This window comes from Mus caroli, unplaced genomic scaffold, assembly GCF_978045245.1.
Source record: "Mus caroli unplaced genomic scaffold, Mus_caroli_1 scaffold_13, whole genome shotgun sequence".
In the NCBI taxonomy this organism is placed as follows: Eukaryota; Metazoa; Chordata; class Mammalia; order Rodentia; family Muridae; genus Mus; species Mus caroli.
Genome location: NW_028227268.1, coordinates 82,167,891 through 82,239,979, shown reverse-complemented (window position 1 = coordinate 82,239,979; position 72,089 = coordinate 82,167,891).

Sequence of the window (72,089 nt, the reverse complement as noted above, 5' to 3'; positions counted from 1 at the left end):
CTCCCTTTCTTTCTTCCTTTCTTCCTTCCTTTCTTCTTTCCTTCCTTTCACTCATTCATTCTTTCTTTCCCTTTTCTCTCATAGTGGGCAGGAAGTAAAATTTGAAGGTCGGTTTGTAACTGTGTGAAGCCACAGTTGATGATGTGAAACCATTAGGGAGAAACACCTCTCTTTTTTTTTTTTCTTTTTCTTTCTTTTTTTTTCCTTTCTATTTCTTTTTAAAAAAAATATTAGGTATTTTCTTTATTCATGGCTCTTTTAAATCTCACTTTTATTTTATTTTATTTTATTTTATTTTTTGTGCTAAGACCTTGTCTTCTCTTAGAGGGATGTGTAGATTCCTGCCCAGTAGCTGCCTGCGTCTCTGACCTCTCTGTGCAGCTGCCTCTGCATGTGCTGCAGCTTGTCCTCTTGCTGCTTCCTGCTGCCACCATGTCCATCTTGTTTGGCTGTTCCTTTAATCTATTTCAACCTTACTGAATCTTTCACATATCCATATATCTAGGTAAATGTATTGAGAATTTAGTAGGGCTATTTGCAGCATTTCCTCAAACCTGGTAAAATATTGAAGCAACCAGGAATCCATGTTCTTTGGCTAAAGGATTTCTTTTAAAAAGATTACCAGTGACCACCTGTATACAATCAGCTTTAGAGTGCTGATGTAGATAATGTAAGTTTTGAGGCAATTCATTGCCATTCTCACTGTAGGATCGTACATATTTATCTATGCCATGCTGAGACTCTCTGTGCATGTACCAGAATGTTTGTGATATTTGAAAATGGCTAAAATGTTGAATAATAGGAATGACCCAGGCTTCCTGAAATGGTTTAGACGTGCAGTACTGCTCTCTGCAGATGATATACATGGCTCTTAGAGAACTGTACAGTGGCATCCCATAGTGAGTTTTCTATCCCCAGAGTGTACATCTAACTTTAGGTTCTCCAGATGAGATTAGCAGCAGCCATTCAGAAAGATTAAAAAGTGCTAGGTAAGCTTTTTTCTTTAAAACCTTACTTTTTTTCATTCATGGGCTCTTCATGATGTTCAGCCTGGCTTTACATTTATCCTCTTGTCTCAGCCTCCTACGTACTGGGTGACAAGTTTGTATCACTCGATCTAGATCTGCATGAAAAACTCCTCATCGGCGAGGATGTGGAGAAAGAGGAACACTCCTCCATTGTTGGTGGCATTGCAAGCTTGTACAACCACTCTGGAAATCAGTCTGGTGGTTCCTCAGAAAATTGGACATAGTACTACCGGAGGATCCCGCAATACCTCTCTTGGGCATATATCCAGAAGATGTTCCAACCGGTAAGAAGGACACATGCTCCACTATGTTCATAGCAGCCTTATTTATAATAGCCAGAAGCTGGAAAGAACCCAGATGCCCCTCAACAGAGGAATGGATACAAAAAATGTGGTACATTTACACAATGGAGTACTACTCAGCTATTAAAAGGAATGAATTTATGAAATTCCTAGGCAAATGGATGGACCTGGAGGGCATCATCCTGAGTGAGGTAACACAATCACAAAATAACTCAAATGATATGTACTCACTGATAAGTGGATATTAGCCCAGAAACTTAGTATACCCGAGATATAAGATACAATTTGCAAAACACATGAAACTGAAGAAGAAAGAAGACCAAAGTGTGGACACTTTGCTCCTTCTTAGAATTGGAAACAATCACCCATGGAAGGAGTTACAGAGACAAAGTTTGGAGCTGAGACAAAAGGATGGACCATCTAGAGACTGCCATATCCAGGGATCCATCCCATAATTAGCCTCCAAAGGATGACACCATTGCATAGACTAGCAAGCGTTTGCTGAAAGGATCCAGATATAGCTGTCTCTTGTGAGACTAGGCCGGGGCCTAACAAACACATAAGTGGATACTCACAGTCAGCTATTGGATGGATCACAGGGCCCCCAATGGAGGATCTAGAGAAAGTATCCAAGGAGCTAAAGAGATCTGCAACCCTGTAGGTGCAACAACATTATGAACTAACCAGTACCCCAGAGCTCTTGACTCTAGCTGCATATGTATCAAAAGACAGCCTAGTAGGCCATCACTGGAAAGAGGCCCATTGGACTTGCAAACTTTTTATGCCCCAGTACAGGGGAATGCCAGGGCCAAAAAGTGGGAATGGGTGGGTAGGGGAGTGGGGGGGAGGGTATGGGGGACTTTGGGATAGCATTGGAAATGTAATTGAGGAAAATACATAATAAAAAATTATTTAAAAAAAAAAACAAAAAACTCTTCATCGGCTATCTCTCTCTCTTTCCCACAAAGCCTACCTTTAAAAGAGGAGAAGTCTTGTTTCAAATTCGGGTAGCAGTTATAGTGTGATTTTTCATAGTTGTAGATCTCTATTAAATTAAGGGCCAACATTTTATATGTTTATTAAAAGGATTTATAAATGTTTATAACAAATGGAAGGCTCTGAATACCATCTGAAATGTAGAAGGTGATCAGTTAACAGAAATTTCCTTTCTCCTTGTGAATCATTTTCAGGTCCTTTGGTGTAATTCATCATGCTTGTGTGAATTCTAACTGTTCATAATTCCCAATTACCGATGTTTTGCTTTAAAGGATTTTACAACTTCAACTTCATCAACAACATCATATCATTTTGCATTCTAGATATGCATACTGGGGAATCTCAAAAGCAGTGTTGACCAGCAAACTTAATAAAGAACAGTTAAATTAAAACAATCCAACTTCATGGCCCTTTAATAAATCTCTTGCAATGATTGCTTCCGGATTAAAGTAAGAGTTACTTGAGGATAAAGTATTAATTTGGTTTTAATTTAGTGGATTGTAATGATGCATGTCATGTTATTAAACTCAGTTTTTGTCAGACTTGAGGACAAAGTTAATTTCCATGAGGCAAAGATGTGAACCATAGCAAAACACAAGTGGGAGTGAATGAAAATAGCACACATTTAGGAAAAAATTTTTATTTAACCCATTAGAGCAAAGGTAGGTGTTCAATGCACATTATAGGCAAGTTGTTTTTAGTTTATTGATTTATTTGAATTACTTAGCAGTGTTCATCTGAGTCAAACTTATAGTTAACAGCTTTCTGAAAGTGGGCTACATGACATTAAAATTCTCTTCTCAAAAGATAATAAAAAGAATTGGATAATGGGACACCTAAGTTTCAGGGGTTCATTTTATTTGTTATTAAACATTTCTTGGCTGGGCTAAGCAAACTGGCCAAGCAGTTAAATGTCCCTGTTACTAAGATGAGTCCCTGAGCTTTATCTACAGAGCTAGGGTGGTATAAAGAGAGAACTGACTTCCATGCATTGTCTTCTGACCTCTACATACAAGTCTGCACATGTCTTACATGTAGGCATGCAAACATACATATAGTTAAAAATTAAAATTGCCTGGACTGCATGGACTTTAAACTATTCAAACTCTGCTAGTTTGGGCAGAATATGTGTGTGGTGTCCCTCGCTTGTAAACTTCCTTGGACCTTTAACTAATTTGATCTTCATCAGTCTCCTATTAAAATATGTGCTTCTTTCTGTCATTAAGCTCAGTGTAAAACAACAACAACAATAACAACAATAACAACAACAACATGAAAATTTGCGTTCCAAGTCCTACTGAAAACCAAGCGTGAATGAAGGGCACTGGGCAGGGCCTGCACTCAGATGGAGCATGTGTTCATCTCAGAAAGCCACTGGACTGAACTTCCACGATTTTTCTGCATCTAAGTATTTTAAGAAGAAGTCAAAGCATGGACTTTTTTGATATATTATCTCTTCAATTCACCATCCATAGTGAGTTAAAATATATTCTTTCATGAAACAAATTGAGCTTCATGGTCTTATTTTTTATTTATTTATTTTTTTGCCACCCTACTTTGGAGTCAAGGTCTCACTCTCTGGATTTGTGATATGCATGCTTTATCCTGGGATTGTGAACATGCACCACTGTACTTGATGTCCCTTCTTTATCTAGTAGCTTTTTATATCAGGTACAAGAGGGCTCTGTAGCTGATTTAAATTTAAGTTTCTTTTCAACTTTTCTATCTTTTCTCACTCCTGGCCACACCAAGTTTGCTTGATCTTTTTATGTGATTGGAAGACTTACACTAACTCACTGGTCATCTCTGTATTCCTCCTCATTGTTTGCTCCCTATTGTTGCAGATAGTTTTTTTCCTCCTTGGTTCCTCCCTATGGAGATACATCTTTGAGCTATATTTTAGTTCAAGGGTCACGATGTGGGATGACTTCTGGAAAGAGTTTTGTGTCGACATCTGCTTTTTTGTACCATGGTAAATTTATTTTTCAACAAATGGCACTGCCCCACAATGTAGCATCACACTTCTTTATTTGAATGCTTAGATTAGGCACCCATCTCTGGTCACTCAGTATTTGCAAAGAGAAGAAACCAAGTAGTTATACATAAGATGTCCATTGTTGTGCACGGAGCTTTTGCTTTACCAGGGCTTAGTTGCACTTCCTATTCTTGATGAGCCTACTATCCTCGCAGGACCATGAGACAAATTCCAGGCTGCCTGTCAGGATCCTTTACTGGACAAGAGGTATAGCAATTCAGAACCAGGCATCAAGGAACTAAAAGGTCCATAGCTCCATGTTTTCTCTGCCCGTGTTCATCATCTTAGTTCAGTAAAGTCTGGATAATCTTGTTGGCTGCTTCCATTCTTCCTGCACTGTGTTTGCTTAGAGACATCTTCATCTGGAAGGCAGGGGAGGGGCAAACTTTTGATGTTAATAAGAATCTTGAGCTGTAGGATATTTCTTTTCCACAGCCTCTATAATGGATGCGTTGACCATCATGTTTGTTCAGAATCCAACTTTAGGGCTTTTTGAATGCTCATGATCAGGGCAAGTTCTTTATCTTATTAACCTTTGCATCTTTCATGCCTACCACTAAGGAAGACCTCCGGCACTTATTGAACAAGTAGCTGAGAGGGAGTGAATATGAAGGATGATACATAAGCTCACTTTTCACTGGTAGCCAACATTTGGAGGCAAAGGCTGTCAAATGGACCACAGCCTCCTTGGTTAATCTCACATTTACAACTAATGGGGAAGGCTAACAGCAGCACATTAACACTTTGTTAAGACTTTATGCAGGTGTAACAAGCATCATGCTGGGCATCTCTGCTGTTTCCTCAGTCCCTGTTGAATGGAGTTTACTCTCAATTGGCTCAGCCTGGTCAGATATCTCATCAACATCAATGGCTGCCCTCACAATATTCTTGCCTAATTCTTAGAGATCATAGATTGTTAAAAATGATTTTGTTTGTGACCAGAGTCATTTGGAGTTAAGTTTGAGCCAGGCTGAACAGAATTTGGTATTTTTTAATCCTGGTTTTATGAAGGGATGCTTAAAGTTCTATGAGGCACTACACAAAAAAGACCAATTACTAAAAGTTTAATGAACATCTAATACACTTCATTGTCTCTACCAAACACTGTACTGCACCTTCCCTGTGATATATGAAGGGAAACTTCAAAGACAGCATGAAAAATCACCCTAGGTGCTTAGACTCCGAATTCTTTATCTACCTTCAAAGCAGGTTTTCTTTTTTTCTTTTCTATGATACAAAAAATCTGTGAAAGCAATTTTACTTCAGTTGCTTCAAAATGCAATTTCACAGTGAATCATTGTAGTTGGTCTAACATTCTCTAAATTAGGAGCAACTTGAGGACAGTGGAGCTTTAGAAATAAAAGGATGGATAGGAGCCCTGCTTCTGGGAAAGTTATTCTTCTGAAAGTTTTAGGCTTTGTAAGTAGGTACTAGACTTGCTTTCTGTTGTTGCCTATTTACCTGGTAGACAAGTGACAAGCAATCATTTGAAATACATGTCTAAATTCTGATTTTCTTAACACTTAAATAGCAGTTCATAGCAGACAATTTCTACACATGGGACTAATCTACAATCAACAATTGACCTTAGAAGAATCTATTTACATGAACTTGAAGTCCAAGATAAGATTTATATCTGGAAATTGTGCCATTAGTTAGACAATGTCTAATATCAGCTACAGGGAAAGAGACAGTATGGGCTTGATTAGAAGCATGAGGTTGGGATTTTTATCAGCAATGGTTAGAAACTGAAGTACTGAGTGGTTGGAGAGATGGTGTAGCAGTTAAGAGTGATTGCTACAATTCTGGAGAATTCAAGTTTGGTTCTTAATACCCATTTTGGATGGTTAATAACTGCTTGTAAGTCCATCTCCAGAGGATATGACACCTTTCTCTAGCCTTCACAGGAACCATTGTACATGTGGTGAGCACGCATATTAAAAAAATAAAAAAAAAATCTTTTAAAAGGAAAGAAAATTGAAGTACTGAAATACTTGACTAAGAGTAACAATAACATCTGGAATCTTATTTTCTCTCCCATGACAGCATACATGGAGGTAGATGGCTACTGGAATCGATTAAATAATATATAATATCATTGTTAGTGTTGCTGCAATGCAATTTTTCCTTTTCTATTTGATGAAAACAGAGATATATTCCCCATGTTTCGTTGGATAGTCCTATACTATGGACACAATGACAACACCAGTGGACTCAGTGGTTCACAAAAAGAGTACATGATGTTAGAAATGAGAGAGTGGAAAAGATGTGGGACACACACACACACATACACACACATTTATATATGTGACATTCTACAAAAACATGAGTGCACAGTGGAGAAAGTTATGCATTTGTACATTAAAGATTTTTGGTCATTTAGTGCTCTTTCATTAGAAAGACAAAAATAATATTTCCTGGAAATCCCCTGAACCTACTTCCACTCCTCTGTCATTGCAAGAACTGTGTCTTCTGGCTATTTCTTGCTACAAAGGAGGCTGACAAATAGAGGCTATCCTTTTTCAAGGCAGTGTTAAGGATTCCAGAATAGAAGAAGGAAGAAAGAAATGGCATTTGGACACCAATCAATTGTTTCTGTGCAGTTGATGTCTTATACATATCTTTGATTCTCAGAACCTTAATGGCATAAGGAGAGACTTGACTTCTGAAAGTTGTCTCTGGTCTCTACAAGCACCATGGTGTGTCTGTGTGTGAGTGAGTGTGTGTGTGTGTGTGTGTGTGTGTGCATTCCCCATAAATAAGTGTTTTCTAAAAAGGTTTGTAAAAGCATGTAGTAGAGTCTTAGGTTTACAGTACACAAACTTGAAATGACTATTGCCAGTAGCAAGAAAACAAGGAAGCCTTTTTGGCTTGGCAAATCTCAGTCTGTGTTGAATTCTACATCCTTCTATGGTTCCAAATACTATGAACCCACAAGAAAAAAAATGCATTTTTACCTTTTAGCTAATAGCCAAAAATGTAGAACATACATGTGTACTGTCTAGTTTTGTGTCAACTTGACACAGCTGGAGTTATCACAGAGAAAGGAGCTTCAGTTGAGGAAATGCCTCCATGAGATGTAAGGCATTTTCTCAATTAGTGATCAAGGGGCAAAGGCCCCTTGTGGGTGGGACCATCTCTGGGCTGGTAGTCTTGGTTCTATAAGAGAGCAGGCTGAGCAAGCCAGAGGAAGCAAGCCAGTAAAGAACATCCCTCCATGGCTTCTGCATCAGCTCCTGCTTTCTGACCTGCTTGAGTCCCAGTCCTGACTTCCTTTGATGATGAACAGCAACTTGGAAGTGTAAGCAGAATAAACCCTTTCCTCCCCAACTTGCTTCTTGGTCATGATGTTTGTGCAGGAATAGAAACCCTAAGACAACATGTTTTCAATGTAAAATTCTCTTATTGAGAATTTGATATGTGAATACTGTAGCTGCATAATTTCTACCCTTTCTGCTTCTCCTTTTAATTCCTCCTGTATCTCCTGCCTCCTTTTAAATTTATGACTTACTTAAGAGAGACTGGATGCTCATCCAGGGCAGGATACTAGGTTGCCCTTAGTTGCCACTATACGTATTTGTAATGTAGTTGATTAACCACAAAAAGGAGAAACAAGGATTTGATACATTTTGAAAGGAAGCCAATGATGTCATCTTCCCATTGTCTCAGATCACATCTTGCCCCTTCTCAAAATGGTGATTCCCAACCATTCCACATTAAGAGATCATTAAAATACTGAAAAATTAATCATTATTTTTTTATTTCATGTGACGAGAAGACTAATGCTAATATGCTGTCTTTGAGAAAATCTGGCAAAGTCAATTTGAGGCGAACAATTCCTTTAGAGTAATCTTTGGCGTCCAATATAAGAAATAATAATATTGATGGCTTTTCTTTGTTATCAAGTCATGACTACTGGAAACTCAAACAGTAAAATGCACAAATAAGAAATTGCTTAAGAAAGTCTTCCTTTGGTAAACTGAAATAAAAGTTTGCTTCTTGTTTTTGAGTTTACTCTAAAATTTAAAGGATATTTTATTTGTAAAATTGAATATCTTGAGGTTTGGATCTTCCTCTTCACTACTTAATTGCCAACTATAATAACTAACTACAAAATGAAAAAGTATTTAAAAGATAGACAACTTTTTAAAGTAAGTCTATGGACTGATATAGTGGTCATGTCAATGCAGGCTGTAGTATGTCAATGCAGGCTGTAGTTAGCTGGAATTGTTAGAACATGTGTATGCAATTTTGCAAATAACAGTTTAGATTAGGATGGATTTAGCTTGAAGACTTTAACTTTATCCAGAACTGTTCAAAATTTGTTTCCAGAGTGGCTTAGTCATCCTTATTTGGGACAAGGGTCTGGGAGTAACCCAGCTCAGTTGTGCAAGGCATTAAGCAAAACTTACCATGTATCTCAAGTTTGTGTTCTCCTCGAACACATTGACTGATTCTTCACTGACTGAATAGGTCAGATGACTAAGCTAGGAGTCAGAGCAGAATAGGTCAACACAGGCTAGAAAAAAGCCACATCGTTAAAATCAGTATTGGGTCAGTTGATGTAAATAGTTGATCCCAACAGTGTAATTTTTCTCTTGCTTGGAACCTAATAAGCACAGGATCTATGATTCCCTTGAGAACTTTATTGGGGAGTTTCGGTTACAGTATTACTGAGTATCTGTTAGATTATGAAGCTAGCTTATATGTTATCTAGTTTGGTTATTTCTTCAAATGGTAAGGACTAGTCTTAGATTTGACACTTGATTGGTTTTTTTTTGGAAAAAAATGAAAATCATAAGAAATCAACTACGTGGCTATAATAAAGTTTTTTTAATGTTTCTTATTAACTATGAAGACACCATCTTTCATACAGCAGTTATTATTCTTAAAGGAAGCACTGTTGAGAGAACAAGTATTTCAAGTATTTTTGGAAGTAGATTATGCTAGACAAAAGAAGAGGGAAATATCTAGTCATTGGAGTCAGTTCTATGTGGGTGAAGTGTAGCACATTAGACTACAACTCTCAGCAAAGCTTCCCAGATTTAGAGTGGCATTTGTCTTATGCCAAGACATTAACAAACTTGGTCGTATAATGTACCTAACTCAGGAGTATGCCTTTGTTATAATTGTTTTCTACTTGCAGCTATACAAAGGCTCTGCTGATATTAAAACTGTTACATCTTTGCCACAGATTTTTTTTTTAAATGTCTTATACAAGCAGATGCTTACTCTGGCAAACAAAAAAAATCTCATATTTTACAGTTAAGAAGTTGAGAGTCTTCCTAAGGTAACTTGTTTCTCCAAGGTCTGTGTTAGAAACTGCATATGCCTCTCGTGCACATTTAATTATTACTGTTTCTGATCTTGCTTCCAGAAAGTAGAAAACATCTAGGCTGAAATTTCAACCTAGAGAGTTATCCCAAAGGGAATGAAAGAGAAGACCCAAACCTTGGCAATTATTTACTATGAAGACAAGAAAATGCAAATGAGCACTGTCTGTGAGCTTATGAATCTATAACAGCCATCTGTTAAAATAGTTCAAAAGCAAAAGTGTGGTTAGTTATTGTTGACTGGTTTTAATAAGCTTGAATGCTGCTAGTTCGCCAGCAAGGAATTTCAATCTGAAGTCGACTCATTATTCTTCTATCAGTGTTCCACGATCAGTGTCAGATTACCAAGGCTCATGCAGAGCAGCAGGTAGACCAGATGCTGAACATTAAATTAGCAAAATAACAAGCCAAGATTTGCCTCACAAGCTCTGATCTGTACTTGTCTTCCTCCCACACTTAAAAATCAGAATGAAGAACTGTTGGGGCATAGTGCAGTTATATGGCAGGGAGGGCTCTCTTAATGCATTTCACCTTGAGTTATTCATGTGTTCTTTTATATGACAGCATTGTATGAGCAAATAGTGAGTGTAGGCGATGTCTCTGTTACTGTTCTAAAGAATATGTATACTTCTTCAAGATCAGATTACTTGGAAATTCATAACTCAGATGTTGCTGCTTCTATTTAAAAGATAATTTTCTCTCTCTCTTTTTTTTTTTGGTATTTTTATACCACCTATTTCTATAGTTGCCTCTCACCCCTTCATGTATGTGTGTGTGTTTGTGTGTGTGTGACAGAGAGAGAGACAGAGAGAAAGAGAGACACACAGAGAGACAGACAGAAAGACAGAGGGGGAGAGAGAGAGAGAGAGAGAGAGAGAGAGAGAGAGAGAGAGAGAGAGAGAGAGAGAGAGAGAGAGAGAGAGAGAGAGAGAGAGAAAGAGAGAAAGAAAGAGCTTCTCACTCTTTCTCTCTCTTCATATCAAACTCAGGGTCTTACCTATCTTGATAAAAATTCACTCACTGAGCCATATATCACCATCACAACTTCTATCTCATTTCAAGTGGCTATTGGCATAGTTACAGAAAGGGAGAGGATAAATATTTCTAGTCTTTGATAGAAAGAAATTAGCTGATATATACAGATGTTGAGAAATTAAGTTTTTCATTTCCACTTGGGCATCCTACCCTTAAATGATAAACAATTTGATCCTTAAACTAACTGGTTGACTTTCTATTATTTATCATTTTGAATGATGGTATTCTCCATTGAAAGTGACGTAAAAAGAAGAGAAATAAGCTTGCAACAATTCTTAGAACATGGTTCTAAAGAAATAAAGGCTTTTGTACATCTGACATTACTTAGCAGCAGAATAATGCTGAGCTAGCTAACTTTCTTACTCTTCACTGGTAGCATATTATCACTTCAATTTTAGAGTAAAAAGTCAACTTTAAAAAAAAGACAGCTATACTTTTATAGACATCATGTCATCTATTATTCATTACATTTATGACTTCAGTTCAATTTCTTTGCTAAAATTTTGAAAAATAGGAAAACCAATTTAACACTGAGAACAGTGATGACACTATTGAATATATGATTTTCTATTATGGTATTGTTACCAAGAAAATAAAATAGGCGATGGTAGTGTTACTAAGTACATAAAATAGACAATTTTATTTTTACCTAGAAAATAAAATAGGTTATGGTATTGTTACCAAGTTTATGAAATAAATTATGCTATTTTTACAAAAATTTAAAATAGGTTATAGAATTATTACCAAGAATATATATATTATATTGAATAAAAACTTCATATATGAAAATGTAATAAACATTCCTGCTGTCAGGTACTATCAAAACTGAGAAGTTTGAGCTGGAGAGGTGGCTCAGCAGTTAAAAAGAGTGGTTGGTCTTCCAGAAGGCCTGGAATAAATTCCTAGTTACCACATGGCTTACAACTGTCTAACTATAGTTCCATTGAATCTGATACCCTCTTCCGTCCTCCATGGGCAGGCATGCAATGGTGAACATGAGTATATATAGACAAAATACTCAGACCCACATAAAATAAAAATCTACACATCTCTTTAAGAAGTTTGTGAAGTTTATTTTTATCATACTTTCTAAGAAATATTAGACTTATCTTCTGTGATAATGATGGTTACATAACAGTTGAGAACCAAAATCAAAATTACAATGAGACTATTTAAAAAGCCATAACAGTATTATCACATGGGGGATTATTCCCAAAAGGCTGGGTAAATATCTACACATTTTGCTTTACTTGTGATAAAGTGTTCTAACTCTTCAGGTTAGGGACTCTACTGGGCTATAAAGACACCCCCCAAGTGATACAGTTTTATTATTGAAATGTATGGAATGAGCATGGTATAGTGGGTAAGTCTGATATAAATGCTGATTGTCAAGAGTGTTTTTATGAGGCTACTTTTCCAAACAAAAACATTTTTAAGGCACACTGAGTGGATTTTCTTAAAGGAGTAAGATTCATAAACATGACTATATACCGCACAAACCCCACATGCTCTTATATCTTTCCATTCTTTAGACCAGAATCATTGTTTAGACTACAGCCCACAGGATAAAGTAGTGTGTTGTTTGTTCTGTGCTTGCCCCCTCCCCATTATGGAGAGCTTTAGACTTATCTATAAATTGAACAGACAATGCACAAAGTTCCTTATACAGCCCTCTTCTTGTCCTCATTTTGCCCATAGTTAACATTTTTATCAATAGCGTTCATTTATTGAAACTGATGGATTTGTATTGTTCTTTGTATTATTGTTTTGAACTATATAGTTTACACTGAGGTTCATTTTGGGGGCTGCATGTAATGTCATATATTGATCATGACAGGATCCTGTCAACAATTTTCACTGTCTCCACCCATCATCTCTCTTCTGTCTACTTCACTCTCATGGCAATAGCACTGATCTAGAGTGCTCTGTACTCTACCTTTTACAGAAAGTCACATAGGAGAATTTAGGGAGTATTCAGTTGTTGAAAGATGATTGCTTCCACTTAGCAAGATGTGTTTAAGGCTCCTCTACATTGAATCATGATTCAACTGTGCATCTCTGTTAGCTGCAGAACCACATTGTTTTGTATGGAAACACCAAAGGCGATTTATCTTGGTTGTTCCCAATTATTGACAATTATGAATAGAGATTTTTTTTAAAAAAATTGTGTGTAGAGTTTTGCATAGAAACAAATTTGCCATTCACTTGGGCAAATGTCTGGGAGTTCCTTGTTAGATCACTCAACAATAACATATTTTGTTCTGAAATGCACTGATGAGGTATCTTTCAAAGCCATTGTACTAGTTCTTATTCCCAACAGCAAGACATGGCAATGTCTACTAATGTACACCACTGGTAGTATTTCGCTCTGCCAGTCTTTAGAATCTCATCCTTTATAACCTCTGTGTAGCAGTGCCTCATTGTTATCAGTTGTTTGTCTTCATAGATGCAGTTGTTTTATTAAGCATACTCATGTTTGTTTGGCTAAACACTGCCCTTTTGGTTCATTTTTTTGGTACATGGATGAGAAAGAGTGTGGAAAGCCACATGTGACATTGCAGGGTGGTGCTGGCTTCTGCTGGCCACCATGCATATATAGGCAGTAAAGTTTTTTTTGCCAAGATGAGGTTTTGAGAATTAACCAAAATTAACCAATCAGATGAGAGACAAATTAACCAATCAGATGAGAGACAAGTTAACTAATCAGATGAGAGAGAAGTTAACTAGTCAGATGAGAGAGAAGTTAACCAATCAGATGAGAGAGAAGTTAACCAATCAGATGTAGGCATGCAAATGAAGTGGTAAGCATAACCCAAGCACAACCAATTCGGGTGTGAGACACGCCTCTCCTAGGCCTATATAAGCAGCACCAGTTCTGGGCTTGGGGTCTCTTCGCCTCTGCAATCAAGCTCTCCCAATAAACGTGTGCAGAAGGATCCTGTTGCAGCATCGTTCTTGCTGGCGAGCCAGGGCGCGTGCAAGAAAAGAGCAATTCTGTTAGGTATGTTTCTACAGAACCTGAACTACTAATTGTTTCCAGAAAAAAAAAATCATTGTGGAGAATTGTTTACAATAGGTTTGCTTTCTAGTACATTCCTTAATGAATTAAATGCATAATTCTCTATTAAGTATCTCAGTTTGGTTCACCTGAATAAAGATCATGAAGGATGTTTTGTTCTGTTTTGTTTTGACTCTATGATTGCTAAGGAAATGCTGTGCAAAGTTCGTCGAGCATAGAATGCTATGAACCTCATGACATAAAGATAAAGCATTGTCTATTCTCCTTTGTCTACCAGTCTTAACATTCATTTAAAAAGTAATCTTTTCTCATAGACTCTAGATGAATGAAATATATATCAATCACAGTAACTGTTAGAATGTGTTCCTGCCCCATTTGCTATCTCCAGGACTACTCCATCCCTGCTGGTTCAAGCTTGAATTACAAAGCATCCAAAGTATCTAATAGTGTTATCTAATAGCATTATACCATAGTTCATAATTTTTAAGGCATTTTTATTAGATATTTTCTTCATTTACATTTCAAATGGTACCCCCAAAGCCCCCTATACCCTTCCCCTGCCCTTCTCCCCAACCCACCCACTCCCACTCCCTGGATCTGGCATTCCCCTGTACTGGGGCATATGATCTTCACAAGACCAAGGGCCTCTTCTCCCATTGATGGCCAACTTGGCCATCTTCTGCTACATATGCAACTAGAGACACAGCTCTGGGGGTACTGGTAAGTTCATATTGTTGTTCCTCCTATAGGGTTGCAGACCCCTTTAGCTCCTTGGGTACTTTCTCTAGCTCCTTCATTAGGGGCCCTGTGTTCCATCCAATAGATGACTATGAGCATCCACTTCTGTATTTGCCAGGCATTGACATAGCCTCACAAGAGAGAGCTATGTCAGGGTCCTGTCAGCAAAATCTTTCTGGCATATGCAAGTGTCTGGGTTTGGTGGTTGTATATGGGATGGATATCCAGGTAGGACAGTCTCTGGGTGGTCTTTCCTTTTGTCTCAGCTCCGAAATTTGTCTCTGTAACTCCTTCCATGGGTATTTTGTTCCCCATTCTAAGAAGGAGAAAAGTATTCACAATTGAGAACTACTCAGTACACAAGTGAAGCGCAGGGCCTTGAATCCCTTTTGATTGGTAATTAGTTGATTAGCACTAAATAAAATTCCATTTGATGACATGCCCATGTCTAACTGCGTTGAGAACTAGTTTAGTTTTCAAAATAGAAATGAGGAATTAGCATACCATCAACCGAATCTTGAACAATGAAGTGGCAGAAAATTTCTCTCCTCCATTATCCTTGTAGTCAAGAGCCATAGTTATTTGTCTTCTGATTACATGGCCAGAGGCTGGGTGTGGAGATAATGCTTTTACAAACTGTCATAGCTTCCACAGTCATCAACAACTGCATGGGACAGTACTGCTGGCTCACTGCTGTTATCTTTGTTTTGCAAAGCACTCTCTGTTTCTTTCTCCTCATGCTTTCTTTCATCTTTCAAGCTGTAATGGTCAATTTGGCCCCAAGCATTCATTTGGTTCCTGTCTAGAAACAGACATGACATGAAAGTGACATGATGTGAGAGACAACAGCAAGAAATCAGCAAACTTATTTTCTAGGGTTAGTTCTGGCATGACAAAAATATGCAGTTTAAAAATCATGGATGTTCTCTTTTGGCCTCTTCATCTTTATAATTCCTGTCCTTCCCCAGCCACATGATAATATATGACTATATTTTAAATATAATATATAACCATAATATATGTACAGGGACAAAGTCATCTCTTTTAACATACTGTTTTCTCTGTGTGCATGTATTTGCTGTATGTGTATGGTGTGTATGTAATTATTAGTGTGTGTGTGTGTGTGTGTGTGTGTGTATGTGTGTGTGTGTGTGTAGGTAGGTATGTACATATTTGTATGATGTACATGTATGCAGTTGCATGGAGACCACAGAAAAACATCTGGTGTTATGCTCTGTTACTCTCTGCTTCCCTCCTCTGACGCAGGTCTCTCATTGAACCTGGGACTAGGCCTGCTATCACCAAGGCTAAGTGATGCCCCTATCTCTGTCCATCACATCCTTGGGATGATAGGTCCATGGCAATACCTGGCATTTTACATGGAGTGGTTGTATATTCAAACCCAGATTAACATGCTTGTGTAGCATGTACTCTTATCCACTGAGCCATCCCCACAGGCCCACAAGATGTGAAGCCAGTGTCTACCTTTTTTTTTTTCTCACAGCTACATGGATGATCCTTCTCTATTTCAGGATGTTGCCACTAAGTTCACTGTTATATGAAAGCAATTACTTTCCGCATTCAATATTTTATGAGCTAGTATCTGGGAAAACATCCACCACTTAATCCTTACTATTTAAAGCATCTCAAACTGGTTTCACCATAAAGTTTTTCCATGCAGTCCGAATTTGTGGTTGTTCCTCTGTATAAAACAGGTTTTTATCTCTGCTTCCACATAATTTCACCTATTAAATTGCTGTTTCACCTACGTAGAACATGCTTCTCACCATTTTCACTTGGCTATGATAGATATTCTTTAACTAGTTCCACATAGGATTTTTTTTCATTTTTATTTTAAAGGCCAGATGAAATTATTGGACCTATGCTTTGTTTATGGCCCTTACAGTTCCTAACATTTTATTGCAGTTTGCATTTTAAATACCTAGTTATTTCAAACAGTACTTATGGTTCTTAAACTTTTTCATGATATAGATATTTGTGTAGATATTTTCAATATTGAGATATACTGTATTTTCAAATTTTAATGTTGCTATGATTGGGTTATATCTTTATCAGAGCTATATATAATTAATGGTTATATTTACTTTTCAAAAACTTTCTTTGATTTATCTTAAATTGACAGCATCTTACATTTGCACAGCTTGTGCTCTGTCTTTCACTGTAATGTGAGAGGCAAGGACCATTCCTGACACAATTTTCTACTTTCTACAGCTCTGTGCACATAATAGCTAATCAATAAAGGTTTTTCAAAACAGTGAAATAAATAAAATGATATAAAACGAAAGGCTGAATATACTATTTCAGCTCTGTGTGAAATGAAATTCTGCAAGGTTGTCTCCAGTTCAAGACATAAATCCTCCTCCATCCTTGATGTCATTGGTGCCTGTTGTACACTCGACATCTTTAATGGAAGAAATATGGTGTCCTTTGCTTCTCATGATGCCCTGAATGTGATTTGCTTCCTTCCACTCCATCCAACAACTACTTTGTCTGTTGGAGCCAGAATGCTTAAGTAGGTGATAGAACCCTTAGCTTTGTTTTATTTGTTTTAGCAGATCTTGTTGGGCCGGTGAGGAGGTGTATCAGTAGCTGGTTTGGAATATTATTAAAAGAGTGCTCTATGTATTGAGCATCTGCTTAAAGTCATCTGCATAGAATCTGATGCTTCCTTCTGGATCTAACCTAGGGGGGAAAAAACAACCTAAATTGCTTCTGGATGATTTTTATCTATCTTTGTGCTTTACTGTATGGAAAGATTTTCTTCAGAATTTGAATTTTCCTCTGATTTTGCCTGTAAGTTTCCCCTCCGTTTTTTAAAATCAGGATTTAAGTGTTTAAGAAATTATCTCCACTTGCTCTTCAAACTGAAACACTCCCTTGCTTTTTTCTGTCTCTTTTTATCCTTGTATTGTTTTGTTTCTAAAGGATAAAGAAACACCTTCTACAAGATCATACAGTAATTTCCATCTCAGCTTATGGTTTTCTAATCTAGTTAGATGACAGAAATGATTACAGCACCTAGTTCTGTATGTCTGTCTTTTACTTTGCTCCAGGGAAAGCATTGTATATACACCATTTTATTCCCTCTTTTCAGGTTCCTATTCATTGAGATTATTATTTGAGACATAAATGAAATAACAGCACTTCTCTTATAACAGTTATCCAGTATCTTTTCCTTTCCTTCAATGCCTTTGCTGTGAAGTCATGAGCCTTGATAGTCTTCCCCTTGCTCTTCACTTCTGGCCTCATCTTCTGCTGCTATATTGCTCTTCCTTCCTTCCTTCCTTCCTTCCTTCCTTCCTTCCTTCCTTCCTTCCTTCCTTCCTTCTTTCTTTCTTTCTTTCTTTCTTTCTTTCTTTCTTTCAAACTTTTTTATTGGATATTTTCTTTATTGACATTTCAAATGTTATTCTCTTTCCTGCTGCCCCCCCCCAGAAGCCCTACCCACTTTTCCCTGCTTCTATGAGGGTGTTCACCCACTCACCCATCCACTCCTACCTCCCTGCCCTGGCATTCCCCGACACTGGGGCATCAAGCCTTCACAGGAACAAGAGCCTCTCCTCCCATTGTTTCCCCACAAGACCATCCTCTGCTATATATCCTGGGGCCATGGGTCCCTCCATATGTACTCTTTGGTTGGTGGTTTAGTCCCAGGGAGCTCTGGGGCTTCTAGTTGGTTGATGTTGTTTTTCTTCCTATGGGGTTGCAAACCCCTTCATCTTCTTCAGTTCTTCTAACTCCTCCATTGGGGACCCTGTGCTCAGTCCAATGGTTGGCTGTTAGTATCTGCCTCTGTATTTGTAAGACTCTGGCAGAGCCTTTCAGGAGACAGCTATATCAGGTTCCTGTCAGTAAGAACTTCTTGGCATCCACAATAGTCTCTGGGTTTAGTCACTGTATATGGGATGGATCTCCAGGTGGTGCAGTCTCTGGATAGCATTTCCTTCAGACAGTCCATACTCTGTCTCCATATTTTTTCTGTGAGTATTTAGTTCTCCCTTCTAAGATGGACTTAAGCATCCACAATTGGGTCTTCCTTCTTCTTGAGCTTCATGTGCTCTGTGGACTAATCTTCAACAGAGGAATGGATACAGAAAATGTGGTACATTTACACAATGTAGTACTACTACTCAGCTATTAAAAACAATGACATCATGAAATTCTTAGGCAAATGGATGGAACTAGAAAATATCATCCTGAGTGAGGTAACCCAGTCACAAAAGAACACACATGATATATACTCAGGGCATTGCTCTTTCTTAACCAGGTCTCATCCTTCCCTTGTATGTGATGGTCTTGTATCTTAACTTTTCCCTTACTTCACCCAGTGATTATCTTTCTAAGGTCACCTTGTCTAGGCCTAACTGACATTCACCCTCCAGTAATTATCCTGGTGTATCTGATGTTTTAAGATATACAATATTTGTTTTCAGGTCCCATTTATTAACTTATTTGAAATGTGATGGCACAAAAATACTTAAAAGGGGTATATGGGAAGCTGGGAGCTAAAAATAGGAGCTTTCACTGTTCTTCCAGAAGACCCAAAGTTTCTTTAGGACCTGAATTTGGTTCCTATTTGTAACTGTCTGTGACTTCAGATCTAGAGTTTCTGATTCCATCTTCTGGCTTCACATATGTACACACAAACACACATGTACATGCACAGGCACATACACACACATACACACACACACACACTCACACAAATACAAACACACATATACACACTCACCTCCCAGACTCCCTCCCACATACTCTCATACACACACACAACTAAAACACACATGTACTCAGATATTCTCACACAGAACTCAAGTAAGAAAAAATAAAAATATAAATGCATAATTTATAGCATCAATTATTCAAATGAACATCCTTAGACTCTAGAACAAAAACTAATATATAATAATTGCACAATAAGATATCTGAGTGAAGAAATGTCAAAGGCATCATATAATGTTTCATCTTTTGATTGGTGGCACTAGAATCCAACACACACATCATTTACTTTTGCAATTCAAGTGTTGAATATGTTTTAGGAATTTGTTATAGAAATAATAGAAATAAGCCTGCAACCTCCCCATAAGAAATTCATCTGGAGAGGCAGACAGCTTCTGGGACAGGCGGGAGCCACAGAGCCGCTGAGGCAGCACCCTTTTGGGGCTGCAGACATCCGGCACCCTCCCAGCTGGAAGACTGTATTCTGCCCTGCACAGGAGCCCTCTGCCACAGGAGCAGGGAGCACATCTTGGATCCAGGACTCCTCTGAACTTAGGAACGTAGTCTGCACAGCTGAGAGTGTGCACCACAGAAGCTGACGGCTTCTGTGACCTGCCAAAGCAACACAGCATCTGGGAAAGGTCCTGTTTTCGGCCTTCTTCTTCGGCCAGGAGAAGGTCCAAACGCCAGATATCTGTACACCTTCCCTTTAAGAGGAAAGCTTGTCAGCAGGGAGTGCTCTAACCACTGAAACTCAGAGGAGAGAGCCTGTCTCCCAGGTCTGCTGACAGACGATACTCAGAATCACCAGAAGAACAACCTCTGAACAGAGACAACTATAACAACTCCAGAGATTACCAGATGGCGAGAGGTAAACGTAAGAATCTTACTAACAGAAACCAAGACCACTCACCATCATCAGGACCCAGCACTCCCACTTCGCCCAGTCCAGGGCACCCCAACACACCTGAAAAGCTAGACCTGGATTTAAAAGCATATCTCATGATGATGATAGAGGACATCAAGAAGGACTTTAAAGAACTACAGGAGAACATGGCTAAAGAGTTACAAGTCCTTAAAGAAAAACAGGAAAACACAACCAAACTGGTAGAAGTCCTTAAAGAGAAACAGAAAAACACATCCAATCAGATGATGGAAATGAACAAAACCATACTAGACCTAAAAAGGGAAGTAGACACAATAAAGAAAACCCAAAATGAGGCAACACTGGAGATAGAAACACTAGGAAAGAAATCTGGGACCATAGATGCGAGCATCAGCAACAGAATACAAGAGATGGAAGAGAGAATCTCAGGTGCAGAAGATTGCATAGAGAACATCGGCACAACAATCAAGGAAAATAGAAAATGCAAAAAGATCCTAACTCAAAACATCCAGGAAATACAGGACACAATGAGAAGACCAAACCTACGGATAATAGGAGTGGATGAGAATGAAGATTTTCAACTCAAAGGACCAGTAAACATCTTCAACAAAATTATAGAAGAAAATTTCCCAAATCTAAAGAAAGAGATGCCCATGAACATACAAGAAGCCTACAGAACTCCAAATAGGCTGGACCAGAAAAGAAATACCTCCCGACACATAATAATCAGAACAACAAATGCACTAAATAAAGATAGAATACTAAAAGCAGTAAGAGAAAAAGGCCAAGTAACATATAAAGGCAAGCCTATCAGAATTACACCAGATTTTTCACCAGAGACTATGAAAGCCAGAAGATCCTGGACAGATGTTATACAGACACTAAAAGAACACAAATTCCAGCCCAGGCTACTATACCCAGCCAAACTCTCAATTAACATAGATGGAGAAATCAAAGTATTCCACAACAAAACCAAATTCACACATTATCTCTCCACGAATCCAGCCCTTCAAAGGATAATAACAGGAAAAAACCAATACAAGGACAGGAACCACGCCCTAGAAACAACAAGAAGGTAATCCCTCAACAAACCTAAAAGAAGACAGCCACAAGAACAGAATGCCAACTTTAACAACAAAAATAACAGGAAACAACAATTACTTTTCCTTAATATCTCTTAATATCAATGGACTCAACTCCCCGATAAAAAGACATAGACTAACAAACTGGCTACACAAACAAGACCCAACATTTTGCTGCTTACAGGAAACTCATCTCAGAGAAAAAGATAGACACTACCTCAGAATGAAAGGCTGAAAAACAATTTTCCAAGCAAATGGTATGAAGAAACAAGCTGGAGTAGCCATTCTAATATCTGATAAGATTGACTTCCAACCTAAAGTCATCAAAAAAGACAGGGAGGGGCACTTCATACTCATCAAAGGTAAAATCCTCCAAGAGGAACTATCAATCCTGAATATCTATGCTCCAAATATAAAGGCAGCCTCATTCATTAAAGAAACTTTAGTAAATCTCAAAGCACAAATTGCACCTCATACAATAATAGTGGGAGACTTCAACACACCACTTTCACCAATGGACGGATCATGGAAACAGAAACTAAACAGGGACACAGTGAAACTAACAGAAGTTATGGATCAAATGGATCTGGCAGATATCTACAGAACATTTTACCCTAAAACAAAAGGATATACCTTCTTCTCAGCACCTCATGGTACCTTCTCCAAAATTGACCACGTAATTGGGCACAAAACAGGACTCAACAGATACAAAAATATTGAAATTTTCCCATGCATCCTATCAGATCACCATGGACTAAGGCTGATCTTCAATAACAAAATAAATAATAGAAAGCCAACATTCACATGGAAACTGAACAACACTCTTCTCAATGATACCTTGGTCAAGGAAGGAATAAAGAAAGAAATTAAGGACTTTTTAGAGTTCAATGAAAATGAAGCCACAACATACCCAAACTTATGGGATGCAATGAAAGCATTTCTAAGAGGAAAACTCATAGCTCTGAGTGCCTCCAAAAAGAAACTAGAAAGAGCACACATTAGCAGCTTGACAACACACCTAAAAGCACTAGAACAAAAGGAAGCAAATTCACCCAAAAGGAGTAGACTGCAGGAAATAATCAAACTCAGGGGCGAAATCAATCAAGTGGAAACAAGAAGAACTATTCAAAAAATCAACCAATCAAGGAGCTGGTTCTTTGAGAAAATCAACAAGGTAGATAAACCCTTAGCCAGACTCACTAGAGGGCACAGGGAAAGCATTCTAATTAACAAAATCAGAAATGAAAAAGGAGACATAACAACAGATCCTGAAGACATCCAAAACACCATCAGATCCTTCTACCAAAGGCTATACTCAACAAAACTGGAGAACCTGGATGAAATGGAAAAGTTCCTAGACAGGTACCAGGTACCAAAGTTGAACCAAGATCAGGTTAATGATCTAAACAGCCCTATATCTCCCAAAGAAATAGAAGCAGTCATTAATAGTCTCCCAACCAAAAAAAGCCCAGGACCAGATGGGTTTAGTGCAGAGTTCTATCAGACCTTCAAAGAACATCTAATCCCAGTTCTTCACAAACTATTCCACAAAATAGAAACAGAAGGTACTCTACCCAACTCATTCTATGAAGCCACAATTACTCTGATACCTAATCCACAAAAAGACCCAACAAAGATAGAAAACTTCAGACCAATATCCCTTATGAATATTGATGCAAAAATCCTCAATAAAGTTCTTGCTAACCGAATCCAAGAACACATCAAAACAGTCATCCATCCTGACCAAGTAGGTTTCATCCCAGGGATGCAGGGATGGTTCAATATACGGAAATCCATCAACGTAATCCAGTATATAAACAAACTCAAAGACAAAAACCACATGGTCATCTCGTTAGATGCGGAAAAAGCATTTGACAAGATCCAACACCCATTCATGATAAAAGTCTTGGAAAGATCAGGAATTCAAGGCCCATACCTAAACATGATAAAAGCAATCTACAGCAAACCAGTAGCCAACATCAAAGTAAATGGTGAGAAGCTTGAAGCAATCCCTCTAAAATCAGGGACTAGACAAGGCTGTCCACTTTCTCCCTACCTATTCAACATAGTACTTGAAGTCCTAGCCAGAGCAATTCGACAACAAAAGGAGATCAAAGGGATACAAATTGGAAAAGATGAAGTCAAAATATCACTTTTTGCAGATGATATGATAGTATATATAAGTGACCCTAAAAATTCCACCAGAGAACTCCTAAGCCTGATAAACAGCTTCGGTGAAGTAGCTGGATATAAAATTAACTCAAACAAATCAATGGCCTGTCTCTACACAAAGAATAAACAGGCTGAGAAAGAAATTAGGGAAACAACACCCTTCTCAATAGTCACAAATAATATAAAATATCTTGGCGTGACTCTAACTAAGGAAGTGAAAGATCTGTATAATAAAAACTTCAAGTCTCTGAAGAAAGAAATTCTAGAAGATCTCAGAAGATGGAAAGATCTCCCATGCTCATGGATCGGCAGGATCAACATTGTAAAAATGGCTATCTTGCCAAAAGCAATCTACAGATTCAATGCAATCCCCTTCAAAATTCCAACTCAATTCTTCAACGAATTAGAAAGTGCAATCTGCAAATTCATCTGGAATAACAAAAAACCTAGGATAGCAAAAACTCTTCTCAAGGATAAAAGAACCTCTGGTGGAATCACCATGCCGGACCTAAAGCTTTACTACAGAGCAATTGTGATAAAAACGGCGTGGTACTGGTATAGTGACAGACAAATAGACAAATGGAATAGAATTGAAGACCCATATATGAACCCACACACCTACGGTCACTTGATCTTCGACAAGGGAGCTAAAACCATCCAGTGGAAGAAAGACAGAATTTTCAACAAATGGTGCTGGCACAACTGGTTGTTTTCATGTAGAAAATGCGAATCGATACATTCCTATCTCCTTGTACTAAGGTCAAGTCTAAGTGGATCACGGAACTTCACATAAAACCAGAGACACTGAAACTTATAGAGGAGAAAGTGGGGAAAAGCCTTGAAGATATGGGCACAGGGGAAAAATTCTTGAATAGAACAGCAATGGCTTGTGCTGTAAGGTCGAGAATTGACAAGTGGGACCTCATGAAACTGCAAAGCTTCTGCAAGGCAAAAGACACCATCAATAAGACAAAAAATCCACCAACAGATTGGGAAAGGATCTTTACCTATCCTAAATCAGATAGGGGACTAATATCCAATATATATAAGGAACTCAAGAAGGTGGACTCCAGAAAGTCAAATAACCCCATTAAAAAATGGGGCTCAGAACTGAACAAAGAATTCTCACCTGAAGAATACCAAATGGCAGAGAAGCACCTGAAAAAATGTTCAACATCCTTAATCATCAGGGAAATGCAAATCAAAACAACTCTGAGATTCCACCTCACACCAGTCAGAATGGCTAAGATCAAAAATTCAGGTGACAGCAGATGCTGGCGAGGATGTGGAGAAAGAGGAACACTCCTCCATTGTTGGTGGGATTGCAAGCTTGTACAACCACTCTGGAAATCAGTCTGGCGGTTCCTCAGAAAATTGGACATAGTACTACCGGAGGATCCAGCAATACCTCTCCTGGGCATATATCCAGAAGATGTCCCAACCGGTAAGAAGGACCCATTCTCCACTATGTTCATAGCAGCCCTATTTATAATAGCCAGAAGCTGGAAAGAACCCAGATGTCCCTCAACAGAGGAATGGATACAGAAATTATGGTCCATCTACACAATGGAGTACTACTCAGCTATTAAAAAGAATGAATTTATGAAATTCCTAGCCAAATGGATGGACCTGGAGGGCATCATCTTGAGTGAGGTAACACAATCACAAAGGAACTCACACAATATGTATTCACTGATAAGTGGATATTAGCCCAAAACTTAGGATATCCAAGATATAAGATACAATTTGCTAAACGCATGAAACTCAAGAAGAATAAAGACCAAAATGTGGACACTGTGCCCCTTCTTAGAATTGGGAACAAAACACCCATGGAAGGAGCTACAGAGACAAAGCTTGGAGCTGTGATGAAAGGATGGACCATCTAGAGACTGCCATATCCAGGGATCCATCCCATAATCAGCTTCTAAACACGGACACCATTGCATACACTAGCAAGGTTTTGCTGAAAGGACCCAAAGATAGCTGTCTCTTGTGAGACTATGCAGGGGCCTAGCAAACACAGGAGTGGATGCTCACAGTCAGCTATTGGATGTATCACAGGGCTCCCAATCGAGAAGCTAGAGAAAGTACCCAAGGAGCTAAAGGGATCTGCAACCCTATAGTTGGAACAACATTATGAACTAACCAGTACCCCGGAGCTCTTGTCTCTAGCTGCATATGTATCGAAAGATGGCCTATTCGGCCATCACTGGAAAGAGAGGCCCATTGGACTTGCAAACTTTATATGCCCCAATATAGGGGAATGCCAGGGCCAAAAGAATGGGAATGGGTGGGTAGGGAAGTGGGGGGCACTATGGGGGACTTTTGGGATAGCATTGGAAATGTAATTGAGGAAAATATGTAATAAAAAATATTAAAAATTAAAAAAAAAGAAGACAACAGAAAAAAAAATGAAATTCATCTGTAGCCCCATATTAACTGCAAGGAGGAGGCTCCACTCTCAGGATCTCTAGCAGGCCCAGGATCATAGGATCAGGGGTGAGTAGGACACAACATCTGTTCCAACAGGACCAGGAGTAATTGGGACCTGCAAGATCCAGGGATGCAGGAATCCTGCCTGTCCAGTGGCTCAAGTTCCTTCTGGTCTGTGCTAGTTTCTCTTGGGGGTGAACTCTGCAGCAAGTCCCACAGCACCCAGAGCAGGTTCCACTCCCAGGTGCTCTAGCATGCTCAGGATCTCAGAATCCCAGGATCCCACAAGCTTGGTCACAGCAGGATCTCAGGGTCCCAGAGGCAGATTGACTCCCAGGAACTCTGACACACCTAGAATCTGAGGATCACAGGATCCAGGAATCACAGGACCACAGAGACAACTGGACTTTGAGGAGTTCTGATACAACCAGGATTACAGGAAAGACAGCCTCCAGTCAGATATAGCAAGGACAGGTAGGACTAGGTATAATCAGATGGCAGGAGGCAAGCATAAGAACATAAGCAACAGAAACCAAGGTTACTTGGCAACATCAGAACCCAACTCTCTTACCATAGAAAGTCATGGGTAAACCATCACACTGGAAAAGCAACACTCAGATCTAAAATAACTTCTCATGATGATAATAGAAGATTTCAAGAAGGACATAAATAACTCAGATAAACCAACTGAACAGTCTCATAACCCTTAAAGAAATAGAAGCAGTTATTAATAGTCTCCCAACCAAGAAAAGTACATATGGGTTTAGTAGAGAATTCTATCAGATCTTTAAAGAATACCTAATAACAATACTCTTCAAACTATTCCACAAACTCGAAACAGAAGGAAGACTACCCAATTCATTCTATGAAGCTACAATTACGCTTATAACTAAACCACACAAAGACCAAACAAAGAGAGAGAACTTCAGACCAATTTCCCCTATGAACATTGATGCAAAAATACTCAGTAAAATTCTTTCCTACCGAATCCAAGAACACATCTATACAATCCTTTACCACAGTCAGGTATGCTTCATCCCAGGGATGAGGGATGGTTCAATATATGGAAATCTACCAACATCATCCACTACATAAACAAACTCAAAGGGAAAAAAAAAACCCACATGATCATTTCATTAGATACTGAGAAAGCATTTGACAAAATCCAACATCCCTTCATGATAAAAGTCTTGGAAAGATCAAGAATTCAAGGCCCATACCTAAACATAGTAAAAGCAATTTACAGGAAACCAGTAGCCAACATCAAACTAAATGGAGAGAAACTTGAAGCAATTTCACTAAAATCAGGGACTAGAGATAGCTGCCCACTCTCTCCCTATCTATCAATGTAGTACTTGAAGTTCTAGCTAGTGCTATTAGACAAGAAAAGGAGGTCAAAGGAATACAAATTGGAAAGGAAGAAGTTGAAATACCACTATTTGCAGATGATATGATAGTATACTTAAGTGACCACTCCCAAATTCCACCATAGATCTCCTAAAGCTGATAAACAACTTGAGCAAAATGGCTGGATATGAAATTAACTCAAATAAATCAGTAACCTTCCTCTACTCAAAGGATAAACAGGCTGAGAAAGAAATTGGGGAAATGACACCCTTCACAATAGTCAAAATAATAATACATACTTTGGTGTGATTCTAACCAAGCAAGAGAAATATCAGAATGATTAAAATAAAAAACTCAAGTGACAACAGGTGCTGTTGAGGATGTGGAGAAAGAGGAAAACTCTTTTGCTGGTGGAATTACAAGCTGGTACAACCACTCTGGAAATCAGTTTGGTAGTTACTCAGAAAATTGGACATAGTACTACCTGAGAACCCAGGTACACCACTCCTGGGCATATAACCAGAAGATGCCCTAACATGTAATAAGCACACATGCTCCACTATGTTTACAGCAGCCTTATTTATGATAGCCAGGAGCTGGAAAGAACCCAGATGCCCTTCAATAGAGGAATGGGTACAGAAAATGTGGTAAATTTATACAATGGAGTACTACTCAGCTATTAAAGCAATGAATTCATGAAATTCTAAGGCAAATGGATGCAACTAGAAAATATCATCCTGAGTGAGGTAACCTAATCACAAAAGAACATGAAATGCACTCACTGATAAGTGGATATTAGCCCACTCTGAATACCCAAGATACAATTCACAGACCACATGAAACTCACAAAGAAGGAAGACCAAAGTGTGGGTGCTTTGGTCATTCTTAGGAGAAGAAAATACTCACAGGAGCAAGTATGGAGATAAAATGTAGAGCAGAGACTGAAGAAAAGGCCATCCAGAGACTGTCCCACCTCGGGATCCATCCCTTATACAGTCACCAAACTCAGACAGGATTGTGGATTCCAAGAAGTACATGCTGAAAGGACTTGCATATGGTTGTCTCCTGAGAGGCCCCGCCAGAGCCTTACAAATACAGATATGGGTGCTCAAAGCCAACCATTGGACTGAACATGGGGTACCCAATAGAGTTATAGAAAGGACTGAAGGACTGGAAGGGGTTTGCAACCCCATAACATCAACCAACCAGACCCCCCAGAGCTCCCAGGGAATAAGCCATTAAAGAAGGAGTACACATGGCTCCAGCTGCATATATAGCAGAGCATCTCCTTGTTAGGCATCAATGGGAGGAGAGTTCCTTGGTCCTTGATAGATGCCCCAGTGTAGGGGAACTGAGGGCGGGGTGGTGGGAGGGCGGGGTAGTGGGAGTGTGTGGGAGGGTGGAGTAACACCCTCATAGAAGGAGAGGGAGGGAGGATGGGATAGGGGACTTTGGGGGAGGGGAACCGGGAAAGGTGATAATATTTGAAATGTAAATAAAGAAAATAGCCTATAAATAAACAAAAAAAAGACAAACAGAGAGAGAGAGAGAGGGAGGGAGGGAGGGAGGGAGGGAGGGAGGAAGGAAGGAAGGAAGGAAGGAAGGAAGGAAGGAAGGAAGGAAGGAAGGAAGGAAGGAAGGAAGGAAGGAAGGAAGGAAAACAAATTAATCTGCACTGTGTTGTTAGGTGAAGTAGACCAGAGTTCCCCATGTAGAATTGACTTGGCAGCCTCTGGCTTGCTCCTTTTAATTTTTTTGCCTTGTTAGATGCATAATGAATTGAAGTTATCTTCTCTGAATGTGTTTTTTAATTGAAACATGTCCATAATCTTCTCAGCTCTGAATCATCAAATTGTGTTGCAGTTTGTTGATCAAGATTGATTTTGAGCGTGTAGCATGCATTCTCAAGAAAAGGGAATCTTGTCTGCTGTTTTTAATATAATGGCTAACGCACTGGAAACAGACTGCACGGACATTACATTCCTGTCTACACATCTCATGCTCAAGTATCCAAACAGTAAATATTTGCTTAGAGGATTGCTTTTTTTGCTGAAAAGGTGCAAACAGCCCTGGCTTACCCCTTTTAAAATATCCCATTTCTTTTCTTTATTGTTTTTGTTTCTTAAATCAGAGTTTTGGCATGAAAAATCGTGAATTCTTTCCACGTATATTTTGGGAATATAGTTGGACTACATGCTGCAGAATCTGAGCCAAAGCATCATAAACTGTTAAATAGGACCAGAGCATCATTTTGGAGAATGATTCCTTGTGTACCTTGTTAGTATGGGGTGTGATTTGAGCTGACTGATTTCCTTTTTGGTTTCTTCATAAGGGAAGTCTCAGTGTGTGAAATAGCCTGTATGTGTGATTTCAGTTCTATGGCTTCCAGCAATCCAAGTTTATACACACAAATAAAATAAAATTCCCACCTGGATGCAACACCTATATTTTTACTCTTTTAATATCTGTTTTAAGTAGCAGAAGAGGTACCGAGGCTGGTGGGAAAGTATCATCTTACTGCCTGTTTGTGGTCTCATTGATGTGAAGAGGATTCCACCATTCTTTTAGTAGTGATTTGAGAACTCCCAGCATGGTGTATAGGTTTAGAAGAGGTACTAGGCTTTAGTGTTTCTAGCTACCTTTCCGAATATGAACTTTATTTTCTGATTTGTATTTGAATAACATCATATTTTTAATTTTTTTTTCTCTTAAAATTCCAGGTTCCATAACAAGCCCTGATTCATTTCTTCTCTCTGACCTAGCACAGAAAGAGAAAACAGATGTAAAAGGTTTCACATGAAAACAAAACTAAACAACAACCAATGCTAGGCTTTGATGGTACACTCGGGAGGCAGAGGCAGGTGGATCTCTATGAGTTTGAGGCCAGCCTGGTGTACAGAGCTAGTTACAGGACAACCAGGGTTACAAAGAGAAACCCAGACTTGAAAAACCAAAACAAAAAGTTCATATTATGATAAAGATAGAGAATTTTAAAAATTAGAGAAAATAAGTACTAATTCTTTGAAAAAAATGTCAGCATGACTGATAAATCCCTTAAAGTTATTTGTAAAAGAAAAGGACAATTAAGATCATATGCCCCAGTACAGGGGAATGCCAGGACCAGGAAGCGGGAGTGCGTGGGTTGGGGAGCAGGGCTGGGGGAGGGTATAGGGGGCTTTGAGGATAGCATTTGAAATGTAAATGAAGAAAATATCCAATAAAAAATGCCTTAAAATGACAGAAATGTAGCACAAGCATACTTGTGCTGAGAGTTTTTTTTCTGTTTCACAGCAGCCCCTGAGGTGGACTTCCATCCTCATTTTACATATGAACAGATTGTGTGTGAACAATTGCCAACTGGGAGTCAAATCCAGGCATCCTTACTCCAGTGGACTCTGCTAATTATTGCTCTAAATTGCTTTATATTTCTGTGCTGTAGTTTTGACAGACAATCCCAGTGTATCCTTTGTAAATATCCCTTCTAAATTTCCCAGTATGGAGTTAAAAGTGTTTTTCAGTTGAAGACATGTTCTGGGAAGATTCTGATCGAACGTCAGCCACCTTTTAAACACCCCGAGTATGTAAAATTCATAGCAGTACTTTGTACATACTCACCTACCACCAATGGGCAAATCCACTTTCTGATGGGATGCAGGATTAGTGAACTGAAATCCCAGCCTGTAGTTCTGTAGATAGAAGGATTTACATTCTATCATTGTCAAATATGGCCTTAAGTATCCAGAGATATTGGTAACTGGAAAGAAATTGGATTTCATCTCTGACTGATGAGGTTTTGTTTTTACAGTGGTGAAGACTAGACCAGAACTTGATGGGAATAGAAACAATTGCACAGTAATGGATGTTAGTGTAAGCTGATGGACATTTTCCCCAAAACATGAAAACACAATCTTTTTCTTCATCCTTTTGTGAACAATTCTTCTTACACAGTTTCTAACTCTATCCAACTCTCTACTTATTTTCATATTTCTATGAACCATAAATATGACATGTGAATCTATTTCAGCAATTTGAAGTCAAATTTCACATACAAAGCTGTCAGTCTTTCAGCATAACATAAACTAATTCATGGAAAGATGTTTTTGTTTAAATCTCACAGGCACTGTACTGGCTGGCTTTTTGGGTCAAGTTGATACAAGCTAGACTCATCAGAGAGGAAGGGTCCTTGGTTGAGGAAATGTTTCTATGAGATCCAGGTGTAAGACATTTCTCTCAATTAGTGATCCATCCCACCATTGTGGGTGGTGCCATCCTTGGGCTGGTACTCATGGGCTTTATAAGAAGGCAGACTGAGCAATCAAGGGGAAGTAAGCCAGCATGCAGCACCCCACCATAACTTCTGCATCAGCTCCTGCCTCCAGGTTTCTGCACAGGTCAATTTCCTGTCCTGACATTCTTCAATGATCAATTGTGGTCTGGAAGTATAAGCCAAATAAACACTTTCCTCCCCAATTTTTGGTCATGGTGTTTTGTTGCAGCAATAAAATGTTGATTAAGATAGGCACTACTACTTATACAGTATAATATTAATTTTAAATAAAAGTAATCTTCCTGGTCCTGTTAATTCACAGTACTCATTGATAGAGGAATACTTTAGAAATCAATCAAGTAGTAAAGAAAGTGTATTAGATTCCTTTCCTTGGGTGAGTGCCAATGACCAACTGTGTTTTGCTTTATAAGATTTATTTTTATTTTTAACTGTGTGTGTGTGTGTGTGTGTGCACGCGTGTGTGTGGATGCAGCTGCTCATAGAGACCAGAAGATGGCATTAGAGCTTGTGGAGCTGGAGGTACAGAGAGTAGGTGCTACCCTAAGTCATGTGGATGCTGAAAACCAAAGTGGTCTCTTGGAAGAGCAGTCAGTGCTCTTAACTGTTGACCAATCTCTGTAGTTCTGAAGGGAAAGACTGGAGGGGCCAGAAGAAATATGTGAAGGGCAGTAGGAAAACATGTTAACTACTTTCTGAAAGATTGGAAAATATGACACTGGTAGGAATTTTAATAAAAGAATTCTTCACTATTGGAATTTACCTCCTACTGATGGCCCTCCCTTTTTTCAGTGCTAAAGAGCAGACTAGGACTTGGTGTTAATAAAAATAATTCTACACTAACATATATGAGTGTAAACTGGAATAACATCTCCTAAAACTACATAATCTTTTTTCTCCATTTTATTTTTCTGCTCATTATTTGACAGGGCACTTGACTTAATAGTTATTGAATTCATGGGAAATACTTTCAAAAGAGTTTTAGGAAAAGGTCCTTAATGTGAAGTAGGTAACTATGCCCAAGTTTTGTAGTTCTTTCATTTGCAGTACTTGGCAAGAACCGACACATAGTAAATTAACAAATATTTGCTTGAAGGGAGGAAAGATTGATTTATGTATATTAGAAAATATGCTAATGCAGAAAAAGAATTCCAGGGGTAAAGGGGAAGGGTTTTCTCTATGAGAATTTAATGAAATCTGAGTACAGAATAAGATTAGTTGGTTTTCTCAGCACTGAATGGCTATATGCAAAGGCTCAGGAGCAGACCTAGTTTAAAATTCTTCACAAGCCCAATAAAGGAGGATGAAGGCATTCACTTCCATTCACATGTAAAGACCCTGAGTGGACTTTGGTATTCTATTAAATTACACAAACCTAATTCATTTAAAATCTCCTGGCATGGTTCAATATACGAAAATCCATCAATGTAATCCATTATATAAACAAACTCAAAGACAAAAACCACGTGATCATCTCGTTAGATGCTGAAAAAGCATTTGACAAAATCCAACACCCATTCATGATAAAAGTCTTGGAAAGATCAGGAATTCAAGGCCCATACCTAACCATGGTAAAAGCAATATACAGCAAACCAGTAGCCAACATCAAAGTAAATGGTGAGAAGCTGGAAGCAATCCCACTAAAAGCAGGGACTAGACAAGGCTGCCCACTCTCTCCCTACCTATTCAACATTGTACTTGAAGTCCTAGCCAGAGCAATTAGACAACAAAAGGAGATCAAGGGGATACAAATCGGAAAAGAAGAAGTCAAAATATCGCTTTTTGCAGATGATATGATAGTATACATAAGTGACCCTAAAAATTCCACCAGAGAACTCCTAAGCCTGATAAATAGCTTCGGTGAAGTAGCTGGATATAAAATTAACTCAAGCAAGTCAATGGCCTTTCTGTACACAAAGGATAAACAAGCAGAGAAGGAAATTAGGGAAAGAACACCCTTCTCAATAGTCACAAACAATATAAAATACCTTGGCGTGACTCTAACTAAGGAAGTGAAAGATCTGTATGACAAGAACTTCAAGTCCCTGAAGAAAGAAATTAAAGAAGATCTCAGAAGATGGAAAAACCTCCCATGCTCATGGATTGGCAGGATCAACATTGTAAAAATGGCTATCTTGCCAAAAGCAATCTACAGATTCAATGCAATCCCCATCAAAATTCCAACTCAATTCTTCAACGAATTGGAAAGGGCAATCTGCAAATTCATCTGGAACAACAAAAAACCTAGGATAGCAAAAACTCATCTCAAGGATAAAAGAACCTCTGGTGGAATCACCATGCCTGACCTAAAGCTGTACTACAGAGCAATTGTGATAAAAACTGCATGGTACTGGTATAACGACAGACAAGTAGACCAATGGAACAGAATTGAAGACCCTGAGATCAACCCACATACCTATGGTCACTTGATCTTTGACAAGGGAGCAAAAACCATCCAGTGGAAAAAAGACAGCATTTTCAACAAATGGTGCTGGCACAACTGGCGGTTATCATGTAGAAGAATGCGACTTGATCCATTCCTATCTCCTTGTACCAAGGTCAAATCTAAGTGGATTAAGGAACTCCACATAAAACCAGAGACCCTGAAACTTATAGAGGAGAAAGTAGGGAAAAGCCTCGAAGATATGGGTACAGGGGAAAAATTCCTGAATAGAACAGCAAAGGCTTGCGCTGTAAGATCGAGAATCGATAAATGGGACCTCATAAAGTGGCAAAGCTTCTGCAAGGCAAAAGACACCATCAATAAGACAAAAAGACCACCAACAGATTGGGAAAGGATCTTTACCTATCCTAAATCAGATAGGGGACTAATATCCAGTATATATAAGGAACTCAAGAAGGTGGACTCCAGAAAATCAAATAACCCCGTTAAAAAATGGGGCTCAGAACTGAACAAAGAATTCTCACCTGAGGAATACCGAATGGCAGAGAAGCACCTGAAAAAATGTTCAACATCCTTAATCATCAGGGAAATGCAAATCAAAACAACCCTGAGATTCCACCTCACACCAGTCAGAATGGCTAAGATCAAAAATTCAGGTGACAGCAGATGCTGGCGAGGATGTGGAGAAAGAGGAACACTCCTTCATTTTTGGTGGGATTGCAAGCTGGTACAACCACTCTGGAAATCAGTTTGGCGGTTCCTCAGAAAATTGGACATAATACTACCAGAGGATCCAGCAATACCTCTCCTGGGCATATATCCTGAAGATGTTCCCACCGGTAAGAAGGACACATGCTCCACTATCTTCATAGCAGCCTTATTTATAATAGCCAGAAGCTGGAAAGAACCCAGATGTCCCTCAACAGAGGAATGGTTACAGAAAATGTGGTACATTTACACAATGGAGTACTACTCAGCTATTAAAAGGAATGAATTTATGAAATTCCTAGCCAAATGGATGGACCTGGAGGGCATCATCTTGAGTGAGGTAACATATTCACAAAGGAACTCACACAATATATACTCACTGATAAGTGGATATTAGCCCAAAACTTAGGATACGCAAGATATAAGATACAATTTGTTAAACGCATGAAACTCAAGAAGAATGAAGACCAAAGTGTGGACACTGTGCCCCTTCTTGGAATTGGGAACAAAACACCCATGGAAAGAGTTACAGAGATAAAGTTTGGAGCTGTTAAGAAAGGATGGACCATCTAAAGACTGCCATATCCAGGGATCCATCCCATAATCAGCTTCAAACGCTGACACCATTGCATACATTAGCAAGATTTTGCTGTAAGGACCCAGATATAGCTGTCTCTTGTGAGACAATGCCGGGGGCCTAGCAAACACAGAAGTGGATGCTCACAGTCAGCTATTGGATGGATCACAGGGCCCCCAATGGAGGAGCTAGAGAAAGTACCCAAGGAGCTAAAGGGAACTGCAACCCCATAGGTGGATCATTATTATGAACTAACCAGTACCCCAGAGCTCTTGTCTCTAGATGCATTTGTATCAAAAGATGGCCTAGTAGGCCATCACTGGAAAGAGAGGCCCATTGGACTTGCCAACTTTATATGCCCCAGTACAGGGGAATGCCAGGGCCAAGGGGTGGGGGTGGGTGGTAGGGGGACTGGGGGGGGGAGTGTATTGGGGACTTTTTGGATAGCATTGGAAATATAATTGAGGAAATTACCTAATTAAAAAAATGTTGCATGCTAAAAAAAAAAAATAAATAAATAAAATAATAAAATCTCCTGGCAAGAGCTACTTTTTGTGAGACTTAGGCCATGACACATGAACTTGTAGAAGATTTCTTATTTTATTATGCAGGTATGGAGGAATTATAAATATGTCTTCTTTTGACTAGAATATAGATTTCTTTAAGTGGCAAGTAACTATTTCTTTAACTTTCAGACAGTATTACAGACACACCACTTGTTTGGTGCTAATTAGGGATTCATTCAAGTTGTAAGTCAAAAGTTTTCAAAGAGTTGTACTGGGTCATAGAGGAGGATCAAGGTGAATATTTTCTAAATGTCACATTGCAAAATATATTAATTAAACTAATTTCTCTATGATCAGATCAATAGTCTATTGACTATATTCAAAATCTGACTAATTAAAATGAAGAAGTCAATATTGTGAGTTAAATTTACCTAATTTCAGTGAACATTCTGGTCTATGTTTTAGTCTATTGAATTTCCTGGTATAAAGCTTTTAGATTCAGTAAGGGTGTTGGCTACTTGCTACATTTTTTAAAAAAATAAGTATATTTTCTAATAAGGCTCAAAAACATATATTGCAGTTATCAGTATTTATATTGGGATTTTGTCATTGAAAAAAAAATAGCCAAAACAGTTATTTGGTGCTTAGACTAATTTGATTATTTCCAGTTATTTTTAAAATGTATTTTTTAATCTTTTTTTTACTGTCTAGACTTTATCCCTCTCCCGGTCTACCCTCTGACAGTTCCACATCCCTCACCTCTTCTGTCCCCCTCCCCTTGGTTCCACGAGGATGTGCCCCCTAACCCCCTATACTCCTGATAACTTCCCACTCCCTGGGGCCTCCAGTCTCTTGAGGGTTAGGTGCATCTTCTCTGAGTTCTGACCTGGCAGTCCTCTGCTGTAGGTGTGGTTGAGGCCTCTTATCTGCTGCTGTATGCTGCCTGGCTGGTGGCTCAGTGTCTGAGAGATCTTGGGGGTCCAGATTAGTTGAGACTGCTGGTCTTCCTATAAGGTTGCCCTCCTCCTCCTCTTCAGCTTTTTCTATCTTTTCCCTAACCCACAGTCAAAACTCTGACCCAGAATTGTTCCTGTCTGAAAGAACTGCAGGGACAAAATTAGAGAAGAGCCCGAGGAAAAGGAGGTCCGGTGATAGGCCCAAGTCAGGATCCAGTTCATGGGGACACCCCAATGCCTGACACTGTTACTGAGGCTATGGAGCGCTCACACATGGGACCTATCATGGCTGCTCTCTGTAAGCCCAACAAGCAGCTGAAAGAGTCAGATGCAGATTTTTAAGCCCAACCAATGGACAGAAGCTGCTGACCCCTGAGGTTGAATTAGGGAAAAGGCTAATTTGATTTTTAAAATTACTATTACCACAAGGATTAAATTTTTAAATAAGAAATCTTTTACTTTTCACTCTAAAGCTGGTAGAAGAAAATGTAGAGGAAACACTTCAGGATATTTAATAATTAGAATGCCCCAAATTAAAGAAACAAAGTAAAAATCGATATGTAGCAAGCTGAAAAAGAAAGGAAACAATGAACAGAGTGAAGGGACAACTTTGAAGAAAGGGAGAAATGATATTGTGGACAAGCAGCTACGTGCTGGGCATGGGGGCTTTTATAGAAAGAATAAAGTCTCAGTGAATCAGAAACAGGATACCTAGATTCTGTCCAGCATCTAAAAGAAAGAGGCGGTCAAAGCAAAAAGCAAAAGGTGCGAAGGTCAGGACTCAGGCAGTTGGACAGACTCACCAAAACTCATAACAACCTCATGCTGGCTTTCAGAGGGCTGTGCTACAGGGTGAGGATTCTTGGGCGGAAAAGTACTGTATCGTATTGAAGAAATAATGATTCTGACTGTCTCCTTAGCATGGCTTAAGGAGAGGGGCATACTTTCTGGGCTGAGCTGTGATCCTTAGCCAGATAATTGACTTGTCTAATTGGAATGTTAAGTCTCCACCAAGGCCAGACAGCATATTTGATTGATCAGGAATGTTCTCCTAAAGGATCTTTATTCTTACTCTAAGAAAATGTCAAAGAACATAAAAGATGGAAATGGGAGCTATCGTGTTAAATGAATGAAGGACAAGTACTCTCACATCTCTGGGTAGTAAAAAAACCATGACTCCGAAAGTACAAAAAGATATTGAATTTGATCAGTGCACCTTGTATACATTTAAGAAAACATGCTTGACCTCACTAATATGTAAAATTAATTTATGTTAGTAACAATAGAATTTGAAATGAATCCCTGTTCCTCAGGTCCTGATCTTCAGACCAATTAAACTTTGGGGAAAAGAAGAGCCTCTTATCAATTTACATTCAAACACATTTGAGTGAAATTAGGTTATAGGAATCAGCAGATAGTAATCACAAAAAGTGACCCACATTTTAAATACTCAATGAGAGATATTCCTGGGCACTTGGTATATATCTTCTCATATCATATAAACAACAGAAATAACAAATAAATAATAAAATTTCAAAGAGAACATTTGATACTGCCTTCAAGGTCTTACTTTTGAACACTAATTTTGTACATATTACTCACTACTAATGTTTTTATATATATGTATATATTTCAAGTTAGTATTATTTGAAGATTTATTATTTATTTAATATAAACTTCAAGAGAGTAATAACATGACAAAAAGAGGGAATGTCTATTTTCGTATATAAAGGTCTGTCAAAGTATGTTCTGAAGAAGTCTAAAGCCCACATTCCCCACTGTCATACATGGAAATCCCTTTCAGCATGTATGACATCCCTTCAGTAAGAATAAAAATTTTTATGAGCAAATTTAAACTCAGTTTCTCTTGAATAACTGGTTATGCTTTCATCTCCTTTATTTCTTTGCCCTGTTCTTCCCTGTCTCTGTCCTATCCTTGCATTTTGAAAACAGAAAATTGGAGTAGGAAGTAGTGTGTGTAGGGGTGGGGATGGGGAGAGGAAGTCAAGACAAACAAAAAATAACTGGTGTTCTTTTTTTTTCACTAGCATGATCTGGTCACTCCCATCGCTATGTATATACTTTCCCTTACTCCTGTTAAAGACAAAGATCCAGCAGTTTGATTTTTATTCTATCGTCATTGAGTTTTGTGGAACACATGTTAAACTTTAAAGTAATAAATGTATTCGTTATCCCAAGTAGTCTGAGACTGAAAACTCCTTTACCATTTTTTTTAAAAAGCATTTATGGAAAGCTCATAGGGGTAGCATTGATTAAGTATGTGAACATCGTTCCCATCTCTTAGCCTTGATTATTATACACACATTAGCGATCTCATAGTGAAAGGTATTCAGGTTCCTTGGTCACTTCATTAATCATACTAATGATGTTAGGCACCGGAAGGAAGGTAGAAAAATAACTTGCCTTATTATTTGATATACTCTCCACTAGGGACCCTGTCAGGACTTTTAAAGGCATTGACATTGACAACAGACAGACCCTTGATGTTAGTCCTACTGAAAGAAGTAACAAAGCAGCTGAATTCTCAACAAGGGGCCTGTTACCTGTGAGACTTCAAATGCCATGAGATGAGGTTGGAATCTTTTTTTTTTTTTTTTTGGCTTAGACAAAATTACCTTTAGAAAGGTGATGAGAACAGGCAGAGGTTGGGGTAGGCATACTTGCTTTCAACATTTCATTATTGTTTAAGTTCCTTTGAAGAGAATTTCTTTAGAAGGTCTGAAACAAATGGTTGCTTGGAAAAGCTAAGCATTAACTTTGGGTCTGACATTTGAAAGCAAATCATTCCTAAGCTTGCAGAGCCCCCATATTTGCAGCTTGAAACAAGATACTAGCTACAAATATATACTGAACAGATGTTGAAAACCAGGATTGGACTTCTTAATAAGAGGGAAGATTAGAAACTTTCAGTGTGACAAAGTGCAAAGCAAAATTAATTTAAAAAAAAAAAAAAGACTCTTCCTGGAAGAAAAGGAGATGAAGGAAAAGAAAGAAGACCAGATGTGATTTTTTTCTACAAAACAACAACTAAGCAGGCATCTAGCCATGCCCTGATGTGCACTGCACACCTGGCCAAGTCAGTAGTAGCCACAGAAGCTCTCACCTCTAGAAAATGGGCACTGCAAGAGCAGGAAGCTGTGGAGATATTTGGGCTGCAGAGAAACAACCGGGTACTGGCACATTCTACATGTTGAGATGGTCAGCACATAAGAGTCTGTGGAGACAGGGGCAGAAATGTGGTGCTTGAATCAATCGCTGAGGTATTCTGGGATTGCCCTGTAGTTATAAATGAGAGAGGGCATCCCCCACACCACTCTGTGACAGAGCTATGTGGACTTGTGTGATGTGGAACAGTGAATTTGGCAAAGTTTCCTGGCATACTGATGGATGGAAGAGACTTCTTCCCATCAGCAAATGTAAACACAGTCTGTCTTCTGCATTCAGGTCTTCAGTTGCAGAAGATGCTGCACACAGGAAGAACAACCCACCAAACACCAGAGACAAATTGCAAATGGAAGGCAGATGAATCTGGCAGAAAGTGGACTTCCTCATGGAAATCCATCTCATGAGAAGAGACACTGATTTAACTTGTCTGTATTAGTGAAACTAGAAATCCTCCTTTTTCATGCCAAGACTGATAAAAAATACAACCAAGGAAAGGAGAAATCATATTACCCCATCTAGCAAGAAATAATGACAAAGCTGGTAAGTTCCTTATGCTGCACTTCTAATTTATATTTTCCCAATTTCCTTTTAGTTTATATGTTGTATAAAATTGCTTAGTTGTATATTAGCTTATACCTGCCTTGAACAGACTTTTATGACTTTCCCTAGAGCACTGTCTTTTCTTTCTTATAGGTTTGATTAAAATTTTCCTTTTCCTTCAGTCTGTGTTCCCTCCTTTCCTCTTTCCCACCAACTCCTCATTTAGCTACTTCACCTTTGAGAATCTTAGCTCACCAATGCTGTAAATTACATTTCACTTCATCAGTTCCTAACAGCCATTGTCTCTTAATTTTTATTCTGGTTCAAGTGGAGCACGCACTTCGGCTGAAGAACTTTCTATCAAAAGCTGGGGCCTGCTGTCTGATAATGATACCTGGTATCCAAATTGGCTTTTCTCCTGAACACAACTGAGGGACATAAATGCAACTAAGGACAACTCACTATGAAGACAAAAGCCTAGTTTTGTACAACAAAACTAATAAAGTTGGAAACAATGGAGAAAAACAAAAACCAGAGGACACGTGGATGCCATTGTATGTGAAATAGACAACAAAGAGTTGTACAAAGGGACAACAAGTCCTGCTATATTCTGGGAGCTCCTAAGTACCTCTGTACTAGAAATAAAATATGATGAGATACTCTATGTGCTAGGGAAAAAAAAAGACTGAAGCTCTTCACTTTAAAAGTATCAATGACCACATAAAGGAATCAAACAGGTGATTAAAGTAAGGATGCTAGCAAACTGGAGGAAATGGTTAGAAATTTGGGAGAGAAGGTAGAAGAAAACATGGTGGGAAAACAAAACAAGGAAGTCAAAATCCTGAAAAAGAACAAAGAGAAATAAAAAACGTGAGTCAATTTAGGACATTACAATCACAGAGAGCATCATCAAGAGAAGGACCAGTTTAGAGAGCAAGATTGAAGGAAACACAGTAACATAGTGAGTCATACATAAAGAAGGACAACACCTATAATCAAAACTTGAACTAATGCTGGAGTATATGCAAGGGGGCACATGTTAAGACTCTATATCCACATTGTAGAAGGAGCTGAACAAAGATGAAGACATGGATAACATGCTTGAAATTATAGCAGAAAATTTACCAAACCAGAAGAAAGAAATGGATATCCAAACTCGGAAACTTTAAAACCTCAAAGATTCATGACCAGAGAAGATCCAATCCAGAAACATTGTAGACAAGATATCAAAAATGAAAAGCAAACCAAGAATATTAAAAGCTGCAAGGAGAAAGTCCTAAGTTCAATATGAAAGCAAACACAAGGGAATAAAAAGTCAGATCTCCCATCAGCAAATCCTACTCTCAAGAGACCTTGGAACGATACATTTCACAGTCTGAAAGTAATTACAAACCACAGTTGCTGTAACTACCCATATATCATAATTGATTGGTAGATGTAAACAACTCAAGGCAAGCACAGAGCAAAGGCAACTCAGGACAAACCCATCAACTCTAAACAAATCAAATCAAAACAAAACAGAGCTTACCTCAAAAACCTAAGGAATTACATGCTCAGAGAAAAAAGAAAAACAACAGTATTCCTGAGAATACTGGAGAGAATACATTATTTTCTGGGTAAGGAGCAAAATGTCGATGTTTTGTTTAAAAAAATACTCTATAATATGAAATAAAAGAGGAAAGTTCACTTTGAGAGTAAGAGTGTTTGCTAATGATCAATTTCTCTTAAATATTTTAATATTCACCATAAGTTTTAATTATGGAACAGTAAATAAATGTGCTATTTGTCAGAAAAGGAGTCCTATTACCAATGCTGAAGGTATGCATTTTCATTTTGGTAGGTTTAGAAACTTCCATAAAGACTTATTTATGCATGGGAGTAGACTACTTTAGCCTCCTAATATAGTTCTTTCTTGACTTAGCCATCTTTTACACTCTTGGGTACTTATTTTGTCTCATCCTTGAAGTAGACTTTCAACTTAAAAATCAGCAAGTAAAGCTCAGATAAACTATCGCACAGATCAAATGAGCTTAGTGTATAAGTGATCATCCAAACAGATTGGATGCACCTAAGTCTCAGACACTCGTGGGACCGGTTAGAATGTTGAACACAACATAGGCTACAAAAATATAAAAATTTAAAATAATTCTCCACATTTTATAATGGCACAGTGATATTAATAAATCAGAGATGAAAGAAAAGCCAGTTCTGCTAATGCCAGAGCAGAGAAATATACAGGATCATTGAAATATGAAGAATTATGCACCTAGCAAAAATGCATATGCTCCCAAAATACTGTACCAAGACTGGATTATGAAAAGAAAAAAATCCCCTGAAAATCAGAATAGAGCAAACATGTGTAGTGAGTTTCAATTAATGATCAGAAACTTACCGACAACGAAAATGTCATGTCCCCATAGCTTCACTGGAGAATTCCACAAAACGTTTAACTAAGCAGCTGGTTCTTCTCAAAAGCTAATGCTCCCCAGTAACTGAAGTACTATGGAAAGTGCTCCTCTTGCCAGGGCAGCATCTCATGCTAAGCAATCAGCTAAGAGAACTACAAGAAGACCAAACCACAGGCTAAAGGTGAATGCAGTTGCAAAAAATCCTCAATGAAATGCTAGGAAACGGTACTAACCTCACACTGATGATTATGTACAGTGTACTCAGGGGCAATGAGGCTTTCTTTCTTTTTTTTTGGTTTTGAAATACTGGAGAAAAAAAGAGTTAATGTTTACTGGTCTTGAAAACATTGGCTCATGGGAAGTGTTTTTATGTTTCTCATATTTGTCTGGCTGTTACTGCAATCGTAGGATAGGCTTGTAGTATATATGAGTCATTGGCTCTGCTTCTAAATAAAACGTTGTTAACAACTGCAACAAAACTCTACAAAGCCATTAGGGCCAGTCAGTGCAGTAGATCTTTAATGGAAAAGTGGCCTTTCCTGGGAGCCTAAACTATCCAAGGGTTTCCAAATCCCTTTCAAGTGATATCAAGAATGCAGGAGACTAAGGGGTTCTAAAGAACTTTTAGGGATTATGTTGAATGGGTGCTTCACTATCTATAACCCTCTTTTAACCATGGCTGAGTAGTCCTGGCATGCAGGAGTGGGGAGGATAAATATACCTTTGTAAATCATTCCTCCTGGATACCTAACCCTGGTCAATTTGTTCAATCCAAGGTAGGCTTTTGTCATTCCTATGCTCTCTCTTCAGATGTATAGAGGTGGAAAGACAGAAAACCCTGTAGCTCATCTTCTCCTGTTTTTCAATTCAAACACATTGCTTTTAATATGTGGTTCAAAATTTAAGGCAATTCCCTTATTGGGATATCTGAGACCTTGTTCCAAAGAAAACCTCAATAGTAAAGATGGATCTATAGAAATAATTACAATATATATCTCCTTAATTATTCTCATACTTTCTCTCATATTTTCTGTTAGAAAATGAGGTTGTTTTGCATTTCTCCTGCGGAGTTTATTTAAAATCAAGTTTTCTGATTTTGAACCACAAGTCTAGCTCATTGCATTGACTTCCTCCCTTTTCCCAAGATGGAGTTAGGCTGAATACAAGAATTTTCATACCTTATTTTCCTGTCTAAATTCTCTCTTCAGACCAGTACAAGTAGCGTCACTTGAAATTACTTCCTATTCCTTTAAACACATGGTCCATGTATTCTCTTTTGTGCACAGAGAAACTTCTGACATCACATGTGGTGTGGCTTTCTGGTCTCATTTCATTACAGAGGATGGTTGCTTTCAGACTGCTTGAAAATAAAATGAACTTAGAAGTACGCTTGCCATGGTTTTCTTTTTAAGTTACTGTTCTGAAGTGTCCTCCAGTAATTCAGATAAGTCTTGGTCTGCTCGATGTGGCTTCTTTTTTTTTTTTTTTTTCCTTTGTATCTGCCAGTGGTTTTATATTGGTGATTTATGTAGAACTAGCTAAGAGCCTGCTTGAACTGCCAGTAAGTAATGGATATTTTTGAACTCCAACTTAATCAAGCTCACTGATTGAAAAATCATCTCTGATTTTACTTATGCTTAAACATACACAGCTTTGGCATAGCTATCTTTATTTATTTCAAGCTAATGAAAACTTGAAATTAAAGGAGTGGTCTTTTCCTGACTCATTTCTAAAGATTCATTATTTAACTTGTCAAAATTACCATGGAGCTCGGGAATTCTAGATTTGGAAAGAACTTTGGAGACCATCTGGTCTAAGCATATCTCTTATCAGACTGAGAAAAATGAGCCTTCAAGCTTAAACACAGGCTAACTACCTAAAGCCAGACTAGACTTCTTATCTCCATGTCTGGACACTCATTTCCTTCTGCCTCTGGAAGACTTTACGTTTAGTGAAGAATGTAGTTTTATGTCCTTATTTTCAAAACAAAGGGCTGTAGGGAACAGAATTTTAACTTTTTTTCTGGAAAAGTTTGGTGGTGTTGCAATTAAAGAAAGGAATGGAGCCAACCCTCAGAGTTGTTGAACCACGAGGGAACCTGATTGGTTTCTTTCCCTTCTCTCTCATCTTCCATCTGTCGCTAACAAAGGATTTTTCTCTGTATTTATTGAACAACACAGAGAACATGGGGTGTGAAGGGAATGGGGAATAACTGTTCTCTTTTAAACCAGAATTTACAAAAGAAGACATTACTTCCCTGACCCTCACTGACACAGAATCGCATGCAAAACTGCAAACACATGACATAACCCATATCTGCATTTTGCTTTGAATATTTATATTGTACATTTGTTTTCTAGGTTGCTTTCAACCTTGGGGCAGATTTTATCAAATGATTATCACAACACACACACACACACACACACACACACACACACACACACACACACTTCTAAGTCGGGGCATGGAAGAGTACATAATTTAAAATTAAAGTTCTCCATTTAACTTAGCTTGTGAAAGTTGATTGTATGGGAAGTCTAATTCATAATAAAGTTGGTTATATTATTTTCTTTAAGGCAAATTAAAATTTAAATAGGCTGAATATACAGTAGGGAAACAGACTGAATACATAGTTTTAATTAATTAATATTAAATTGGTTACAGGTTGAGCAAAAATTCAGACTCTGAAGGTGAGTGGTATTTTCAGAAAATGATATTTCTACACTTTGATTGTAGACGCCTTGACTTTGGTTCTTGTAGGTAAATAGAAATTTATTCAAAGACACCACAGGCTCACAAAGTTTCTCAGGTTAGTAATCAGGATGTTACCTGTTGGGGTTTCAGGGACCTTTTGTAACACAATGTTCAGGTTCTTTGTGATTTAACTAAAGAACTGAGGCAATGCAGAGCATAGCAGAGCTGTGGACTTACTGAAATCAGGACAAAGCAAAGGGTTGACTTCCCAGAGCAGGACCATAGCTCAGGGACCTTCCTGTTCCAGTCCTGGAACTTTTCTTTACAAAGGGGGAATGGAAGAATACACTTCCTCGAAGAGGACTCTTCTTCAGTTCTCTTGGAAATTATTAATATTTTTGTTTTTTGTTTTTATTGGAGGTACCTACACAAGCCTTGGGGATGTCACATTTTCTGCTGGACTGAGTCCTCAGAGAATGTCATGACAGGAAGGGATTTGCTATGCTGGGATGCTATGAAGAGAAAGAGCCATGACAACTGGGAGAGTGAAGGAACCATTAGACTGCAATTCAAGGCTGATACTGAGTGAAGGTGAGAAGAAATGGAATTTGTGGAGAAGCAACTAGGTCTCATTGAAGATGGCTTCCAAAGAAATCTCACATTTCCTAGTGATGAGTTTGTTGAGGTCCTGTGGCTAATAACATTTCAGACAAAGGTTTTAGATTGTAATGGACAATCTTGGGCCTATGAAGCCTTTTGTAATTGAGTTCTGCAGGCATGTTCCCATAGACATCATATCATGCAGGTATTATGTAATGAGTGAGAATGCCCATATAGGCTCATACATTTGAGTATTTGGTCCTTTGCTAGGGACACTGTTTTGGGAAGGACTAGGAGGTGAAGTGTTGGAAGAGGTAAGTATTAGTGTGGGCTTAGAGGCTTAAGAACTCCATACAGGGCCAAGTCACTTTCTCTGCCTCCTCCTTGTGGAACACATGTAAGCTCTCAGCCACTGCTCCAGAGCCATGCCTGCCTGCCTGCTGCCATGATCCCCATTATGACAGTTAATGATTTACACTCTAAAACTGTAAGTAGGGTCCAAATTAAAAGTTTTCTGTTATAATGTGCCTTGGTCATGATTTCTGTTTGCAGCAATTAAAAATTAAGACATTCCATGAATTAATTGTTTTTAGTGGCTAAATAGTATTCCATTGTGTAAATGTACCACATTTTCTGTATCCATTCCTCTATTGAGGGATATCTGTGTACTTTCCAGCTTCTAGCTATTATAAATAAGGCTGCTATAAACGTAGTGGAGCATGTGTCCTTATTACAAGTTGGAGCATCTTCTGGGTATATGCCCAGGAGTGATATAGTTGGGTCCTCCAGTAGTAATATGTTCAATTTTCTGAGGAACAGCCATACAGATTTCAAAAGTTGTGTACCAGCCTGCAATCCCACCAAAAAATGGAGGAGTGTTTTTCTTTCTCCACATCCTCACCATCATTTGCTGTCACATGAGTTTTTGATCTTAGCCATTTTGACTGGTGTGAGATGCAATCTCAGGGTTGTTTTGATTTCCATTTCCCTGATGACTAAGGATGTTGGACATTTTTTTTAGGTGTGTCTTAGTCAGGGTTTCTATTCCTGCACAAACATCATGACCAAGAAGCAAGTTGGGGAGGAAAGGGTTTATTCGTCTTACACTTCCATGCTGCTGTTCATCACCAAAGGAAGTCAGGACTGGAATTCAAGCAGGTCAGGGAGCAGGAGCTGATGCAGAGGCCAAGGAGGGATGTTTTTTACTGGCTTGCCTCTCCTGGCTTGCTCAGCCTGCTCTCTTATAGAACCAAGACTACCAGCCCAGAGATGGTCCCACCCACAAGGGGCCTTTCCCCCTTGATCACTAATTGAGAAAATGCCTTACAGCTGGATCTCATGGAGGCACTTCCTCAACTGAAGCTCCTTTCTCTGTGGTAACTCCAGCTGTGTCAAGTTGACACAAAACTAGCCAGTACAAGGTGCTTCTCAGCCATTCGATATTCTCCTCTTAAGAATTCTTTATTTAGCTCTGTACTCCATTTTTAATAGGGTTATTTGATTCTTGGGAGTCTAACTTCTTGAGTTCTTTGTATATATTGGATATTAGCCCTCTATCAGATGTAGGGTTGTTAAAGATCTTTTTCCAATCTGTTGGTTTTTCTGTTGTTTTGTCCTATTGACAGCATACTTTGCCTTATTGATGGAAATAGAAATTATAATCCTGAGTGTGGTAGCCCAATCATTAAAGAACACACATGGTATACACTCACTGAGAAGTGGATATTATTCCAGAAGCTTGGAATACCCAAGATACAATTCACAGACCAAATGAAGCTCAAGAAGAAGGAAGACCAAAGTTTATCCATATATACTTTGAACCTTCTTAGAAGGGGGAACAAAATACCCATGAGAAGAGATACAGAGACAAAGTGTGGAGCAGAGACTGAAGGAAAGACTATCCAGAGACTGCCCACCAGGGGATCCATCCCATATACAGTCACTAAACCAAGATACTATTGTGTATGCCAACAAGTGCTTGCTGACAGGAGCCAGGTATAGCTGGCTCCAAACACTGAAGTGGATGCTTTCAGCCAACCCCTGAACTGAGCAGAAGGTCCCTAATGAAGGAGCTAGAGAAAGGACAGACAGCTGAAGGAGCTTACAGCCCCATAAGAGGAGCATCAATATGTACCAACCAGTACCTCCAGAGCACCCAGGGACTAAACAACCAGCCAAAACGTGGAGGAACCCATGGCTCCAGCTGCATATGTAGCACAGGATGGCCTTGTTGGACATCAGTGAGAGGAGAGGCCCTTGGTCCTGAGAAGACTTGATGCCCCAGTGTAGGGGAATCCTGAGACATGGGAGTGGGAGTGGGTCGGTTTGTGAACAGGGGGAGGGGAGATGGGATAGGGATTTTTTGGAGGGGAAACCATGAAAGGGGATAACATTGGAAATGTATATAAAGAAAATATCTAATAAAAAATAACAGGTATGTTAGCCACAGCCATGTGAAAGAAAAAAAAAAAGAAAGAAAAGTAGGACATTTATTCTAAGATTAAAAAATTATTGACCTAGTCAAGACCAAATGATTTACACATGTATTCAAACTGGTAATGATGATATAGAAGTGAATGAATGTCTCTGTATAGAGGACTATGCTCATTCATGCTCTATGATATACTTAGCAACAATTTATTAAAGATCAGAGTAATAGCTGTAAAGAATTAGGATTTTATGTTGGTTGTTTTTATGTCAACATGACAAAAGTCAGAGTGATTTTAAAGGAGTGAGCCTCAGTTGAGAAAAATTCCTCCACAAGATCCAGCTGTAGGGCATTTCCTTAACTAGAGATTGTGGAGAGGGACCAACACATTGTGTGTGGTGCCACCTCTGGACTGATGCTTCTGGGTTCTATGAGAAAGCATGTGAGCGAGCATGCCATGATGAGCAAGTGAAGAAGCAGCATCCCTCCATGGCCTCTGCATCAGCTCCTGTCCCAGGTTCCTGCCCTCTTTACTTTTCAGGCCTGAGTTCGTGCAGTGACAGATAATCAATATGGAAGTATAAGCCAAGTAAACCCTACATCCCCAGCTTGCTTTGGCCATGATATTTCATCATAGCCATAGTAACCCTAACTAAGACAGATATTTATCTTCCATAATAAGTATTTAGATAGATAATTCTAATATTTGTTCAGTTAATATTCAGATGTCATCAGGAACCCATGTATATTCTATCTTGCTCTCTGTGGTACTTGGTCTGTTTGTTTTTTACCCTTACTTGTGTAATGGATCACTGACAAATGACTGCCAAGTCTCTATGCATCACATTTTCATGCCAAAGCTGGAAGTGTAATGAAAGTTGCCAAAATTGAGAACTAATTTTTTTAAAAAAAAATCTTGTAAGGATAGATCACTGGTTCAGGAAACTTCAGCTCCTAGCTGAATTTCCCTAGAGTCTTACTTTCTAGACAGAGTTCATATGCTACTAACTGGAAGCAGAAAAAAGGGATTGCATTTAAAAAAAAAACTATCTACTCTCTATAAATAGATAAGAAAAATAATAACTATTCCAACTGCCTAAAGTTGGAATAGTGTTTAATTTCCAGAGACGCCTTACTAGAGATTTTGGTACCTAAACAAAGTAGTATCATTGTGTCATTGAGAAAGATGCAAAAGGCAGATAGGGACATAAGAGTGTGTCTGCAACTTCACACCTCAGGAGACTCTGAGCATGTGGCCATTTGGAGTTTAAGATCTGTGTAATGAAAGAATCAGGAGCATGCATTGCACATAAGTAATAGACATAGGAACTAAAGATTGATAAAAGAAAGATTGGTCTCAGAAAACCAGTAGACAGGTCAAATATTTTTCCAGGCACATCTCAAATGTATAATTATCTGTTTTTAGAGATGATCTTGTCAATGCATGCTAAATACATCAAATTTATATCTGCATTTTAGCTGGATCAGAAATTCTACTTTAAAATACATTCTAGGGAAATAGCCAACCACACATTTGAAGGGTTGCATAAAGTCTGTTTATTATAGCATTGTTGACAATTATAAAAGCTTCATAATTGCTTGGGAACAAGTAAAGGCTCATGTTTGTGAATGGAATTTAGCAATTTAAGGGATAGCAAATGCTTCTGTTGAATTGATCAGGTTTGCAAAATATATCCTTAGGGGGAAATAGCTACACATTAGGACCTGGCATTTTAATGCTAGATTCGATGCATATTTATTTTACCTTGGAGGTTGCGATGGAATCTGAAATATCCCTCACAGGTTCTCATTTTCAATTGTCTGTTCCCAGCTTGTGTTTCTGTTCTGAGGCTATGGAGTCCTCAGGTGGTCAGCTCTTCCTCATGGAACTAGGTCAAAGAGAAAGACATTTGAAGGTCATATTTGCCTGTGCTTCTGGCTCTGCTCTATTGATTCCTGGTGTGTCACCATAAACTTGTGTCACCATGCACTGAAATCATGCCTTCCCTACCAGGTTGGGCTGAAATCTCTCCAACAGAAAAACAAAAGAAATACCTTCTCTCTCAAGTAATTTCTGTCAGTTATTTTGTCAAACAATGAAAATGTAACCAATGCAAAGATCTTTTCAAAATGTACAAGACATCTATGTGAAAAACCGTTTTCCTTACAGTAGTACTTTAATATAAGGTCGATTTCTTACATGCTGCCCCCAAACCATGTAACCTTTGATGGAAAATTCAAGTTGCACTGAATGACATTTTGTTTACAACATTGCAGACTACAAATGAAGAAACTGAGGCCAGAGGAGTTATATAACGTGATTATCTGCTGATGGGCAGAACCTTCACTTGTTAACCAGTAATTTCCTGAGCTATGATCGTCCCCCTCAATTAATAGATTCATGACCATTTCTTTTATTTTTCTCCTTTTGTCAAAAGTAGATTTTTTTCTTATATACTACATTCTGGTTACAGAATCCACTCCTTGTATTCCTTCCAGTTGCCCCTGACCTCACCTCTCTACCATATGCAATACCTTTCTGCCTTTTATTAGAAAAGCAACAGGCTTCTAAGTGATAGTAAGAAAATAAAACAATAGGTAAACAACTTTATGACTAAGGGATAGTAATAAAATCAAACATAATAAGATAGAGACTAACACATCAAAATAGGACAAATCAAACAAATAGAAAAAAGGAACCCCCCAAAAGGCACCAGAAACAGATAGTGATGTAGAGACCAACTTGTTTGCACACTCAGAGGTCCCATAAAAACATTTAACTGGAAGTCAAATATATGGAAGCTTCTCTGATTATGGCTTAGCAGGGCATTGATCTTATTCATAGATTATTTTAAATATTTATTGATTAGTTATTGACTATAACACAATTTTACAATTATTTACTAAGCTTAGAATATATTTGAATCATGTAACATAGTCATAAAACTAGTAAATAGAAGAATAAAAAATTAAATATTTTAAATTTTTATAATTCTGGTTTCTAAGGAAAGGTGAAGGGCATTCATATTCACCAGAGGTCAATTTATCTTGTCTATAAAAATAGATCATAATTTATTTTTGCTCACTGTCTAGCCTTTGTGATAATTTAATAAGGTAATTAGGTAATAACCTCTTTATAATGAATTGCAGCTGCTATTAAACTATAAGCATTCAAAATATCATCAGTGTTGAAGCCTAGAAGATGGAAAAGTTTAATCTGCCATTTACTGTAAATTATGCAACCACTTAAATCAAGACAAATATTTCAGTAATGTGTTAATGACTCTTGGATGAAATGTCAAGTGAATGAAATGATGGTAGGTGGGCAAGGAGAAATGAGTTTGAGTCTGATGCATTCTTAATAACATTAATTTTTTTCATTTTTGACCTTTTATTGTCCTTGCTATTTAAAACTTAATTTCTTAGATAATTGATAATTTTCATTAATGATACATCTTTCTGTTTTAAAATTCTGTTTTAAGCCTTATGTTCAATAATAAAATAATTATACCAGGGGTGCAGAGAGTGTTTTTATAATGAGTCGCATACTGTCCTTAGTTCTCTACATCATGGCCACACATGGTCTGTCTTCTCAGTTGTTTCTTCTCTTTCTATTTTCCTCTTTAACTTTTCGTTTTTAACGGATAAAGACTCATTAGAAATCCAAAAATTCCTGGATACTCAATTTCTATATCTCTCCAACAATATTGGTTATATTTATGATGTACCAGGTCAGGATTAAAAAAAATAACCTGATATTACTGTAATACTAAATACTATTAGCTTGAACTCAGACCCTACTCTGAATGACTCAGCTTTTACATGCAGTGTTTAGTGTATATTGTTCTATTAAATCCATGGATCTATCTCTGTAATCATTATTACACCATCAGAACAGACATATTTCACTCCCATAAATCCCTCATTGTTACCCCTAGATAATCATAACCCTAATTTTAACTCCTGACAACTATGGGTCTCTTTTCAACTAGTAAATTATTACTTTGAATACTTTATATTGCTGCAGGATACTCCATCACACCGTGAACCCTGATATCTATTGAAAAAACTGTGGTGTGGCTCAGCCCTTAGCACACACCTTTAATCCCTCAGGCAGGAATGCAGACATACCTTCAGTGCACACCTTTAATCCCAAATGATGAAGGTAAAGTTATAGAAGGAAACACCCATATTTGAATGTAGTATCTAATTGAAAGTGACAAATCAGAGAAAGATTTGATAGAATAGCATATGCCCAACTCTCTGGAGAACAGAGATACTTAGAAGAGGAGATGGTTTTACTGGGAGTTTTACCGAGATGGGTTGAAGAGAGAATAAGCTAGACAGCCAGAAGATTAGAAGAGACTGCCAGAGTTAGTTTGAGGTCAAGCAGAACATGAAAGTCAGAGGTCAGCAGAGAAAACAGTTAGAATCAGTCAGCTTGGAGATGAGTTTGAGTCAGAAGAGCTGAGTTGAAAAATCCAGTCAGAGTTCAGAAAGAACCAGAAAGGGTGGACATATTCATCAGTAAGTCTCAGAGGATGAAAACATTCTTCGTTTAGATTAGATGGTATGGAGGGTAGAAGATTTCAGTAGTAGGCCTAGGCTAGTAGTAAGCCTCTGAGACAATTAAATCAGATGAATAAAAGATACTTTTATATTATATAACTGTACTAATTTGGAATCTTTTAAATTTTCTTTAAATTAATCTCTGTCTGAATTTCTGTCTGTCTGTCTGTCTGTTTGTCTGTCTGTCTTTGTATTCCAAGCATAGGATACTTGTCACTATCAGAGGATAACTGGTTGTTCATTCTTTCCTTCCACCAATATAGGTTCAGAGGACTGAACTCAAGTCATCAGACTTAGTGAAAAACACCCTGAGTTACTGAGACATCAGACTAGGAACTTGAGAAGAGGTACTTTTATTTCATGCATTTCAAGTGAAAGACTCCGAGAGGAGCCCCTCACTCAGGCCTTAGGACAATAGCGGACACCCAAGAACTCACGAAGCCTGTTGCAAACCACATGAGGCTTTATTGGGGAAAGCCAGAGCTCTGGGGATGATTCATATCCCATGCAGGGGTAGAGGAGTTGACCTTGAGGGGAAAGAGGTCCCAGTTTTTATAGGCCCTCAGGGGGAAAAGAAGAGAGGGGGAGTAGGGGATTTCCAGATCTAAACAATGTCTATTCTCAAGAAATGGGTATGGGAGGGGTACAAGGAAAGAGTCTGGTGCAGGTGTAGCAACTCAGGATTGGCCAGGCTGTGGTTGCTGGGAAGATTTTCTGACTCTTTCTCAGCAACCAATATCACAAACACCTGGCAATGGGCTTCATCAGTGGGCACACACATGGGTCAAGGAACGTTCAAAACATTGGCAGACACACAGGTTCAAGGAGTGGCCAGAGCATTGTGCATCTCTATTTTTCTAAATCAGTGAAGCTAGTTCTGCTAACATTGACATCTATCTTGCCAATTTCAGGGCTTCTGTGTCCTTTTACATTCTGTCAAGATCTTTCACAACCAGTCAGTAAGAGTGATGTGTTGGGCAATAATTCCCACCACCATTTCTAACTGCATATTCTGTCTGCTTAGCTATATTGCTGATTATTTATTTCAGTTTCATACCTAGTAATTGTCTAGATTCTAATGACATTACAGTGGGATGCTACTGTTTCCAGGAGTTGTTAAGTTTACCTTTAAGAAAAAAATTCTAGTTTTTTCCCAAAGACAGAATTCTTTCATGAGTTCAGTAGAATGAGATACATATGATAATGGGTTTCTTAGATAATAATCTTGTCTTGGAGGACAGCGTTTACTCAACTAGTATTATTTATATCCTTTTAGATTATTAAAAATCTTATTGTGCTAAGAACAATTAACCTAAATTATACCTTAATAGTTTATTTTTTTAACTGTACAACTTCCAATACTGCATTATTAGCTATAGATACAACATTGTACAATACAGTCCCAGAATATGCTTACTTTATATGATTAAAATATTTGATCCATTAAACAGCAAGTCCCTATTGCTGACTCTCTCATTATACTCTTCCAGTAGTATAATAAGTATTTGACTCCCTCTTTTTGAATTTTATGTCTTCATGTACCTCATGTGAGTGGGATGAAACATTATATGTTTATCTGTGACTCAACTTATATCACTTAGAATGATATTCTCAAGGTTCATTAATGTTATTGCACAGTGCAGATATTACTTGTTTTCTAAGGCTATATAATATTCCATTGTGTATGTATACACACACATACACAATTTCTTTATCCAGTGAAACATCGGGGCAGTTTCCATTAGCTATTGTGACTAGCAGTTCAATGAACACAAGAGTGATATATTATCTATCTATCTATCTATCTATCTATCATCTATCTATTCTTCCATCTATGTATACATATAAACACATGGACAAACAGTTACACACATATACACAAACACATGCGCACACATTCATTGGCAATTTTAGTAGTTTTAAAGAAGTGAATTAGCAGGCAGGAGAACTGAGAAGAGAAAGGGAAAAAGCCATGTCCATTGAGTTAAGCTGGCATGGAGATCCACCAGGAGGCAGGCACATGCCATGGAGTAGGGAGCTTTAGATAAAGAGTAAGGAACCCCAAAGTAGCTCCTATTAAGCATTTGTATTTCAATTCTTTTCCATCAACAATAGGAAGTAGGATTCATAGGTCATATCAAAATTGCTCTTTTAGCTTCCTTGGGAACTGTAGTATTTTGTATTTATCTAATCATTTCTTAATGCTACATGCTTACTCATTCTCACAACCTTGAAATGACTTATTTTTCTCCAGTGTCAAGTTGAAGGGCCCAGAACCAAATGTATATAACATAACCAAACTTAAAAATATTACAAGAAATTACTATGAACAACAACAACAGAACAGGAAGACATTTGTACAAGGTAGTTAAGTCAGATGAGAAATTGGATACCTTGGTCAAGCATCCATTTTACAGACATTTCAGGCAATATTCGTCTAAATTGTGTTTTTTAAACTTGTTATAAACTATTACAGACATCCAGCAATATAAACTAATATGAATTTAAGCTTTCTTACTTTTTACTTGTTTTCTTTTTCTTTTTAAAACCTGTATTTATGTTCTTGAATGTTGGTACTTGACATTAAAGTTAAAACTCATTAATGACTATTCTGTGTTGGGTACATCTTTCCAGTTTGTTATGTTGCCCGCAAAGCCTTAGCAGATTAGTCTGCTAGACATCCAGATGCAACAGTACTTGAGGCATCTGATAAAGAGGCAGGGTGAGATGTTCTCTCAAGATGCCTTCTGGCTCTACAATTGAGAGGTTCTTGAATTAGAATTTAAGTCTTCTCTAGAAAGGCATTTCATGTACCCTGATTTTCAAAATGTTGTTGCTGTAACAGCTGATAAGAACTTCTAGGTCAGAAAGGATTTAGATGTGGTGAGGGTTTTAGTCAACTTTGGAGATGTCTGACTTTGAGGCTTCTGGGAATAATTGTTTCCTTAGAAAAAAATAGAAAGATAGTGACTGAGAAAGATTAGAAGTACTTGAGCCTTCAGCCTTTTCTCTCTCTTCTTTCTTGGTGTGTGTGTGTGTGTGTGTGTGTGTGTGTGTTGTATTACATATACTTGTGCTTGTGCATGGGTGTACTCATCTGTATGACGAGGCAGTTGACATGAGGAATTCCTCCTCGATCATTTACATGTTTTAATTTGGAGATAGGGTCTTCAACTGTCTGGTCAAGAAGCCCCCCGGATTCACCTGTCTCTATCCACTATCACTGAAGTTGAAGACATGTACTGGAACAATTATATCAGTGTTAGAGATCTTAGGCCAGGACTTTATATTTGATTGAACTTTACCAACAGAGCCATCTTGCCAGCCCTTACCTTTCTTAATGAATAAATACAACAAACTTTCAGGAAAAAAAAATCTTACATTTTTATTATTTTAAAGTAAATATGGCATGCACATTAATGATTAATACAACATTCCTTGGGAAAAAAACATAAAATTATATTCCAAGAAGAGTTGTAAAATTAGAGGCACCATTGGAACACTCTGATTAGTGCCTTTCAAATGACAAAATCTAACCCAACCCAACCAAACCAAACTTATCATATTTTAGCAATATTTATTTATTTATCCAACAAATACTTCTTGAGTTCTTGCAGTATACAGCCACTGATTGCAAGTTAGTTAAAAGAACAAAGCCTAGCATTCAAGAAGTATGCAACTAACAGGTGTGGTGGCACATGCCTTTAATCCCAGCATTTGGGAGGCAGAGGCAGGTGGATTTCTGAGTTCAAGGCCAGCCTGGTCTACAGAGTGAGCTCCAGGACAGCCAGGGCTATACAGAGAAACCCTGTCTCGAAAAACAAAACAAAACAAAACAAAACAAAGAAGCATGCAACCTGTTATAAAAAAGTCAGCCATGTCTAACTACGTCTGACTATGAAGAAAATATGTATTTGACTCTTGCAAGCATTTGAGAAAGTATACTATTTTTCTTTATGCTGGATGGCTCTGAAAAGACTCTTGTAAGAAAATTGGAATACACACACACACACACACACACACACATGAAGTAGATCAACATGTATAAAGGTGCTAAAATGAGAAGGACCACAGTGTTACAGCTTCAGCACTGAGCACTGGTGACCAGTGACTGTAATGGTAAGTTTGGTGGAGAGCAGGAGGGAGGCAGAGGCTGCCCTTCAACCATAGCAAAGAGGGCTAGGTTTTATTTGAAGTAGTTCTGGATATTTATTTACTTAATTGATCTTTTTTGAACAAATAGAGAAATTTTAGCTCTACAACAAAACCAATAAGGAATGTTATTCAGGAAATACACATGACCAGGATGATGTCTGTCTTATATCACCATCTGTTTCTGTTACTTGGGGTTTAGGATAAGCTTATGAGCAAAATTAAACTATAGATACACATTTATAAAGAGGATTGTTGAGGGTGAGTTTGACACGGTTGTAGCAATGATAACAGAGTTGAAAGATAGCATATGGAATATATATATATATATATATATATATATATATATATAATTCATATTTGATGATAGTGGGTTTTATGCTGATAAATTTTATGTGGGATATGAAGAGGTGAAATGAGTCCCATGCTTCTGACTCAAGAAACTGGCAGACTGAAGGCATTTTAGTGGCATGAGGAAAGCAAAGGAAGAACAAGTCTAGATGGAGAACATTGCAGTCAAAATTTGAGTTTGAAACTATCTAGTGGAGAAGTACAAATGGAGGAGATGTACCCCAGAGGAGAGGCAAATGTGGCTTTGCCCTTAGGAGCCACTTTTTAATTGATTAAATGTGGCAAATAGAATGATCTCAGATTTTTAATGTGTTTGTTTGTTTGTTTTTAATCATTAGTTGCAGGTTCCTTCCCGGCAGGTCCAGGGGAGAGGAAAGAGGTCCTGGTCCCACTGGGGTCTCGCCGGTGCTGAGCATGATGGCGAGTGTCAAAGTTCCAAAAGAAACACACCTGGGCGGGAGTCTTTCAAAGCATGAACTCAACTTTATGGCATCAGCCTTTGGTGTATATAAGTTTGGAACATAGGGAGGGAAATTTTTGGTGGGGTGAGGTGACATAGGAGGCAGGAAAGGGTGACAGAGGGTGACTGACAGGGCCAAAGCTCTACATCAGTAGCAGCAGGGCAGAGACAGGGCCAAAAAGGTCTTGCTGACTCATCCCAATATGGAAGTGACTGAGACAGTGATTGAGAGCTTAGGCTCTCCCATAAGGTTCCAGAAACCCTAGCTAGGCTCCCGTGTGTCCTCAAGGCCAAACCAGGGCCAAAATGGGGTCCAACAATTAGTGAACAAGAATTTTTTTAATTTTTAATTCATTATTTTGTTTATTTACATTCAAAATGTTGCCCCCTACTGGTTTCCCTTACCAGAGTTCTTCACCCCTTCTCCCCTCCCCTTTGCCTCAGAAAGGGTGCTCCCCCACTCCCCCACTCATTCCCCACTCCATTCTTCCAGACATCCCTGTTCCCTGGGGCAGCAAGTATCTACAAGCAGACAAACACACACACACACACACACACACACACACACACACAAATATTATTAAATAATTTAAAGAAACATAGTCATTTAATTTTAGATTTTAAGAATAGTCTTAATTAATTATATTAATTATATCCATTAATTTATCATTATACTTACATATTAATATGTATACAATATATTTATATATGATGTATTATATTAATAAATTATATTAATTTAAACTATACTTGTATATGTACCACATGCATACAGGTTCCTCAGAAGTGCAGAAGAGAGTATTGCATCCCCTTAGATTTGAAGTTAGAGGCAGTTTTGCCCTATATGAGTACAGAAAACTGAACCCAGGTCCTCTGCAAGAACAGTGAGCCTGCTTAGTGCCCGAACCATGTTTCCAATATACAGTAAGTCTGAGTTTTCACATCATATGAGTATTGTTTTTAAAGCAGTGTGAAGACAGAGAGTTAAATGCCACTCATAGATTCATCCCTGGATACAACTCTTTGAGCGCACTTTTGTGTTTTGGGTATTTTTGTTGTCCTTTAGGTCTCTTGAATAACTGGAAAACACAATTCTTTGTTGATATAATCATCATCATGATCATCATCATCAAGCAGTGCTGCCTCTGTCACATCCAACTACAAGCTTCATATTCAACCTTACTGCTTTTCTAGATTCATAAACTCAAGTTAACATACATAATAGGGCAGAGATTCAATTTAATGAGTGGAAATCATTGTATATGTGTGTGTGTGTGTGTGTGTATATGTATATGTATATGTATATGTATATGTATATGTATATGTATATGTATATGTATATGTATATGTATATGTATATGTATGTGTATGGAGCTGTGATTAACACTATGGTCCAACATACACATCAGTTCGGTGTCACCAGCTCTTTGTTATTCCTTTTATTGTTGTTGTTGTTTGTTTGTTTTAAATCTTCTCAGTAACACTTGAGGTTTTGTGGGGACAGAAGCCCTGCAACTGGGGAAGCCAGTCTAGAGTAAGAATAAAGTGGAGATGTGTCCAAACCTTGAAAATCATCCTGAAATTTTTGTCACAAGACTTACAGGAACAGGACTGTCTTCCTCCTTGCTCTGGACTTGCATGTCCCAGCTCACATAGGTTTTTCAACATCTCCTTCTGTCACTCATGAGATAGTCAGGTGGTCTGGTGGCCAAATTACAGGTTTAAAGTCCTCTCTCCCTATAAGGACCTGTACAGCAACCATTTGGAATTCCTCGTCATGAAATGAAGCATTCCCTGCACTTTATCACCAGCCAATGACGTACATTCACCCCCAAATCCTTATCTACTCCCCAAGGTTTATATGACCCTTTTTATTTCCAATAAAAGAGCTGTTTCACTAAGAACATCTTAGAGAAGGCTGTTTGTCCTGTCACAGAATCTGACCCTGTACCTGCAAAGCTGCCCTGCCTGGAGGAGCTTAGTGCTTTCTATTCTGGCGTGGTTGGCAATGATGTCTGGATAAGCCAAGCAGAGAAGGAGAACCAGTCAGCAAGGTTTAATAAATATTCAAGTAAACTCTAGACTAAATTTTAACATGACAATCTCCGGATATCCAGTTTTGTTGTCAACTCTATAATTATCACTCACAATTAGTTTTCTGGATTTCAGAGATGAAATATTTCTCTCTATATAGATACGTTTAGTTATCATATAGATTGTTTATTTGATATTTGATATATGTTCTGTTGTTGGCTTTTAAAGCTCTTTAAAATAGATTGGGTTTCCTTTTTTGTCTCTGCTTTACTGACAGACAAATATGCAGTTGTTTTGTCTGGGGATTTTTTTTCTATTGACAACCGTGTGGCTGCTTTCTATTTAATTTTATGACTATTATGGTCTACTAAGTAATTAACTGTGCATTTTAGAAAATTTAGAAGCTAAAGAAAGTGATTTGGCTGCATCGTTGAGTAGTTTTCTTATTCATTAGAGTTCCATCTGTGCTAAACGTTATCACAGATTTTAACAGTGTAGAGCCACTGATGCATGTGTGTTGAGACGAGAATGATGCCTGGGAGAAGACAAAATTAACTCATGGAATTTGATAAGTCACGACAGCATAAAAATATAAACAAAACAAAGCAAAACTAAGCTCCCATCCTCCCAATTCATGTGTATAAGAATGTCTTATGTATATTTACAGACAGTTCAAAAGATGTATTGACTTGCGGTTATACACAACACTTAACTGTTAACAGGGACTATGTGTATGGGTTTCTCCTCACCCCAATTTATCCTTTCACAAAATCTTAAGTGTATTCAGGTTTCACTCCTCAATTCTATGGGGCAACTCTTTATTAGCATGTCCACAGCAGACCCTCCTATGAGCTTCAGATTCATCATTCTAAACATTACACATAGATGCCCCAGGAGGATGCCCAAAATGTTATGGACCATTTCCAATACTTCTGTGTTTCCCCCTAATTATATAACAATGAACAAGACAATGTCCCCATTGCTCTGGCCCACTGAGCATAATCCACAAGTAGAAAGGAACTCCAATACTGTCTCCTTTCAGTGACTTTTGATTGCTTTGCTCTAAGGCTCCAGTTTCTTCATAGAGCCCTAATGACCCTTATAATCTGGCCTTTATCTTATCTCTCAACTCCCCCTTTCTCCACACTTCAGCCTTTTTTTCCCTTTTATAGTTTCTCTTACACACATGGTTGACTTTCTCAATCTCAAGACTATCTTCATGAGCTCTCCACTAATCTCTAAAAACCACCACCATTCTATTCTATAAATTTACTGCTTCTGGAACTTCAGAAGATGCTTCATAGGTTTGTGTAGTGTTTTTTTTTTTCCTTTCAGATTGTATTTCTGTACCTAGGACATTGCCTAATACCTAGCACATCAAAGTTACTAGTGAGACATTAACATGATGACTACATGATGTTTGTGTGACTCTTGATCACAAGTGTGAATCTATGTGGACACTGTCAGTCTTCCCCTTCCATCCAGGAAGGTTGTATAGAGTTCCTGATTTGCCTACTACTTCTATGCTTCAGCACCCAGTGCACTCTCTGGCTTTAAGAGCATGAGAGCCATCAGTGTATAATGTGATATTTTAATATCGTTTATTATGTTTTGAGACAAGCAAATGTGTAAAATGATTTTAATGTTAAAAGCAGCACCTCATAATATCAGGTTCCTGCTCCCATCTTAAATGTTTTAAATATTTTTCTTCATTAATCGCAAGGCCTCTGTAATTCAATTATTCTATAATTTTGAATAATTAATATGGAGTGTAATCTACTCCAGGCACTAAACAATTCAATGAAAAATTTGAAGTATGCTTAATTTAGTTAAAGGTATGAGTAAGCAATTTTATTAATCAAATGTATATTTGAAATAATGTTTTAATGAAGTGAAGATGAAAAAAGTGATTTTGATGACAGAGAGATCTGTATCGAGAAAGCACATGTCATCTGGATATTGGAGGACATGAACAGCATTGTGGCAGCAGTAAGTAAGGTGACATGGTCTCTACGTAGAGGTATGGATAGGAAACGCAAGGTATAAATTGGAAGGTGTGAATAGGAACAGTATGGCAGTCAAAACAGAGAAGGGGTGTGTTCCATAGGATGAAAGGAGAGGGAAAAGTTGGGAAGAGGTCTGAAAACAATATGCCATATGCATAAAGGCCACGTTTGTCTATAGTCAGAGCACTGAGGCCACATTAAAAGTGGACAAGCAAGAAATTTCTAATGGCAGTGATGATTTTGTTATAAGTAATAGAAGTGTAGCTCAAATCGCTTTGAACAACTAGGGTACTGGCCTGCCTGGTGTAATAAAATGGAGACAGATGAAGAAGAGTCATGGCTGCTCACATGTGCTCATGAGATGATATTGGGCATCTTTCCTGTTTCTCCATTTGCTTTAAGTGTTTTCATTCTCAAGCAGCGAGACTGTCCTCGGGAAGTCTAGGGTTAAATCTCCAAAAGCATTCAGGGGAAGGACATAGTTTATGTTTCTTTGCCCTTGAGGGAATGGAAAAAAACCAATGAATTTTGAGACACCTCTAAATCCCCAATGGGTTAAAGCTTCAGGCTCATTGAGTTACATGAATTCATACAATGATCCCAGTTGATCATAGTGGTCCGCATGCAGGCTGGCTGTGTGACCTGTGGTGGTTAGCACAAAATGAAAACACAGGACTCTTTCAAAGTGTAGAAAAGAAAGGCTGTTAAAAGTAATCAAGCATGGGGCTGTTGTGACAAGTCAGTTGATAACGGTGTCTGCTGTATAGGCCACACAATTGTGTGATTGTGATTTAGTATCGTTATTCAAAAGTGTTTTTGTTTTCAGAATGAAGAAGTAGTGAGTGTGCATCTGGATAGGATGCTTATCAGAACATTATTTAGATCACATCATGTTGTCATTCTGAGTAGTTTGCCATATATACAGGACTCAGGTCTCAATGTGCAACAGCTTGCAATGAGGACCTCCCTAAATATTCAAGACCTTCCAGGCTTTTGAAAGGAGGCTGAAATACTTCACAACACATGAATTCTTTTCAATGAAAGACAAAGGGGGCTGGTAAGGAGGCACTGGTCAAGGGTACCTTGCTGTAATCTTGATTTTGTCTTATTGTTTCCTCTGTGCAGTATATGTTTTTTCTTCTTGGCCACACAAGAGATTCATAACTGTCCTCTTTTAGGTTGTTACTTATACATTACCATCTTGACAAAGCTTTCCAATATTATACTATATTTGAAACCAAGAGTTTTCTCATTATGGCATTTCTATATCACATCTTGATTTATTTTGCTCTAAAGTATATCATTGCACAGTAATATGGTATTTACAATTTTCTTTTATGCACACAGTAGACCAAAGGTCTGTTTTCTTACTTACTACTGTATTTTGAAAAAAATTCCTGGTATATCACATACCTAGTAAAAATTAATTGATGGGATTTCATTGTATTGGAAAATGTCTTGGCTTACTTAGAAGACAGTCTGTAATTGGCTATGTATCATAGTTTGACAGTGATGGATAAGTAGACAACCTATCAGTGGCAATGCATTATGATGAAAATCTTTTATATCCTGAGATTAGAACTTTTCTGGACCTTAGAGTTGAGTTAATAATGCACTTTATGTAACTGAAGACTTGTATTTTACTGTGTAATCTGCCTCTTCAACATGCCTTTAAGAGAACAATGTAGCAATCAACCTTATTTGCCTGGAATGTCCCACATAACAAACTTTGCCAAACTAACTGAATGCTGTAATGTGAAGCTGTGCATTTTCCCATGCCCCTGACACAGAGTAATGCATTTGTGTCCTAGTAATCATTTTCTGAAAGGAGAAGAAATAGAGATTGAAAGCAATCTTATAGGATGAATGTCCAACAAAAATATTAAACATTACATATGGACATTTCTTAACAAACAGTGATGTTTGTAGTAGTTTATTTGGTCAGTTGGAGTCACCCATGGAAGGAGTTACAGAGACAAAGATTGGAGCTGAGACGAAAGGATGGACCATCTAGAGACTGCCATATCCGGGGATCCATCCCATAATCAGCCTGCTAACGCTGACACCATTGCATACACTAGCAAGATTTTGCTGAAAGGATCCTGATATAGCTGTCTCTAGTGAGACTATGCCGGGGCCTAGCAAACACAGAAGTGGATGCTCACAGCAGCTATTGAATGGATCACAGGGCCCCCAATGGAGGATCTAGAGAAAGTACCCAAGGAGCTAAAAAGGTCTGCAACCCTATAGGTGGAACAACAATATGAACTAACCAGTACCCCCTGGAGCTCATGTCTCTAGCTGCATATGTATTAGAAGATGGTCTAGTCGGCCATCAGTGGAAAGAGAGGCCCATTGGTCTTGCAAACTTTATATGCCTCAGTACAGGGGAATGCCAGGGACAAGAAGTGGGAGTGAGGGGGTAGGGGAGTGGGAGAAAGGGTTTGGGGGACTTTTGGGATAGCATTGGAAATGTAAATGAAGAAAATACCTAATTTTTTAAAAGAGGAAAAAAATAATTGACTTGGTCTTCTGTAAAAGTCTTTTAAAATTTTTTGTAAAGAATCTCTCATTCCTTCCCCATATGATGTTCTCTGTGATGTTCAGTAAATACAGAGCAATGCCCCTTGTTAGGAACAGAAAGACATGCAAAGACACATAGAGACTGAGATGATCTACATTCAGATAGACATAGACCCAGACACAGGGGTAGATTTCCAATGCAGGAAAGCACAGATTCAGACTAATGCAACAGACCTGGTAGATCGAAGACAGGAAGTGCGAAATAGAGAATTCAAATCTGGGCTCATTTGGAGACACTGACACACTATTGATGAGTCATAGTTTATGATTTGGAGCTTATTACTAACGCATCTAACCGACCATATTTATGAATGCAGTGCAAATCACTTTCTGGAGACCACTTGGTTTGTATCTTTTTTAAGTTTTTTTTTTTTCCAAAAACTAGAGATGTTTTGTGTTAATGAAGCTAACCTGATCAGTCTCTAGGTCTTACATACTGCTGGACCATTTCTGCCTCATCATTATGGAAAAATTGGGATCAATTGAGCCATCAACTGTTGAAAATAATAGCAGGTTCAAAGACTGAACTGAACCAATACTCTTAATCCAATTTTAGAAAACATACTTAGTTTTTATAATTTCATTATTTTCATCTTAAGTTGAATTTACCTTCTGATGTATTCATTTTCTTCTTCTGCTATCTGTCTCCATATTTAAAGTGATGTCATTTAAACATCAATCTAACTCTACAGCTGAGCACTTTATTGGGAGATTGCTTTAAAATAAAATGGAATAGTGAACAAAAGCATACCAAGTGAAACAAGTTAGAAGTCCAGTCTCTAAGTAATTCATATGGAATGGGCATTTACTGTACATTATATGTTTCTGTATGTGCCGTACATTTATTAACTAAAAATTGGAGCAATGAAGATTAGATTACCCAGTGAAAAGCCACCGAATCTGTACTTTACATGAATGAGAATTTCAACTCCACATCTGTCTTAACTCACTTCTCATGCACCAACTACTGTAGCTATGGCCTTAAGAAAGGAAAGTTTTTCAGCAGGAGAAAGAAATGGAATTCAGTGATCCATCAGTTCTTCAAGCAGACAGAGGCATTCGACACAACGTTTACTTAGTGGATTGAACTTTTCAAAGTGGTTATTTTTTTTATATTTTTTATTAGGTATTTTCCTCATTTACATTTCCAATGCTATCCCAAAAGTCCCCCATACCCTACCCCCCCCACTCCCCTACCCACCCACTCCCACTTTTTCGCCCTGGCGTTCCCCTGTACTGGGGCATATAAAGTTTGCATGTCCAATGGGCCTCTCTTTCCAGTGATAGCCAACTAGGCCATCTTTTGATACATATGCAGCTAGAGTCAAGAGCTCTGGGGTACTGGTTAGTTCATAATGTTGTTCCACCTATAGGGTTGCAGACCCCTTTAGCTCCTTGGTTATTTTCTCTAGCTCCTCCATTGGGGGCCCTGTGATCCATTCAATAGCTGACTGTGAGCATCCACTTCTGTGTTTGCTAGGCCCCGGCATAGTCTCACTAGAGACAGCTATATCAGGGTCCTTTCAGCAAAATCTTGCTAGTGTATGCAATGGTGTCAGCGTTAGCAGGCTGATTATGGGATGGATCCCTGGATATGGCAGTCTCTAGAAGATCCATCCTTTTCTCTCAACTCCAAACTTTGTCTCTGTAACTCCTTCCATGGGTGTTTTTTTCCCAGTTCTAAGAAGGGGCAAAGTGTCCACACTTTGGTCTTCATTCTTCTTCAGTTTCATGTGTTTTGCAAATTGTATCTTATATCTTGGGCATTCTAAGTTTCTGGGCTAATATCCACTTATCAGTGAGTACATATCATTTGAGTTCTGTTGTGATTGGGTTACCTCACTCTGGATGATGCCCTCCAGGTCCATCCATTTGTCTAGGAATTTCATAAATTCATTCTTTTTAATAGCTGAGAAGTACTCCATTGTGTAAATGTACCATATCTTCTGTATCTATTCCTCTGTTGAGAGGCATCAAAGGGTTTTAACATCTCTCCTTATATCTGGTACTTTTTTCTTCTCTTCTCTTCTCTTCTCTTCTCTTCTCTTCTCTTCTCTTCTCTTCTCTTCTCTTCTCTTCTCTTCTCTTCTCTTCTCTTCTCTTCTCTTCTCTTCTCTTCTCTCCTCTCCTCTCCTCTCCTCTCCCCTCCCCTCCCCCGTCCCCTCCCCTCCCCTCCCCCCTCGCCTCCTCTCCCCTCCCCTCCACTCTCTTCTTATCATCCCATTTGTTTACATCTTAAATGATATCCTCCTTCCTGGATACCCCTCCACAACCCCCCTCCCACATCTGCCCTCTTCCCATCCCCTTTGCCTCTATGAGGATGCTTACCCACCGACCCAACCACCCTCTCACTCACTCCCACCTCACCACTCTAGCATCCCCCTACTCTGGGGCATCAAACCTCCACAGGACCAAGGTCTGCCCTCCCACTGATGTCAGACAAGGCAATCCTGTGCTACATATGTATTTGGAGCTGTGGATCCTTCCCTGTATACTCCTTGGTTGGTGGTGTAGTCCCTGGGAGCACTGGGCAGTCAGGTCAGCCAACATCATTCTTCCTGTGGGGTTACCATTTCTTTCCAGTCCTCCACTCCTTCTGCCAGCACCCCCACCAGGGTCCCCTGAGCTTAGTCTAATAACTGGCTCCAAGCATCCACATCCGCATTTGTCAGTTGCTGGCCAGTCCTCCAAAAGAACTGCCATACCAGATTCTTGTCAGCAAGCGCCTCTTGGCAAACAGCAACAGTGTTGAGGTTTGGTGTCTACAGAGAGCTTGGCTCTCCAGGTGGGGTGGTTCCTGGATGGCCCTTCCTTCACTCTCTGCTCCTTTTTTTTTTTTTGTCAGCGTCTTTCCTCTGGACAGGAATATTTCTGGGTTAAAAACTTTGAGATGGGTGGGTAGCCTCATCCCTCAACTGGGAGTGGTGCCTATCTATCTACTGGAGGTGGTCTCTACAGAACACCAGATGGGACCAGAAAAGAAATTCCTCCTGTCACATAGTAATTAAAACACTAAATGCCCAGAACAAAGAGTATTGAAAGCGCTTAGGGAAAATGGTCGAGTAACATATAAAGGCAGACCTATTAGAATTACACCAGACCTCTCAACAGAGACTCTAAAAGCAAGATCTTTTCTTTTCTTTTTATGTTTTTAACTTTTTAATTGATGAGTTTCACATCATGCACCCTAGTCCCATTTATCTCACTATCCCCTCGTATCTGTCCTCCACCCTTGTGCCAACCCATTCCAAAAAAGACATTGCAATGAGCTATTGGTTTGTTTTGAAGTCTGGCTTCTGTGACACCATCAATATTGGATCCTCACCCAGACTTTCCCAGTTACCCTGTTGTTTTTTTAATTGAAAATGAATTCTTCTCTTGTATTATGCATCCCGACCAGTTTCCCCTCCCTCCACTCCTCCTAGCTCCCTTCCCATCTCCTTTCTCCCAGATGTCTTCTCCATCTCTCATTCTGTACATGTATACTCATTGTACATATATTCTCTATGTACATCTATCTCTTAATTTTTGTTCATTTTGAATATTTTTTAAAATTCCAATGATTGGGAAAAAAGCACATAACTGCTTCCTGAGGTATCATTGGAATGAATGGAGCAAATGGATAATTTTCAGTTATTTATCTTCTCTTGCCTGTAAATTGGTTGAAATGAGACATTACTTTATTAATAAAATTTGACAGTAATTCAGACAGGAGCTAGGCAGTGTTAAAATGAAGAACTATCTTTGATATGCAAATGTTTTGTTCCTCAGGAAAACTAAACATATACATATGCTTTCAGGAGAATATCTAAATGTAAGGCAGCAGTTGTTTAGGACCTTAAAAGTCTGGGTACTTGGTTTGAAGAAGATAGCAAGAAGCAAATGTACAGACCTTCTGTGAGGATTTGCTTTGAACTGTTCAGTTTCCAAGTTTAAAATCTAACCTAGATAGTTGACTCATGCACCATCACTATTAATAAATGGCTAAATGGAATATGAACCATTTCTCATCTATATCATTTCTCCTAAACACATGGAGATAAAATGTATAAAAAATATCTGAGAAATGAATTATTGAGTAAAAAATGCCCATGTATTGTAACCACTCAATTTCCAGTTGTTGGCCCTATTAGGGCAATGTTGGTGGATATTATGGAATATTTAGGAGGTGAGCCTTGCTGCATGGAACATATCAATGGGGGGGTGGCTTTGAGAATTTATAGCACTGTTCATTCTCTTCTTCATGTTTACAGTTGGAGATAAACTCTCAGCTGCCTGCTCCACATGCCTGCCTTCATCTCTCTCCTTCTGCTATGAATTCTCCTTCTGGACCCACAGGCTCACCCAAATAAAATCCTTTCATAAGTCACTTTGATCATGCTATTTTATCCCAACAACAAAAGGTAATCTAGCAGGTAATTCTAAATAATGATACAGTAATTCTCTATGATTTGCATTATGTACAGTCCTCTCTAAGAGATCAAACCCATTTTGTGAGCACATGTGGGGATTTAGTTTCCTGACTCTGCTGTTGCTACATTGTAATGTAATGAATAATGCTTATGAGTATTAATTGGGCCAGTCAGGAAAGTGTCTTGAAAGAAAATATATTTGATACAGTGGATTACGTGTTTCACTGTGGATGTTTTGTAAGGCTTGAACATTAATTTTTAGTATCGAAGCCTTTTATCCAGTCCTCAAAAGTAACCTTAAAGAAATAATAAACTCTAATTTTATCATATGACGATTAACTAGTAAAATTTTTCATTTTGGAGCAGAATTCTATAGATCCAGTTAATGGCTGCTTTTGCATATGCGTATGTGTGTGTGTTTAATTATTAAGTATTAAATACCTTTGTGGAATATTTACTTAACTTCATACATAGAAATTACGTAGAACCAAAGATTGATAAGGTGATTCAAGGAGAAATGCCCAAACACCACTCCCAAACTCACTGTCTCATAGGGACACATGACTACTTACCACTGTTCTGTGTTTCTGATTCACCTGCATTCATGCAACCTAATTGGCATCTGCTTCTTGTTGGCAAAGGAGCATGTGAAACCCAATTCTCAAGTTCATCATCTCTGCTGGAAAGGCCAATACTTAGAAGAGGGTATAGTGGGGGTAGCATCTGTGGACTCTCAGCAGCCATCAAAATGAGGGGGGGAGAGCAAGAGGTTTGGAATTTTAAGGAGCTTGTAAGCATAGCCTAGGACTATATAGCAGGCATATTGACAGCTATTAGGAAAAGCAGAAGGCCCCCTAAAAGACACAAAGTGAAATGTGTTATATGTTCTTTCCAAAGGAAGCACAGAGGCTGTGTTTAAGGAGAGCATTGGGGATTTTACTGAACTCCCTTCCTCTTCAGACTCTCCATTGAACCCTAGAAATAACAAGGCTGTAAGGCAGGCACTGTCTCAGAGGACACCCCTGACAGGGAGGAGAGTCAGAATTTAAAGTAGAGGATTTTTACCACAAAGCCACCTCCCAGCAGCACTCTGGGAACTCTACGTACTGTGGTTCTTCATTAATTGGCATTCACTCCTTTCGTTGTTCTTTTTTGAATCCTGCATATAAACAAAGATATGCTACTAACTCTCTCTTAGGGGGCAGAGGAAAAAAGCTGTTTTCTAGTTTGGATCACTTAGCTCAAGCTAGGAAGCAAGTAGCTTCTTGGGCTCTGTGAGGAAATACAATTCCTAAAATAAAATGTTTTTGACTTTTAGGGTCTGTTCTAGTTAGTTTTGTTGTTGTTCATTTGTTTGTGTTTGTTTGTTTTTGTCAACGAAAAATCCAGGATCCTCTGAGAAGCTGAAACGCAGTTAAGAATATACCCCCATCAGATTGGTTTGCAAGGGAATTTTATTGACTGATTGATGTGGGGAGGATCTAGCCCACTGAGGGACAATACATGATAGGTCTTGGTTTATATAAAAGAGGGAGCCATAGTGATCAAGCATCAAGCCACTAAAGCACCAATCGCCTATGGTACCTGCTTCAGTTCCTGCCTCCGGGCTCCTGCCTTGATGTCCCTCTGTGATGGTTTGTTAACTTGAAGTATAATCAAACACTTACTCCCCCAGTTGCTTTTGGTCATGCTGTTTATCAAGGAGCAGGAAGGTCAATAGAACAGGCTAAATGGAACCAAGAAAATACTGATGTAGGTTTCACACTGGCACCCACCTCTGAAGAATGGAAATTGAGGGAATACACACAGAAAGGGGAAGAGGTACTGACTGAGTAAGCAGGTGGACCAAAGTACCCTAGTCCCTTCTGGAGAAGTTACTCAACCTCTGGGTGTGTTGCCCAAACTCAAAATACAAGGATTCAGATTACATCAGCATATAGATTGAAAGATTTTTCTGGTTCATGGAGCATTACAAGTATAAAGGTTCTTCGTGCCTGCTGTCAACTGCTGAAAGTTGAGTAATTTGAAACTCATTGTCAAATGAGAGAGTTGGGAAGTAATTTTTGTAGGTGCAGATATTTTCTCATTTCGAAGCACAGTTCAGGCTTTTTCTTCTCATTTTTTAACGTTTCTGTATCTGTTGCTTATATTTTTAGCTCCAAAAGAAAAACTCCCAAGTTATTTAAAGGAACTTTTACAGATAACTGCTAAATTTGCAAGTTTATAGAATGCGTATAATCTTAGATTGAAGAAACCTAATTAGCATCTAAGTTGGAAAAATAGCAGGGTCTATGCTGTGTCTGATTGTCTGAAGTTTCAAGCTGTACTTTTATTTAAATTGAACTGCTTTTGTGGTTTCCCTTCATTTTAGTTTTAAAATTAATAGGCTAGAAGAAGCTAACCTTTTTTAAACCAACTCCCATTGAATTGATTGATTTGTGGTAGCTTATTCTCATTTGGATTAAACTGATATACAGAGGAGATATGGATCGCTTTTTTTTATCTGATTACTTTTAATCGGTTCCAGTTGATTAAGAAAACATTACTTTAATGAAGTTTCTGAGTTTATTACGGTATGAGGTAATACGTTGCAGCTCCTGTATTAACTTGTCGCTTTAGGCATTGATGCTTTTATACTAGAACATGTTTTTGTCTTATGGGCATAGAATAATTTTTCTTCCAGTGTGCTCATTTTTGAGTAGGTATATGGTCTACAGTGTAGAAGGCTGCTTTTTAAACTTTGTATCTGCACAGTGAGAAAATGTGTTGTGATAGGAAGGCATTACCAATGGGTTGGAGGCAGGGTAGGGAACAAGAGAAACATTTCTGGGGAGGACAGAGAAAATAATGTGGACCAGCTCTTTGTCATTACTGGCATATACAAGAAAATGCATGGCCCTGGGGTTAAAGGAAACTGGGCTCAGAGTGAACTCAGTCAACAGTTACACATATTTCATCGAACAAGACAGCTAATCTTTCTGGTCTCAGTTTGCTCACAATGAAGGGTTGACCCTGGTGATTTTGGGCCAGGTCTGAGATTCTATGATGCTATTTTGTTCAATTGCTGTGAAAATTGACCACAAT